This window comes from Passer montanus, unplaced genomic scaffold (assembly GCF_014805655.1).
Source record: "Passer montanus isolate IOZ18808 unplaced genomic scaffold, ASM1480565v1 scaffold51, whole genome shotgun sequence".
Lineage (NCBI taxonomy): Eukaryota > Metazoa > Chordata > Aves > Passeriformes > Passeridae > Passer > Passer montanus.
In genome coordinates, this window is record NW_024370041.1 from 4,533,448 (window position 1) to 4,602,424 (window position 68,977).

The 68,977-nt window shown below is 43.4% G+C and overlaps 2 protein-coding genes across 3 annotated transcripts; both read left to right on the plus strand.

Annotated features, from left to right (window-relative positions):
• Nucleotides 1-7,239: 7,239 nt before the first annotated feature.
• Nucleotides 7,240-15,413, plus strand: LOC120509414 (neuropeptide-like protein C4orf48 homolog). 2 transcript variants are annotated; one of them, XM_039723999.1, is made up of 4 exons: nucleotides 7,240-7,370; nucleotides 9,659-9,801; nucleotides 11,492-11,580; nucleotides 14,886-15,413. In XM_039723999.1, exons 2-4 carry the CDS (start codon nucleotides 9,678-9,680, stop codon nucleotides 14,955-14,957), a joined length of 285 nt encoding a protein of 94 aa, XP_039579933.1. In that variant the 5' UTR covers nucleotides 7,240-7,370; nucleotides 9,659-9,677; the 3' UTR covers nucleotides 14,958-15,413. The 2 variants fall into 2 exon arrangements, with proteins under 2 accessions (XP_039579933.1, XP_039579934.1); XM_039724000.1 differs by lacking the exon at nucleotides 7,240-7,370 and adding an exon at nucleotides 7,405-7,633.
• A 10,560-nt stretch (nucleotides 15,414-25,973) lies between these two features.
• Nucleotides 25,974-38,297, plus strand: LOC120509397 (neuropeptide-like protein C4orf48 homolog). The gene is made up of 4 exons (XM_039723962.1): nucleotides 25,974-26,108; nucleotides 26,285-26,442; nucleotides 33,367-33,455; nucleotides 37,181-38,297. Exons 2-4 carry the CDS (start codon nucleotides 26,310-26,312, stop codon nucleotides 37,244-37,246), a joined length of 288 nt encoding a protein of 95 aa, XP_039579896.1. The 5' UTR covers nucleotides 25,974-26,108; nucleotides 26,285-26,309; the 3' UTR covers nucleotides 37,247-38,297.
• Nucleotides 38,298-68,977: the final 30,680 nt, after the last annotated feature.

Sequence of the window (68,977 nt, forward strand, 5' to 3'; positions counted from 1 at the left end):
TTAAAAAATGCATGTTTGTGTCTTGCTGCACCCAAAGAGCTGCTCCACACTGACTCAGCACAGGCCCAGCACCCACACTGAACTACTGATCTCAGGGAACTCGTGCCACTCACCAGCTCAGTATTTTGAGAAGTTCCCAGGCGTGTTTGGAGTTCTCAGGGTTCTTGTGTGACTTTTAAGAACAGGAGTCTGCCTTTGTTCTACATTCAGCTCAGTCTGTTTGGCTGTAGCTGTGCTGGGAGCAGGAGGCAGCTGAGCTGATGATGCTGCTGCTGGCAGGTGGGACAAGGGAGGGGCCATTCAGTGACACTCCAGTGCCCTTTACAGTGCTCTCTGTGGTCCACTGTGCCAGACTGAAGGGGATAAAGAGCTAATGTGCTTCTTCCAGCCACCTTTCTACAGAACAGCAGCATTTTGGCAGAGGGATAAGGCAGGGGAGATGTGCAGAAGCAACTATTTCTTTGGAGGGCTGGTTAAATGCACTCAGAGAGCTGAGTGCCCAAATATGGGTCAGTGTTCAAACACTCCAGCTGAGCATTGGAGAATAACAGAGGCTGAGAGACAAAAGATGTCAAATGGGGACAAAGAACTAAAAGCTAGAGAGAATGAGTAATTGCAGCAGAAGTTATCTAAGAGACAAGAGCAGTTTATGAAAGGAGCAGAGGGTAAGAAAATAAAAGACACTGCTTTCCTTTTCTCTCAACAGCACATCTCTGAGCACCTGGTAAAATATCTTCTGTGAGTGCTCTTCCTCCTCACCTTGAAAATTTGGCTGCACTGTAAATAACCCATTCCTGATTTTAAGCATAAGCACTGTTTCAAACTATTAAAATTGTATAAGCTCCTATCCAACTCCCACGCAGGCAGTGCTGAATTTTGGAAGAGGTGTTTGGCTGCTTTGGCAGGCAGACTCACCTATCAGACAGAGCTGCTTACAGTGTCCTGACAGCTCTGGGTTCCACCACAGCAGTGAAAAATCACCTTTGTCTTGATTTGCCAAGGTCTAAATTTCTAAAACCAGTAAACCACAGAAATCGTGGTAATGGGACATGACAAAGTGAGCAAGATTTTATAGTTCATGGGATCACAGAATTAAGGGGTTGAAAGATACCTTTATAAAGGGCAAACCCCCTGCGATGAGCAGGGACATTTCCACTAGATCAGTCTGCTCAGAGCTCTGTCCAACCTGACCTTGAATGTTTCCAGGGATGAGGCATGTGCCACCTCCTTGGTTAACTTTTCCCAGTGTTTCACCATCCACGTAGAAATTTTTCTTCCTTATATCTAAGTGAAATCTACCCTTTTTTAGTTTTAAACCATTACCCCTTGTCCTATCACAGCAGGCCCTGCTAAAAATTTTGTCCCCCCCTTTCTTGCAAACTCCCTTCAAGTACTGAAATGCCATCTGTTTTAGAGTTTTTTAATACACCTCTCACCATGGCATATTTGTTTGTTTCCCTTCCGCATCCTCAACTCCTTAAGATATACTTTTTTCTTTCTTTCTTTTTTTTTTTTTTTTCCCATGGTAGGGACTTCTGTTGTTTTTTAAGTGGGCAGATGTGAAGATGAGAAATTCAAGAGAAAAAGAAACATTTCAGTGGAAAATTTCAGCCTCCCAGGAGGTTGCCAAGTATTGAAAGGCTTTTATTGAGAGGAAGATTTTGCAGCATTTTCTAATTCTGGTCAGACTCTGCATTCACCATATTTCTTCTGAAGCTACTCATGCAGACAAATGTCCTGAACAAGATTGATTTGTCCTCAGCTCTCTTAAAGCACATTTTGCATAATCTCAGAGCTGCAGGATTGTGTTCTGTAAAATGAGTTTGATACTGCTGGGGCATGAGATATTTAAGTGCAACTCGTTCTGCATACACTCATGGGGGTTACAACCACCTGCAGTGAAACCCAATATTAGTAAAACTCAGAGCATGAGTGTGGAAGAAAGCTGAGATACTTCCCTGGGTGACAGGAATGAAAGGACACATTGCTTAGGAACTGAGAATGGAGGTCAGAGCACAGGAGGGCATCAGCTCCTGTGTGGGATGTGCCCTGCAGGCCATTTGGACAGCATTGGGAGCACTAACACAGGTTGACTACTACAAAATGTAGTTTAGTAAAAAAGACTGCCATAGGATTCTTCATAATCTCAACATAATCTGTTGTTTTGAGGGTTGCAGACCTACATTTTTTTGCCAACAGTTAGAATTTCTCCCAAAATTGCCCTAAACCAGGACGGAAACTAAGTTCTCCAAGGAACTTGTAACCCATCCTGCCCTGGTGGTCACTGTGTGTGGCATTCACATTCTCTGAAAAAATCCCTTCACCCAGGATTTTCTCCTGGGAAGCTGAGAAGCCTCAGAGAAAAAGGAAAACAATTCTTATCTCATTTGCTTCTCCTGTGTTTTGCTCCTTTGGAATGTGTTTGGAGATTGTTTACCCACAGGTGATTGTTTCATTGGATTCTGCTGTGAGTTGTTTTCTTTCTTTGGCCAATCTGCCAAGCTGTGTCCAGACTCTGGAAAGAGTCACAAGTTTTCATTATTATCTTTTTAGCATTCTGTAAGTATCCTTTCTGTATTCTTTAGTATAGTATAGTATTCTTTAATATAATATAGCATCATAAAATAATAAATTAGCCTTCTGAGAACATGGAATCAGATTCATCATTCCTCCCTGCCACGAGGGTCTCTGCAAATACAACAACTGTGTATCCCTCCAGAATGACAGCCAGATGAGTCTGAGGATTTGGGGATTGTAATCTGTTATTGGATGTGTTTTAGAACTTGATCCCTGCCTAGATCAAATTCCAGACTTCCAAAGGATGGGAATCTGTCCCAGCTCTGATCACTGATTCTTGATTCAGTTACTTAGACTCCAGCTAGCTATGCTTTTAACAGTGGTGGTTCTGGTCTGTTTTCCTGGATTTCAGCCAAGATTATGGCTACTATAATGATACTTATGAAATTTTAATTGCCTATTTGCCTTTAGACTCAATCTAAAAACATCCCAGGATTACAAATGAGGAATTAATTTACAAGGTATTTTAAGGGCAGACATGAGTAAGCTTTTAGCTGAAAACTGTGCAGTCACAGCTAGTGCAACATCAGGATAGTACTGCACTACCCAGTTTGCAATTTCTAGCACTGTCATTCTAGAAAGGAGAAAAAAATGCATAAAGGAGAAACTACATCCATCAGCTTGCAAATACCTTGTAAACATGAATTCACATTAGAGATGCAGTTTTCAAACACAAATGTGTGAACATACATCCATCTTTAAGGTATTAAATCATAGAGATTTTAATGTCAGAATTATTGATTCTCAATGAGATCCAAGTATTGATGTCATAAAAATCATCCTGAATTAATCTCCTGCCTGAAAAGGGCTGATTCATAAAGCAGAGAATGGATCTGGAGGCCTCTGCACGTGGGTCTTCTGATTTCTGTAGTTTGAGAGCCCTGATGCAGACTTTGGATAATAAACACCTTTTTGAAGGAAAAATAGGTAATCAAAAAACTTCCAGTTTTAGCAATCTCACTTTCTTTAGTTTCCTCAATTTGTCTTTCTCCAAACAGCCTTTGCAAGGAAACTGTTTGTCAGCTGAGGGATCTCTCCAGTGTTAGAAGAGGCCTCTGGACTCTGAACCTGGGAAAAATTTCCCAGGTTCCAGACTGGGAAATTTGGGAAATAAGAGATTTGTTCCCCTCTAGTTTAAAGCCCATTCAAGTGCCTGCATATTTAATTGCTGCAGAGTACTCAAGACATCCCTGTGGAATTTGCAAGCAAGTTAAAGTTGCAACTCTTATGTACCCTGAAATATCTCCTGCACAGCTTTATTCCCCAGAGATGTGTGTGCAGGAGGGTGCACAGACAACACACAGGGAGAGTGCAAGCCAAGGATGTCAAGGTAATGATAACCCTTCCTGAATATTACCATGGGATTTTTAGATGCTTCTCAGCTCCCAGGGAGATGCAGTAAGATAAGACCCCAATTTAGCATCTCATCCAAAAAGCAGTAAGTGGTTCTGACAGTGCAGGTCTCCCTAAGATCTGTGTGGGAAAGTCAGACTTGGACGTGAGCCCAGCCTTAGGGCTGTGCTGAAACTCAAGATTTTTGGATCCTAGAATGACTTCAGGCAATCCATACTGTGACAGATAGGGACTGTGGGATTTGGATTTAGTGACAAGGAAATTGTTCCTAAAATTACTGGAAATTTTATACTGGGAAATATACTTATTTAATTTAATACTGGGAAAATGGAAGGAGGAACAATTGCAATTATTTGCTGCTACCAAGATAGGTGAGAGCTGTTCAGGGAACAAAGGCAGGCTTTGCTGCTCAGTTTGGTCACTCTGACACATCCCAAGAGCTTTACATTGGAAGGAAAAGAAAGCTTGCTGTGTGAATAGCTCATATATCAGAGTGTGGGAGAATGAGACCAGCTTTAGGTAGTTTGACTTTATTATACATCACATATGCCTGGAGCCCTCTATCAACACTCCAGCCTTGCAAACACAGTCCCTGCCTCGAGATCTCACAGCCCAGGGTCACAGGGGTGACAGGGGTGGCAGCCAGAGGTGTGGGCAGGGACATACAGGTATGACAAACACGTTTGCATGGCATCCACAGCCCCAGCCAGATTCAGCCCCCAGCTCTCCTTCCTGGGATTCGTGGCAGAGGTAAAGCATAAAAGTGTGGTTGATAGAAGACAAGATGGTACCTTGTGGGGAGATTTTTGCCATGATTTAGGGGGCAGGCTATGAGAAAACATAAAAGTGTCTGCAGGAGAAATGACAGAATCTGTTTTCTTTAGTGAAGGAGAAAGTTTTCTGTAGTGACAGGATATTAGATTTAAGAGCCAAGGAGAGACCAAGCAGTGAAGAAGCTTAGAGGTAAAGGCTCGAGCTTTTCTTCCAATCCCACAGAAATATTTATAGTATCAAGACATGTGCTATCAAGATGAAAAAATGAAATCTCAGTAACAGTACTTTGATGGTTTTTAGCTGCTGGGGATTTTGAAAAAAAAATCCATTGTGTTTGACTTCATTATAGAAAAGAAGCTATAAATTCTCCCTGCTTTCCTCATGAATGATCCCCAAGGGCAGCTGGGGAGTCAAGTTGTTCCAGCTTTCACACAAATGTCACTTTTCACACTCAGCCCGTGGTGCCTCATGAGCACCACTGCAACTTTGGGCACACCAGTGAAATCACCACTGAGGGTGCTGTGCAGGTGCTGTATAGTTCCAGTCCTGGTGTGAACTTCCAGTTTTCAGGTGTCCTTGAGCTAGCATCTCTGTGACCTGTGCTTTGTGCATCAGGCATATAAGAGAAGGAAAGTTTTTGTTGGGTTTATAGTGTTCTGTTGGTGTTGTGCCTCAATAACTTTAACATGAGAGCTGTTCCTACTCTGCAATTCCATGAACAGACTATGCAATGTATTTTTGTTGTGTGAAGCTTCGTTTCAAAAACCAAATGATTCTAAATCAGAAAGCCAGAAATTATCAAAATTTGAAAACTGCCAAAATAATATTTTTCAAAACATTTTCCAAATAAAAATTTCAAAACTTTCAAAAATTCAAAACTTTCCACTGTGCCCTGGCAGCCAGCAGGGACATCCCTGTCCTGGGGACATCAGGGACAGCACGGCCAGCCGGGCAAGGGAGGGATTGTCCCGTCAACTCAGGACATTCTGTGAAAAATGTGCTGAAATGGAACGTCTGCCTGCTATATGGAAGATCTCCTCCTTGGTGAACCTGATATTTTCCACTTGAGAAAATTTTAGCTTCAGTGAAAAGAAAAACTGGTGCTTAACAGAGTGCAGAGTGGAAAGAAGTGAATAAAGAGGAAATGTGTTTAAAACACTGAAATAGAAGTTGTTCCTTGAAGGATAAATAGATCTAAGACAAGGCTAAAGAAGAAACATTGCAATATTTGTTACGGGATGCTAAGAGCAAGCAATTTAGCATCGAATGGCAGAAACAGATTTTTAAAAGTTTATTTAGTGGAATTGGAAGCCCACTGCATGGGTCTAGAAGAGTGAATCAGTGATAACACTCAAGGTACCAGGACTGGCTGCTTGGTGTAACTGTTGTGATAGAGAAAGCACAGGATATAGGAGAACATTTACTGGGAATGATTAGACTAAGAAAAGGCATATATAGAGAGGGGGGCAGGTGGTGTGTGTGTATGTGTCTGTATATGAATATCTATGTTATTTATCAGGAAGACAGGCCAAGGTGTGAGGTTAGAGAGCAGAGAATGATCATGAATAAAGTTTTGCATTTGTAATTTATGTACAGGCAGATACTAAATCAGACCAAAAGGTTATTTCTGCAATGCTACATCTTGTTTTCCCAAAGGAACAGTCTCTAAAAATTATTTTCCCCTGATTTCTGTTTTTGTGATGTATAAGGATGGCAGTACTATAATTAATCCCCTCTTGACTCTGCTCATAGATGCTGTAACTTCATGCAGCAGCATAGTTACACACTGAACAAGCTGAGATTTTAACTTCTTACTTACCAGAATTAATGGGAGCAAACCATTCCTCTTGGGCTGTACAGGAGAGACAGGTTATACAGAGCAAGTTGAAAAGAAAAATGTTAGCCAGCAATTCAGTTGTAATTCTGAGAAGGAGTTTCTGCTCATAAAAAAAAAGGTTGTGTGCCTGACCTTCCTGGGCACAGAATGCCCCCAACTTTCACCACAAAATCATTGAAGATTGAGTGTCCTCTGAAACAGCTAAAGCAAACACAGTACATAGTCCCTTTGAAGGTCTGTGCACACTCCTCAGTGCTGTGCCTGCCCTCAGCTGGGATCATTCTCTCTCAAAAAAGCACTGCTAGTGTCTAATTTGTGATGGGAAATATGTTTTTTGGGGTGATGTAATCCCTAAACTTAGCTTTGATTTGACAAAATCTCTTTTATCATCTTCATTCCACTTTATCATTGCCTGCAGTCAGTGCAGTCAGTGTTGTCCTGGAGTGCAGCTCACAGGGCACTGAAAAGGGGATGGAAGTGCAGGGTGGAAAAGAGGGGTTCTGAGTCTGGGCTCAAGCTCCCACTCAGAGTTTTGGTGGCTGCAGCTGCTCCTGGCAGAAACACCTGGGAAAGCAGGCAATGCCCCCTATAACTCAGAACCATTCAAATGGCAGGCAGTGCACTGAGCAATTCCTGAGAGCAATCCCTGCTCTGTCCTCATCTCCCAAAAAAGCAGCTGTAGTTCATCATGGTGATTTTCAAGCTCTGGGGAAGCAGCTTGCTTGAACCAGGCACCCCATCCAGCTGCTCAGACCTCAGGAAGACCACTCAGCAGACTTCAAGAGAGATTAATCAAATGGCCTGGCTTTGAAAGCCTTACCCAGAGCAGGTGAGTTACTGCTGGATCCTGCATGTCAGAGCAGAACATCCTTCCCCAGACCCGGGCTACACAGCCTGTGCCTCTTTAAATCTGCGCTGCGTGCTGCAGAGCTCTGCATTGTTGCCATGGCAGAAATCTCCCCATAGTAATAACCTCTTTCAGAGAAGGTTAAAAAGAGACAGTGCACATGCTCAGAAATGCTGCACTTGTTCTCTTAGCAGTTTGCAGCGGCCATTTCAAAGAAACCATCACAAAGACAAGAGAAAGATCAGGTACTGATATTTTTTCCTTTGTTAAAGGGGGTGATTTTCTCTTTCATAGAAGTCCGTGCACAGATCTGTCTCTGTTCCCAGCTGCACTGCAGAGAGAGACCACCCTTGAAGCCTGTCATGATTATTCCTTGCAAATTCCCATGCAAGAACTAAGAGGCAGGAGTTAGGCGTGATTTAGGATGATTGCTGCACTAGAGGAGCAGTTGTTTTGTAGTGGGGCTCACCTACAAAGCTGAGCTGACTCTGGGGTGGGTGATGGGTAAGGTACCCCCAAAAAAGTTTAACAGTGTGTCTGTTTTGTTTTGTTGAACCTATGTAGCACTTCATCAGGTGCTTCCAAAAGAGGCTGGTGTTGTCCTAATTTACTGTTACTTGGAGACACTCTGCTGTATCTTATTGCAAAGACTGATGTTTTTGATTGTACTTGTTTTGATTGCAAATCACCATTAATTAAAACAGAAAACCCAAGCCACTTGTAGTGATTTAATCTCTTTATTTTAGGGATTGTAGAGATTAAAAAAAAGGGATCGTATCAGATCTAAATAGTGGGTGTGACAGGAAGCCCAATATGAGGGTATAGAAATTATATTACCCTATCTTTTTGTTGCCATGGGCTCAAGTATATCTGTGACTCTACTTGTACAGGTTTATCTCTTGCTTCTGAACCATTCCCTGCTCCTGTGTTTAGGTTGAGGTGCACAGGGAGGGGATGTGAACAATGCTGCTCCTTCCCTGGGTGAATTGCTGGTGTGCACATGCTGCAAGTGTTCGTACAGAGTTTGCAGCTTCACTTTAGCTGTGTCTGAAAAGTGGATTGCACATATTGAAGGGCAGCCTTGTTCTGTTCTGGGTTTGTGGCAAAATGGGGAAAACCCTTCCCTTTCCTGCCTCCCTCTACTGCCTTTCTAAATGTGAAATACAATCTGTTCTGGGGAGTGCTGTACTCTTGCATTCAGTACATGCAGATCTAATGCTCTTATGCAACATCTTTTGCTCAGTAAGCACCAACTTGAAAATCAGAAAGAGGCAGGATGTTGTCCTGCTTTCCCACAGTTAGCTGAATGGAATTTTTTATGTGGATTTTATTGTATTGCCATAACTTAGTCTTATTTTAGTCTGTTTCATCCATTTTGATGTATAGGAATGAAAGGTAAACTTGGCTAAAGACCTCCCTAGCAGTGTGCCAGAGTCCTTGAGGCTTGGATTGGGACCTCTAACCAGCAGTTGCAACTTGAGCCAGTCCCTTTTGCTCTGAACAGTTCACCTGTTGTGTCAAGAAAATACTTAATTTGAAACTTATAAAAAACTTGCCTCTGTGAAGGAAAACTGTTGCTGGACCAGGTTGCACCAAGGTCTGGGCATGGTGTGGCCTGGCTGTGGTGCTCAGGAACAAATGGATGGCTGCAAATAATGGCCTGAAACCCAGATTAGGAGGGGAAAAAGAAGGTCAGAGTTTTGATACATTTACCATTAAAAATTCTACCTATGAATTTGTGGAGGTTTAACAAAAGTATTTTCCTTCAAATACTTTCATAAAGGCATTTTTATAATTAGTGGGCTCTGTAATGCTAGTGATTACCTTTAGTTATTTTACTTTTGAAAAGATGATGCAGTAAAGCAAGACAAAGGCCAAAGACCTTGTTTCCAGGTTCTCTCTGTAATTCCTGAAGTTTTGATCTCAAAATATAACTGTGAACCAGCTCTCCAAATTCATGTCTGTGACTGTGTGGTTAGAAAAGTCACAGACCAGGCAAAGCTGCTGGCATCCTGGCCTTCAAATGAAACCAAGGACACTCTAGGGACTTCTTATCTAGTGCAGGGATGTTCTCTCCCAGCTGAGTTTTATGTACACTCTGGAAAGGTACAGAGAACTCTTTTCCATGCTCTAGATCTTCTGGGGTTTTGTTTTCTTTCAGAAGAAGACTGACAATGCTTTAGCCATCATGGACATGAACTTCTTTGTGACAAAACCCTTGTGTATCTCTAGGGTTCCTCACTAACTTGTTTATGTCTCTTGACAAGCAGAGAAGCACCCATTCCCAAGATGCTGGCACCCTGCCTTCTGAGGAGAGCTGTCCTTACAGTTCCTTTGGTTTTTGTGGTTGCACTTCTTGTCACGGAGCCTGTCAGAGCTGACCAAGAAGCAGGAACAGCCATACCAGCTGAAAGTAAGTGCCACCCTGCAGTCTTCTCCTACAGCCTCATGTTGCAGGACTCTGGTTTGCCCAAATAATTCAAGCTGTTTTGGATATATCTTGCCTACTTTGTTTTAAAACCACAGCCTGATCATCTACCAGTGCTGTTTTGCTCCTGCATCCAAAGCTCTTCACTCTTATCTTTGTCTCTTGCTTTTTTGCTGAAATCTGCCACTGTTCCGCACCTTATCTTTGGTCCTTTGTTAGCCCTTTCTATGCCAGCAATCACCATGTTTGCTTTTCAGAGGCATTACTGAGACTTGTTCTTTTTCAACTGACATTGTCTGTTCATTATATTTTGTTCTTGAGAATGCTTGTTGTTTTAAAGTAATGAATTTTTATTTTAAAAAATCACAGTGAAGATGCCAATAAAGCATTTGTCAATACCTAGTACTGGGGCCTTCAACCATCTAATTCTCCTTTGCTGATCTGTGTTGAGTTTATTTTACTTTATAAGCATAATGGACAGGTCCTTCCATCAAGTTGTTGATGTGAAAAACTGCTATCCTCTCCTTTTGCCCAGTAAATACAGTAGCACTGAAGTTGGGTGATGGTACAACAATGATGGAGCACATTTTTAATACTGTTTAATGTAAGGGTTTTATATATAGATTTTTTTTTCTTAGCCAGTTAAAGAATTTGGCAGGCTCCCTTTGTCCAGCAGGCAGAATTCCTGGTTGCTGTTAGCACTCAGATTGTGAGCTGGAAGCTCATTGTCCAGCGTGTCAGAGGCACGTGCAGTCCAACACCCAGTGTTTCCAAAATGGGCTTACAGACAGGACACAGACACAGCAGCATTCCCCAGCATTAGCCTGGAGTTCCTCCTTTCATTCACAGCAGAACCCAAAGAGCAAACTGAAGCTGGGCTGAGAATTTCTCTCTTGTGCAGTATTTCTGGTGAGGTTGTCAGCCAGGCACAGGCAAATGAGAGCAGGAGAGCCTGATGAGCTCAGGGTGTTTGGTCCTGTCTGAATTTTCTGTCTCAGTACTGCTGTCTGTGAGGGCAGTGTTACATGGTGAACAAAGCAAAGAAAGCCTTGTGGCCTTCAGTCTGAGTATTTCAATCTGGGAATGCTCCCTTAAACACCCCAATAAATCCAGATTGCAGCAGTTCTGCTTTCCAGCAATGCCTGCTGATAACAGGGCATTTGCTTGGGCAAAGCTGTGGATATTCAAAGTTAGAAGCCAAAGTGGTCTGCCTTTATGATATTGTAGTTGGTTTTATTTTATTAGTTTGCTTTTTAGAGCTCGCATTTGTTAGACTAGGAGACAAGTTTTTTCTAGGGAACAGGTTCATGTTTTCAGACAGAAATTCTGAAAAATCTGAATATAAGGTTGAAAATGTACCCAGGGTTAGTGGAGCAAAATGAAAGGCTCAAGTTAAGGGTTTAAAGTTTCCATACAATGAGTATGTGGAACAGCAATGTAGCAGGAAGAAAAATATTAATGTAAATTTGAAGTAATTCTTTTATAATTGAGAGACTGGGCGAACCAACACAGTGAACCAATTAAAATTACCTGGGTTGTTCAGGAGTGCCAGCATCAGTACTTACCCTGTGGACTCTTTTCTGTAGCTCTTCCTGATACTCAAAATCACTGTTTGCTCCTTCTAGTTAATTCTTCATGCCATACAGTCATGATTCTCTACTGAATGCTCTCCTAGGCCGCCCCTGTGTTGATTGCCATGCCTTTGAGTTCATGCAGAGAGCTCTGCAGGATTTGAAGAAGACAGCATATAATCTAGACACAAGGGTAAGGAAACATTTAATGTCTTTTTTTCCCCCAATATAAAAGAAAATTTGGTGCATAAAATTAGGTAAGGTGGATGGATTCTGCACACTCTGTGAACTGTGCTGTCCTGTGTTTCAAGGTGAGGCTGGTTAATTACATTCCACCTGTCTATGCAATAATCAGTGGAATTCTTCTGGTTTGGGGTGTCAATACCCCAAAGTATCGATATTGATATATCAATATATCAATTGATATATCAATATATATCAATACCCCAAAGTATTGATGTACGATAGAAAGTATAGGGAAGTGTGAACTGACTATCCTTCTCTTGCCAAATTAGAGCCATTAGTGCTGCTTTTCTCACTCCAAATGCTGAGCACACACCTTTGTTTTTATGTCAGGGGGAGTAAGGTGAGAGTATAATTTATATTTATAACCCAAAAGGAAAGAGCCAGCTCAAACAAAAAGCCTACTAAAATAAAATACTCCCCTGCATTTGCTTTTATCCCCGGGGAGAAACTAAGGGAGGAAACATGATCCATAGAGAGTTTTTACATTTCTCTGATTTCATAATGATGAAAAATGCCACAAAGTAGAACAGCATAGGGAATGAAACTCGTCTGGCTTGCAGTCAGTGTGCAGAATCTGCCAGGGCTGGTACCTCCCTTCTGTGGGGATGTTGGATGTGTCTCTTGCTGTAGCAGCCTGCAGTCTGTGCCCACCTGTGTCCCAGCTGCTGTCAGATGGTGCTGTCCCAGGAAGGTGGCTTTGTCCCCACCTCCTGTGTACCCTTTGAGTGCTAGAGATACACTCCTGCACAGATTGTTCAACAGAAGGCACTGAAACCTTTCTGCTTTTCTGATTTATGGTCAAGGTTGTTCACAGGTCAAAGCCTGTGAACTGTTGTCTTTGAGGAATGGTTTGAGGTTACTTCAAGCAGGGTCCTTGATGTTTAGGTGAAAATAAAAGTGCATGAAGGAAGATGCCTTGAATTGTGACACACTACAAAAAAAATAAACAAACATTCCAGCAGAACCAGATTGGTGTGTAGCACATTTACAGCTAAACAAAATCTGTTCAATAATTACAGGTCAAATATATTTTGGGCTTCATGAAGAAATCTTGCTAATGAATCTGCTGAGCACTTTATGCAGCCCAAACAAGATGTTCAGATTGTGCTGTGAAGTGGTTTTAGCACGCCTCTTCCTACTACAAACCTTTGAACTTTTCATCAGAATTTCTACATCTTGATGCAAAATCTCTTAAAGTTTTCTATGGGTATCTGGCTATAGTGGTGACCTTCATTAAACCTTCAGCTTGCAGACCAGGAGAAAAACTGTAAAACACAGATATCCAAAGCAGAAGTAGCATTAAGAACCCCAAAGATAGCAACTGTGTTTTAATAGTTTTTAAAAAATAAAAATTAAAGACAGCCAAAGAGATAACATGAGGATAGAAAAAAATTCAGTTGAGATGGATGGCCTATTATTGGCTTTCACACTTGTAGATTTGACAGCAAGCCTGAAAATGTGATATATTCCCATGAAAACAAACCTATCACCTCCTTATCACTTTAAAATCTAAATAATTAAATTCATATTGAAATCCTTCAGTTCCCCATGACTAGAACAGGCCTATTCCAGTCATTCAGCTAGGAATTCTGCCTACATCCTTAAAAGACATGGAAATATTTAATAGCTGAGGTCTTCTTGGAACTGTCTTCTAGGGTATTTTGATTCTTACTTTTATTATTCAGCTGTGTCACAATTTAATGCAAACTAAGGGCTTTAGGACCACTGGTTTCAGCCACATATATTTCACATTTGACTGTTTTAGTCTGTTTTGCTCCTTTGTGGGGTAAATATTCCTGTCCCTGAAAATACAATTCCCTTTGTTAATATTCCCACTGGAGACATTAATTTCCTTTGTTTGCAGGCAAGATTGTTAGATGATGACTAAGCAGCTCCTAACTGTGTTGGAGGGGGAGGGATTCCCAAAAGCTTGAAGAGGAAATTCTCATTTAATTCCTCCTGCACATCTTACCCTGCAGTTCTGTACAGGGGAAGCCTGTGTATAATTTTATTGCACAAGAATATTGCTCAAGAGCTTTCACACTTCATTTGGCCCTGGGTTGGTCTGCATGGTGGCTCAAAGCAAACTGACTCTAGCAGAGGTCACAGACCCTTTCATGAAGCCACAGACCAGATCTCCTTCCTTTTCCAGTACCAAAAGGTTTTTGTCACCTACCCTGGTGTGATGGTCCCTCACTAATTGTCAGGCTGGCTGCATCAGAAGGGTCACAGACCACTTCTGACAGGCTGATTTCTACACATAGCACATCTGTTTACCCCTCTCTCCTGTTTTTTTTGTTGCTGCTGGTCCCTCAGAGCAGGCTGGCGTAGTTGTTTTGGCAGTGAGAATTAACTCTGGGCAGTGTTTTCTGGGAATATCTGTGGTTCACCACTCAGCCAAAGTGCCACATGTGACCATGAAGTGGGGAGAGGAGCCTTGTGCTGCTGGGAGGGAGCTGCTCCCACCACAATCACTGCTCTTTATTGCTTCATAAACTCTCTGTGGTTGTTTAGAATGTTTAAAGCACAGTGAGCTAGATGTGTCCCTGAAAATAAAAAGAAAGGCTTGAAAATGTTATTAAAGATATATAAGATGGTAAGCAGCCTTGGGGCTCAGCTGCAAAAATGTTGGCATGCTGTCCACCTCCCTTATTCAAAGCATGGCAAATGATGTCAGTGAGGTGGTGAGAAGGTGGTGACTGAGTGTCTTTTCAATGATTAGCAAAGTCTGATCAGATCTTTTCAGCTTTGCAGGGCAGCTGAAACAATCAAAAGTGATATGTGATTTAATATAAAACCGCAGGGTTGTGTTTTTTTCCTGAGATTTATCATCTGGGGGAAAAGAAAGCTTGGGCAGCAGATGGCTTTTCCTGCACAAAGAAGGCAAGTGCAGAGCAGGATGCTTCAGTCCAGCTCTGCTCTAGGTGCCTTTAGCTGAGGAGGGTCAATGGATAACACAGCTTTTAAACACAGCCTTTAATCACATGGCAGCTCCATCTCATACAGAAGTGGCAGGTCAAGATGGGTTTGATTGGCATTTAGAGCTGGTAGTGTTCATAATGCCTTTTTTCTGTGCCTGTCTATGGTAGCTGGTTACACCAGGAGGGATTTGTGGTATTTGTGAGGTGCCCTGACCTCATACCACTACTTCCAAACTGGAGAATAAAAATAAAATGGACTTTTCTTTGGGAACTCATTAGTTTTACAATGCTGACATTTGCTTTTTGACGATGTTCTTCCTCCCTCTTACAGACAGAAACTCTGCTTCTTCAGGTGGAAAAGAGAAATCTGTGTGACTGCATATCTGCCAATCTACTGAACTGAATCCTGGAGACCCTGAGGAGACTCACCTGTCCAGCAGTTTTTAAAATGCAGCTGTATAAAATACAGCTTTATGGAGTTCATGTGGCAAGCATGTTTGTCCCAATGTACTGATGAAACTGGGGTCTGTGTCTGATGTATTTGTCTGTTCTGCATCTTTTTTTAAAAGTACCCTCTTTTCACATCAGCTGGATTGCCAGTAAAGGCTCAATTCAGTACATCTGTTACTTGATATTAGGGTGAGGGGGAAAATGTACCTACTTTGATTTTTAAATCAAAATTTGCCAAGTGTAACTCCCCAAGATAATTTTGGAGAACAGTGCCCTAGAGACACATGCAGCTGTTTTTTGTCTTTAATATGAACATAAGTCTGTGGCAACTTACCCAGTTACATTGAGACATGACACTGTAGTCTCTGTAGGCTTTGCCTGTGTATTAAAGATGATGAAGTCCTTTCTGTTTGTTTGTGCTGTGCCCACCTCCAGGCACGTTGTAGTTCTGTCAGCTGTAATGGGGTGTGTGTCATGAGGAGCTACACATCTGCTGTTCTTGGACCAAACCAGTTTATATCTCAGTGCTGAGCCTTCTGCTATCCTGCAGAAGAGTGTTTTCTTTAATTAAAATGTTTGGTTTCTTCCTTTCCTTCCCTGGGCATTCTTAACCTAGTGAATTTCTGAGTAGTTTTACTTTAGCAGGTCAGATGGACAGAGTGAAAAGGAGAATCAGGGTATGACAGGGCAGCCTGGCCAGTTCCAGCTGTGCCAAATGCTGCCACCTGCAACTGCTCAGCATTACACTGGAGGACAGCTCCATGCAATGCCAAGAAGTTTCTTCAGGAGACTGTGACTTTTTTTGCTTCAAGTGAAACACAGGGATTAGGTCACACATATTTGGTCCATCCTGTGATGGACTGAACTCCAAATGTTTTGGTTTTCCCTTGTAGCTGCCTTTGAGAACTGCTCCTTCTGTGTCAGGCACGAAGAAAGACCTTTGTACCTGAAAGCTGAGATTGTTTCATCCTAACCTCTCCCCCTTTATTGTAAGATACTGCATCCACTCACAAGTCTGAAATAGGCTGAGCACTGTGAGGAGGTGCTTGGAGTTTGTCTGATGTGCTTTGGAGCTGTCTCAAATGATTCCAACACTGAGACCTGGCTTGGGAAGGGGATGGGACATCTGAAGGTAAAAATCTCTTCAGCTGAATTTGGAAGAAAGTTTCTGCCTGTGGCCATGCTTGTGTAAATAAATTGGTGTGACTTAGCTGGAAGTGGATAAGAGAGGAAACACAACTACTGCTCTGCCACTGCAGCTGTAGGTAGGGAAACAGCAGCTGGGGGAGCACCACAGGGACCTGCGTGCTTCCCAAACCTGTCCAGAGCTGGGAAAAACAATCCCTGCACACCGAGAAGCACAGCATGCCCTTCTGTGTGTGACCAGCATACAGGCCAGCACAGAAGCCCAGTGTGAAGGGGAGAGAGGATTCTGATGTTATTTTTCCAAATCCCCTTGAGGAGCAGCTGTGCTGTTTTTTCACTAAGTCCATTCACACAGCATGGAGCACTGGCACTGCTCATTTCAGGCTGCTTGGCAAAGCCAGTGAGTGGGAAGGGGCAGCAGTCCTTATCCATTCAGCTGCAGCTCCCCTCCCAGAGAGTGGGAAGGGGCAGCAGTCCTTATCCATGGCAGAGCACTCTCAGGATTGCTGGGAGCAAAGCCTCCTTTGGAGGGCTTCAGCTGGTCCTGGCTGCAGCACAATGGCTTTTCAGAGCTCCTTGGCTTTTGCTGCACTTGGCTTGTCCCCATCTTGTTCTAGCTTGGCTTTGTTCCCCTGCTTTGCTCTGGACCTGTCTTCTCTCTCATCTCCCTTTCAACCTCTGTTCTCTCTTCCATTCTGGCACTGCCCTCCCTCTAATCCCAGGGATTTCTCAGGGAACTCCAGGCCCCTCAATCTGGTGACTCTGTAGTCCCTGCAGGTGGAGGCTGATACTCCCCAGGTCAGCAGCCCCTTTAGTCCAGCTGGTAGCACTGCCAGAGCAATGAGTGACACCAATTTACCATGGAGCGAGTGCCTGTGGTGTGAGCAGCATCAGCATCTCATTCCCAGGGAAGACATTGTGTGGAAGGACCCCTTTTTACCTAAAAATGAACATTCCTGTTGCAGAACTTGGAGGAAGTCCCAGAACAGCTCAGTTTCATATGAATTATTCTGAATTATTCTGAATTATTCTATGGACTGTCCCCCAGGCTGGTGTAATCTCACTGGCTTGTTACAGGTGTAGACAAGAACCCAGTCACGTTTGCCAGATGGAAACACCAATAGATCTTCATGAATTTTTCCCTTGGTGATTGCCCAGACACTGGCTTGGACAAAAGAAAACCTGACCATTTGGAATTCCTTCAGTCGTTTTGCTGCACCTCTACTTTATGATTCACTTTGTTGGAACTGGGGAAGTGAAACACAGGATAGAATTGGGCTGTTGACCCAGCCAGGAGGGGGCTAGATGGGGAAAAGGGAATAACTTTCTCATTTTCTTCCTCAGAATCTGAAAAATTTAAGATTCCTTTCAGTCTGCAGAAGCTCCAATGCAAGCAGGATTTTCCTAGTGGAGATTTTTGCATGCTCTTTTAAAGTTCACCGTACCTATTCCCTTTTCATTCAATTACTGTTCTGTAATAATTCTTGTTCAAAACCACCCAAATGACAGGAGAGCAGCAAATATGTTCTGAAAAAACATTGGCAGGGAGGTGTGAGAATTGCACCCAGCAATTCTGTTCTGGGCAAGTGAAAAGAAACTTTTGAAGAATTTCAATATGTAAAATCAGGTTTAGTATGACAGAGTGGCAAGACTCAAGACCATTTGCATAGAGAACAAGAATACAGCAGAACCATATAAAGTGCTGACAAAGGAACTAGGACAAAGAGAGGCAGTGTACAGACTGGGAACCTTCAGTCTAGTCAAGAGATGGCTGAAGAGAGTGACAGGAGTTTATATTGGCCAGAGAATGGCTGTTTGCTGTCCCTTTGCAAACAGGCAGTGGGATGCACTGGACAAAACCTGCTGGAGACAGGGGCAGAGCAAACATGAGGATGATGCTCTTGACCTGTTCCTGCTGCTGGAAATCTGCTGCTGTGCCTCCTACAAGATGTGCATTTTTTTCTCCTCAAAATCCAAAAAGTTCCTGTTATATCCAAACTGTTACCCACAATTATAATGGGGTCATCAGAACACTCATGCATCCTTCTCACTCCGCACCTTGTCCTGTTTTATTCCCTGAGACATTTTATTTCTACATGACATGGTGCCTCTTGCTTTGTGACTGCACTAAAAGCTGTCTGGGCCAGAGAAATGATGTCAATTGCACTGCCAGGGGTCATCATACCTTTAGGTATTGTCAATTTATTAAATAAAAATCACAATGTGAAATATTTTGGCCTGTTACTCCAGTTTTAAGCATAGTACTCATTTCTATGGGTTTGCAGTTTAATCTCCATGTGGATATTCCTTAACCTTCCCACTCCATCTTGCTGCTCCAGCTGTGGTTTTGTAGAGCTGGGAAGTGGCAGAGATGATATTTTCAACACCTCTAAACACTTGAAGTTTAAAAAGTGACTTAAAGCATAAGAAGAAGACTTCCAGGCATGGATACCATGATAAAAGAAATGCAAATATCTGCAGATATCTATTTTTACATTGATCTGCCTACACTTTTCCTTCCTCACAGTCAGGGCTGTCATCATTTGATTCCTGCTCTGAACCATGAACTTTCTGAAAGCCTGCTAAGACATCAGCTTGTCTCCATTAGCCTTGAGCACCTTTTGCTGTTTAAATCACAGTAAGTGACACTGCACCTTTCTGCAAAATTTAAGTGACAAAACTATAGATTGTTCTCTTTGTCAAGAGAGTCTGAAAATGGGGCAGGACTGGCAACCCTCCCATTATTCTTCATCTCTTCACTTTTATTTGAGTGTTCAAATCAGCTGGAAAGACTGCTGGCTGGTGATGCAAGTTAGACCCTTCCACAGAGCAAGCAGGATGCAGATTTCAAGGGAGAACAATGTTCAGTTTCTTGTTTAGGTGTGGAGGGATCTGAATATTCTCTGTGTGCATTAATAGCTGCACTTAATGTTCATGCTCAGGCAAACAGAATGGTAGCCTCAGCCCCAAGCTACATCTCATTGTTAGATGTTTTCTAAGAATTGATGCTTTTCTTTTAAAACTTTCTTTTTACCCAATTATTTTATTTTATTCCTAAAGTCCATAAAGTATTTGGCTATGCAAAAGCAACACAGGCAGAAAATGTGGGCAACACAGAGAGACAAATGAAGGAAACCCATCACTGGGATTTTTGTGCAGTTAGGGACCCATGTGAATTGTTAGAGAAAGAGAAAAACACAGCTTCTATCCAGCTTTAAGTGCTAAAAGTGTTTATAACATGACATTTTGATGTGTATAAGGATATTCATCTATGGGAGTTTTCTACAAAATAGAAAGTGTAGGAGCTTTTCTTTATAAGAGAGTTTCATCTTGTCCAAATTAATGGACAGATCTGCTAACAGAAAGTAGCTTTTAATACTAAATCTCCACTAACTTTTGTTAAGTTAATTTAGGCAACCAAGATTAACAAAATCTGTTGTTTTGTGTGGCTTCTGCATTGAACCATATGAAACAGCATCTTCCTTTGCATTAATTCCAATAGGCTTTAAAGTCCACAGGTTTAGTGAGGTTGCATCTATTAATCTTTTGACTGCAGCCTGTCAAGATGACCATGCAGTTTCACCTGGAAACTTTTCACTTTAATGTGGGGTCTGGGGAGAGACACAAACTTCAGGACAAAGCCCACAGTTACCAATGTTTGTGACTGCCTAAATTCCAGGCTTTCATGGAGGCCACCTGCCTTGCTAAAACTTGTCTCAAAGTTCTGGGCATTGTGGGCTATTTTATTTCCTCGGTTAAAGAGCAGAACTTCATCCATGCACTAAATTTGTTACACAAGGCTTCTTGCCTAAGCAGCTCTTGCATTCATCCTGGACTGTAACACAGCATCCAGCCTGTGAACCGTGTCTGGTTTCAGCCAGCAGCACTAAATATAACTGATGCACAATTCCACAATCTGGGCTTGCCCCGAAGCAGGACCTGAACAATGTTTAAATGCCTTTTGACAGCTGGTATGATGCACATTTGTTTTATGTACAATTTTACACATGGAAGGTTGAACCACGTCCTAGGAAGTCAATAGCTTTCCTAAACAATAATGAGCTCTCCCCACCTGCCCTTTCTGTAAGCACAGGCTGTGCAGAGAACTGCCTGTCTTCAGTCACTCTGGTTTTGGTAGCCATGGAATAATCTGCCCAAATCCCAGCACTTAAAATATCAACCAACACTTTCTTCCCAAACACATAAATTCGAGAAAGGATTTTTACACACAAGTAAAGCAAGTAAATAATGACATGCCTATGTCTTCCTAGACAGGGATAAGATTGGCAGTAGCAAGGCAAATAGCTCAGCTTCATCCCCAGTGGCATTCAGAGCACACAACCCTTGCCTATGCTGTAAATTGACCCCATGTCCAGCACAATTTTGCTGGATTTCCATTAGTCCCATGCAAACCTCATAAATAAACTAGAAAAACTGGTATTTTACCAGTGGTTCTTACTTTTTCTTGGAAAAGTCTGAACTGACCTTCATGTCACAACAGCTTGACACAGCCCCTCCTGCATAATTGAAAATGTTCTAAGCTCTTGAAAGTGTTTAAAGATGCTTGTCATACTTGGCTTCAGTGGATTTTTGGAGAACTGATCAAGACGGGTTCTTTCTCACATCTTACACTGTGGTGAAAGAGGCCTCTTGGAGTCAGCTTGGAGCCTGGCTTCTTTCTCACATCTTACACTGTGGTGAAAGAGGCCTCTTGGCGTCAGCTTGTTCCTACACTAAAGGATCTTAGTGTTAAATTTCCATCATGCTCCCTGTTTGCAGCCACATCCCTGTTTGGCAGTGTCACATGGACTTTGCTGGGACATCTGTGTGCATTAATAGCTTCACAGTCTGACCAAGGTTCAGCTTGTGGTCAGACTCTTGAAGGGTTTTCCAGGAAGCTCTAAGATAGGGAACTTGTCAAGCAATGATGCCAAGAACAAATTGGTCATTTCACGAGGGAGATTTTTCCCTTTGCCAAACCTCTGACTTAGTGTTTAAAGAAAATCCTGAGCCATCAAGCAAAGGTGAATCATTATCTCATAGCATGAGGGACAAGGTAAGTATAAGGTGATTTTATTTTCAGTCCTTCCTCAGGATTGAGATGGCTGTCATAAAAAAAGAGAATAGAATTTATTCTGTTTATGGGCTAAAATGTCAAATAGTGCACCAGCTTCTCAGCTCTCAATTCATTGGCAAGGTTGTGGTTTACTTGTTTAAAGGCAGATGAAGAAACTGTGGGCCCTGCCAGCTGCCCTGCAGCCAAATGTCTCTGAATTGCCTTATCAGTGACCCACCCCAGAATGGGAATGTTCTGACATCGTGCTTGTTTAAATGAGAAAAAACATTTCCTTTGCCCTGATAGCTGAGGGAGGAGAAATAATTAGTCTGAATTTCAGATGCTGCACAAGGGCAATGAATTTCTTCCAGGGATATCTGTGTTTGTGCTGGAATTACAACAGAGAGAGCTGGAGTGACTGCCTGGGCAACAAAATTATTCTTAATCACAGAATTAGAAGAGAAGGGACAGGGAAAGGTATCAATAAGAAATTGCTCAGTTCTTCCCTTGTCTTTATGCAAGGCCACTATCCCAATGCCATTCCCAAATGATGTCTAACTTATACCTGCAGGCTTAAATATTCCCCTGTCTTCTGCAGGAAATCCATCCCAGAGCCATCCTCATTATTATGAAGTTTTCCAGGGGCTTTGGTTGTGCTTCCTGGCTGCCATTTAAAAGTGGTTATTTCTGCTGCTGCTGGTGTCTCTGACAGCTCCTAGTACTGCAGTGACCAAACCAGACACAGCACTGCAGCTCAGGCCTTGTGCTGAAGTCAGCCTAAGCTCTTGCACTTCTTTTTTTACGTTCCAGTATAATTGTATTTTTGGGGGGAGAGAATATTATAAACCAATTTCAGCTTGTGACTCCCTAGCTTCACCATAGAAGTGCCACTTAATGGGCCATTCCCCATTCCAGATATGAGCTGTTGATTAATCCTGATGAAGTGTAGCACCTTGTTCTCATTTTTATAAAAGTTCATTTGGTTTTTAGATCCTTTTTTCTCTCTTGTCTGCCTGGTTTAGAATTTTAGTCCTCTCCCCAGCATTGCTTATAACCTCCAGGCTGATGTTACATCCTAAATAACCATTTTACTTATTCATAATGAAATGCTGAATAACCCCTGAACTGAGTCTTTGCAGTCCTGATGTGATGCATCTTCCCAAGGGGACAGTGACCCACTGCTAACTCCCAGCAGTGACCCAGCCAGTTTTGCTGGCCTCAGAGGTTTCCTGAGTTTGCCTCTGACAGTGCTGTGTGACACAGCCCCGAAATTGATCCAGTTTGGCTTTCCTTATCTGCAAGGCCTGTTGCCCTGTCACAGAAGGATGCCAAACTAGTTTGACTTGATTCTTGACAAATAACTCTTATTTGCAATTCCATTCTTGTTTTTCAAACAGTTACAAAATGCTGGTGGGATTATTGCTTCTAAAACATTCTCAGGGATGGATGGTAAATTGGCTTGTGTTGTTTTTTTTTTTTTTTCTAGTTCTCTTCCTCATTTTAAACAGAGCCACTGCACTTGCCCTTTTCCAAGACTGGCATAAGTCACATCTTCCCTGAGCTCTCAGCAGTAATTGCCCATGGTGGTTGTTCTAGGTTCTTCTTTCAACCTCCTGTAGTGGGTCTAGTGATAGCCCTGAGTCAAAAGAGAGCTCCAGGCACATCAAAACATAGGAAAAGGACTATCACAAACCTATAAGCATCAGTAACCAAAGTAAACTTCTGCTAAATGTTTTTATCTAAAACATGTTCACTGGTATTAGTTGTGAGAGCCTTCTGCTCACTAGCTTGCCTTGTTTTCATTCGTGGATAAAAGAGATGTTTAGTTCTGTACCACTTTTCAAAGCATCAACTTAATTAACTTTCCCCTTCTGCTGAACAGAGAATAAACTCTTCCCTTGGGTTTTGTCTTCCTTATTTGACTCCCCTTGTGTTTAAAGGATGCTTTCTTGCTGTTCTTCATGTTTTGTACTGCTTTTGTCTGGTTTTGTGTCTTGGCCTCTCTGGGCTTATGCCTGGGGTTATTCTCCTGCCCTTCTGTCCTTCAGGTAATGGTGACCAGACACAGATTCTTCTGTGCCTGTGGCTTTTTCTTCTATTTGAGTCCAACAAAGGGCCAATGACCATGTGAGTGGGCAATGATGTAACATTTTGTATTAGGCTGGGATTAACTGCCCTGTTTGCCATGTGTGCCCATGGAGTTAGTTCTGAGACCAGAACCTTTGCCTGCATCTTCCATTTATGCACACATGTTCAATTCAGGCCTTTAATGTAGGTAATTTTAACTGGATATATAAATTTTCTTCCCCCACTTCAAGGATATAACTTTCAATACCTGTAACACTTAGGAATAAATAAGAAATTTTCCAAGGAAGCCACCAGATGTCTATCTTCACTATTCATCTTCCCCTTAAATGCCTGATCATTCTGATTGCTTTGGAGGAAATTCTTTTTCTCTTTTAGCAAACAATTATTAGGTGTGTATTCTCTGTAGAAAAAGAAAATTAAGTAGAAATATTTCTGACGGCCCTCTGGGATTCACTATGATATTTTTCAGACACTAAATAGACTTCTGTGAATATCTTGGAATTTTCTTGTCTTCCAAAGTTAATTTGGTACCAGTATAGTGATACCCAATAGTGAATGTAATAGCTAAGCAAGTCATGCAAATATTTTCATGTGTCTCTCCTCTTCAGCTTTGTTGGAGGTGAGAAAATAGCACAGATTTCTGGATTTTTTCCATGCAGACTGGCTCCTGTTCTCTGTGAATTAAGGGCCACGTCTTGGACCACATGGTTCTGGTAGCAGGAGGAGCTGGAAACTTTTTCCAAGTTTCTTAAAGACCCTGGCATTTGACACAAAAACTGGCCAGACTCCGTAAATGTGATGTCTGGTTAATTTATGCTAGCACTGAAAAGAGGGGGGAAAAATTTACATAATTTTAGGCTTAGTAGTATAAGCAACACTGAAATAACACCTTGTACCCATTTTGGTGGTGGATACAGAATGCCCTACTGCAGATATCACAGTAGATAGAACTTCAGAAAAGAATACATTGATACCTTAAAAAAATATTAGAACAAATAGTGCTTTCTACCTCATCAAAGGTAATTCCTGTAGGTAATTCCTTCCTGTCCCTTTCTTGAAATTCATGTATGAAAAGTGAGTTATAACTATGGGACCATAATGAGAGTATGGGCAAGAAACTCATATGCCAGGATGAATGAAAGTGTGAGGATTTTGGATTTTGTGCCAGAATTCCCATTTGATGTTATTTAAAACTGAAGATCATGGCTAGACAGTGTGGCCAGCCCATGATGAGAGTACAGTCAAGCTCTATAATGTTGTTTCTATCCTGGCTCTTGTGGAGCTGCTCCTTTAACAGGCCTGGGAGGGCTGGGATGAGACAAACAATGTAAAGCTGATCCATCTCACACAACCTTACTTCAGGCATCCAGCATCAGAGCTTGGATTAGGAGTCTCAGCTTCTCACAAAGCCAGTGGAGACATTTTGGTGCAGATGTGTGCCCAGACTAACCCAGATCCCAGTGGCTGGGACCTTCTGCTGGACCTTCCACACAAGGGAATTTGAGTTTCAGTTGCACTGTGGGCTAAAAATTTGGCAGTGTGTCATTCTTGTAGGAATTGCTTCCATAACTCTGGGATTCCCCCTTGCAGGAGAGGCATGTCCACTTTGCCAGAAGGTCCTGTGAGAGGACTTTTAAACTAACCTAATCCAAAAGCACAAGCATTGAAGGGAGGGCTGTAAGAGGTAATTCTGAAGAAGCCACAGGAACAAGTGAAATAGAAGCAGAGAGCAGTGCTGGTGAAAGTTTCTACGGCTGAAGAAAATCTAGGATAAACTAGGTTTATGTCTGGGAAGACTGATACCTCCACAGCCTGGCAGGGTGGTTATTCTGTACAGGCCAGGAAGGCTGGAGCCTCTCCTTGGTGAGAGGAGATGGAGTGTCCTTCTGTGAGAAGAACAAAGCCATTAATTGAACAGTTATGTTACAAAATGAGCCTTTAATCACGCTCTGGGGCAAGCAGGTAGGTGTTAGAGCATCTCTTTCTCTTTTCCAAAAGTATCACCTCCCCTGTCTGAATGCTTGCTTCCAGGCAGGTGCTTACACAGATTCCCTGTCCAGGAAACTTCCTGCTTTAACTTTGTCAGGACACAAGAAATAAATAAATAAGCAAATAAATAAATAAGGGCTGATCCCAGACCAAAAGTTGTGCTTGAAGAGAACATCCTTCAACTTTTGCAGTGTGTAGGTTTTGGCTGGGCTCTTATCATGGTACCCAAAGGTGATGCTATGTAGGATCCATTTTTGTGGTTGGTCCAGGTGCCAGGGGTGCTGTAGTCCACAAGGCCTCATTTCAAGTGTAGTTAAACAAAGACCATAATGGATTCTTCCCCCAAAGTACAGGGCACCATCAGCAGGCCCTGCAACTTCATTTAGTCAAGCAAACTTCTGAATTTTTCTCTCATTTGATGCCTAGCAGAATGAACTCTCACTTTAAGTGAGTTACAGCTAAAGCAGGGGATGGGAGCTGTGTATTTCAGCACAGTCCCTTCGGGAATAACAGCAACAAACACAAAAATTGCCCAAGACTCTCTTATGTGGGTGGCAGCAGCCAGTGTCTGCCAAGGAGAGGGCATGGCCTTTGGGAGCAGAGGAGTGCAGCAGTGACCACCCATCACATTGTGGTCCCTTTAAATCTTCTTCTCCACTTGGCAGCTCCAATTTTTCAGTGTTGCTATAGCAAATCTCCATGGCAATGACCCCAATCAGGGAAGGGGGGATGCTGAAGGGGCGCATGCTCGGAGTGGCTGCTGGAGCCTTGCCTCTCTCTACAGCTGCTCCAAGGGTCTGGCACACAGGAGAGGAGAAGGATCAGGTACTGGGCAAGCTGGTCCTTGGGGTGCACCCTGGGCCCACGGCGTGACCGGCAGTGGCGTGGGCGAGTGGGTTTGTGCGTGCACGGGGCCTGGGCTCCTCACATCTCACCCACTTCTTTGTGAGCAGCCTGCAGGGAGCAAACTGCTGCTTTCTCACTGCTTCTCCTCGTTGCAGGCAGGGAAGACGGCTTGAATTATTGATGAGAGGCATGGCGCTGCCGGCCGCGAGGAGCGAGGCGCGGGTGGGAGTGCTGCTGCTGTCGGTGCTCGGCCTGCTCAGCGCCAGGCTGGTGGGCGCTGGCCAGGACGCCGGGAGTGCCATCCCTGCAGAAAGTAGGTACCTGCTGCACCCTGCCCTGCCTGCCCTCCTCCACTGCCCCCAGCAGCCACACGGGCTCCCTGCTCCTGGGGAACCTGCTGTTGGCCGATTGATGATGAGTTTGTGCCGTGCCAGCGAAGCACGCGAAAACAGCGGTCACGGAAACAGCGTGCGAGCAAAGGATTAGTAGTTATTTAGGGAAAAAAATGCTAATTGCATACTCTTAATTTTCATTTGAGCTTGTGCTCAAGCTCTTTGTTTGTAGGTCTTTTAGATCTGCTTCTTGATAATTTCATTTCACTAGATAGTTTTAATTGATGTACACAGATTTGCCACAATACCCATGATGTCCTTACTAATCTGAGTATTGTTAGAAGAAAATTTGTGTGTATTTCTGCTGGGGCATTGCATCTTGCTTATTTTAGTATTTGGTTGGAACAATAGGTCAAGTTCAACTTTCTTGTAGCTACTACAAATCAACACAGGGGATGTTTACCCAAACTGTGCATTTGGAAAGCAAATATAAATTTCTGAAACCCTGCAAACCTAAAAAATAAATCAATATGACAGACTGGCTTGAGCACATCACAGAGCTGGGAGCTCTTGAATTTGGATCACAGCTCTATATGAGCTTCCTCTGTTGTTTTCAGTAAGTCTCTAAACTTTCTCAGCTCCAAAATGAGGCAATAGTTCAAAGCTATTAGGGGATGGAGTCAATGTTCTCGGGGTGTTTTGGTGACAGCAAGTGGGAAATAGCCACTCATTAGAAACGCAAAATGTCCTTTGGGAAAAAAGAAAACAACAAAGAAAGATAATTGCATATAAACAAATCTCTACTTATTCATGCTTACTTTGTATCACAGCTATCTTTTTATATGACTATCAAAATATTTAATACAAAGTCTGATTTTGTCACTGCATTTTATTCACAATTAATTCCATTAGATGCAACTAATGGAACTTAGATGTTGAATTTCTTTCTTTTTCCATTATTTTTTTTTTAATTAGGGCTAAGTTTTGGTCTGTTCTAAACCAGATCTCACTGCTATTTTTTGTGTCTGTTTCCTAGGAATTCACTAATTCTAATAAGTTTTGTGAGGAGCAGTCCATTTTATCTCCTCAAAGAGAAAATCAGGCTTGGAAAATAAATTGTACATACTCTTTGTGTCTGTGTTAGCAGAGGCAAGTCAACACATTTTGGAAAATGTATACAGGAATTTCTTGTTCTACTTGTGTAGTGAAAACTCCCATTTGAACTGTAGAAAACTCTTGGCCAGGGTTTCTGACCCAAGTCTCACAGAATTATAAAACCATAGAAAGGTGGGAAGGGCCCTTTAGAGCTCATCTAGTCCAACCCCCTGCCAAGGGGCAGGGACATCTTTAACTTGATCAGGTTGCTCAGGGCCAACCTGACCTTGAACATTTCCTGGGATGGGGCATGTATAACCTCTCTGGGCAACCCATGCCAGTGCCTCACCACTCTCACAGTAAAAACTTCTTCCTTAACTATTTTAATTTGACCCTCTTTTATTTCAGAACCATTACCCCCTGACCTATCACAACTGGCCCCACAAAAAAGTCTGTCCCATCCTTCTTACAGTGACAAGGAGTCCTTTTACCATCTTATTACCATCCTCTAGCCAGGATTGCTAGAGTCCCTTGAACAGCCTCCACAGTCCCTTGTGGAGTCCCTTGAACAGCCTTTGAGGAAGATTCCTGTCTTGTCTTACTCCTGGGTGTAAGAGTGTGGAATGAAGGGCAGGTCAGAGTGTTTCTGTGGCAGTGTTACCCCAGAGACCCTGCCCCATCCCAAGGAGCAGAGGCTGTGAGCACTGCTACAAAAGCATAATGCTATTTCTGTCTGAGACCAGGCCAGGAGCAACGCTGCCAGCTGATGAGTGAATTGTAAGTTATTTTGGGCTGCTGCAGGGGCAGAGTTTTAAAGCCACAAGGAACCCTGATGATCCTTGTCAGCCACTTGTTGGGAGAGTGCTGCATAGCAGTGAATTGTAAATTGTTTTGAGCTGCTGCAGGGACAGAGTTTTAAAGCCACAAGGAACTCCTGATGATCCTTGTCAGCCACTTGTTGGGAGAGTGCTGCATAGCTGCTGAGTGCTCCAGACACTTTCCTTTGCCTGTCAGGACTCTTCCTGGTGGTTAACCTGTGAAACTCTTCCCTTAGGACATGGTGGATGCCAAATGTTTGCATGAGATTGCAGAACCAGTTGGTTAAATTCAAGGGAAAAAAATCCTAGAAAGGGCTGTTAGATACAGTGGCATTTCTTCTGACTGAGGGGCTGCCTTAGCATATTCCTGAGACCTGGGAGGGTCTCTGGGAGTGCATCCCTCCAGACTTGCCCTGTTCTCATGCTATTTCTAGGCACCCATTGCTGGCCATGAAGGTGTAGCAGTGCCCAGGGATGCACCGTGGCATGGAGACATGACTGTACCAGTACCCTGCCAGGATGGACCCTGGCACACTGGTATCCATGAGAGGAGGCCAGTTCTCTGGAAGACAGAGCTGACTGTTTCAGAGTGGAGCTATCCCATGCTCTCAATGCTTGGGAATGCTCCCAGACTTTCAATATTCCTCAAGAGATGCAGATTGTGGGAGACTGGGCACTGGGTGGAGCACTCACTTTGGTGTGATCTAGTACAGACACTCCTGGATCCTTTCCCTCTTGATGCTCCACTGGCTACATCTCATCAGGAGCTGGTCCTCATGGACACTGACCCTTTCACAGGGCACTGCCTCTGCAGCACACACTTTCCCTATTGCTGCACTTATGGCCTTACTGTCAGCCCAGGCAAACTGCTGGCTGAGAGACCCTGGATGGCCCAGAGGGGTCTCCAGTGCATGTTCTTAACAAGGATGTAAGATGGACATGGAGCATATTTAGTGTCCTTCTGCAAGGCAGAGCAGTGTGGTGCTCTGTCACCCTGTTCTTCTAAGTTCTTCTAAGCCTTCTGGTGTTTACATTCTTGTAATGAACTTCCTCACACACTTTATGTAAAAATTTAATTGGTTTACATTCTTTTCTGAAGGAGGAGAAATTTGATAGACTTGGTTTGTCCAGCGTCATTGGAGAGGTGACACTGTCATCCTCCAATCCATGTCACTTTTGAAAATCTATAAATGTTAGAGTCAGAAATTAATCATCCTTCTTTTTACCTTAGAGATTCCAGTGTCTGCATTGTTTTAATTTGTGTCCTATAGCGACAGTGCCCGATGCTTTTCTCTGTTCCCAGGTGTGTGACGTGTCGCTGGCAGCACGCCCTTAGCAGGAGCATTGCTGCATGGACCCCACAGTCTCTTTCCCACCTGGTGGGAGGAATGTGTCCCTCCTGCAGCACCATGAGCAGGACAGGGGCAGCAGTGCTCCGTACAAGTGTGGGAGGTGCAGGAGTCACAGGAGAGGAGCATGAGAGTGAGTCACAGTTCTCTTCAGCAGTGCAGAGAGATCCTGTCCTGTGTGAGGCACTGGGATCTGGCTTGGAGCACCAGCCCCTGCTCTCTGCCAGTCACACAGCCAGGCACAGCTCTTTATGCATAATTCTAATTAGCAATGATTAATTGTGTCCTTATACTTTATTCACAGCATTTAGCATATGCAAAAGACTATTCAAGTTTGAAGTGGTGCTACTAATACTCGCAGATTATTTTATTTAAAGTTCTCTGCAAACCACTATAAAAAATAAGTTATTTCCCCAACCTCCCACTGCATTTATAGCCCAGATCACCCACTGTGAAAGCTAAAATATGGAATCTGAAGACCAGAAGCTGGTCAGTCTGTTTTCATTAGCCAAGGTGCATGAAATACAAAGAATAAACACAAAGTGTATGCAAGGGAAAGTAAATTATACTTACACACTGCTTTCAGTCTCAGGTCTTCACCAAGAAGCCAAGAAATATATTTTTTCTCTTCCCCCACTTCTCCCAAAACACACAAAGACACATACAGTCTTTGTGCTGACAGGATCCATTTAAAGAGTTATGGCTGGCTCTTGATAATTCTCATTATGTTAATCCACAGACCTGTTAAGTCTCCCTATGAATGATAGTCTGTTTCCAGCTGTCAGCAAGGAATTAATGGCACTCTGCTATATTTTGCTATGATGTGATTTAAGATTTGGTTTCATGACTGCTTTAAGCTGATGTAAGCCTGTGCTGCCTCTGCCCTTCTCCTCTCCATAACCTGGCCTCCCCTGCTCACACTGTTTCTTGTCCTGGCCCCAGAACCTGGGCATTCAGGATCTGCTCTGGGGGCAGAAAGGTCAGTGCTCCAGCTGATGGAGGAGCTGCATTGTCCCTCCTGCTGTGAGCAGGTGGAAGTGTGAGATGCCATAGCCAAGGACAGAAAGCACAGAGGGATTGCTTCTACCGGCAACAGCACATATTTAGATTTGTTTGGTAAAACAGATGCTTAGACATATTTCTGCTGGGAAAATATCCTTGTTGAAAATATTATGGGCATGAAGAGAGGTCAAATCCACAGAGAAAGTTCAGCTTAGCAGCTCAGCTCTTCATTCTGGAAAGCAGACCAAGGCAGAGATGATGGAGAACATCAAAGTCATAAGTGGGACAAAGTTGCTGATTATTTAATAACTGTCTCTTCCACTGCAAAAATTAGAGGCAGGAAATGAAAGCAGCAGATGTCAACTTCAGAGCAGACAGGAATGGTATTTTGTTCACTCAGTGAATAGCTGAGCTGTGGAACTCATTGCCACAGGATGCTGCAGATGACAAAAGTTTATGTGGATTCAGGAAGCAACAGTGCAAATTAATGTGAGAAAAATTCATGGAGGGCTTATCAGATGTAGAAACACCAGCCAGACACAGGATATCCTCCAGCCTCCTGGTAGGCTGGAAGAACATTGCTAGACACTGACTCTTGTATCTTCCATGAGTATCTGCCGTTGGCTACTGGCTCCCAGCAGGCAGGGATGCTGGCCTGACCCACAGACAGCAGTGCCTGGAGAAGGATCCTCCACCATGGAGCACAGCCCAAAAACAACATTAAAGAGTGAATGTCCTGTTCTGTGGTGAAACTGGCTGTGTGTGCTCTCTGACTTTGGAGGGCAGTGCTGTGTTAGGAGCTTTGCAGGTGCTGATTCAGGACATCCAGAGCTGCACAGGCAGATGTCCTCTGTGCCACCAGCCTTTTCCTGCAGAAAATGCTTTGATACCAGGGCAGCTGCTTTCCCAGGACTGGCAGAAGTGAAATAACCACTTGACATGGTTGTGCCATTCCACGAGTGCCTCCCTGTCCACACAGAAGCACTTGGCTGTCATAAATACCAGTGAGTGATCCCACCCAACCATCCCATCACAGCTTTCACAAAGCCCTGGGAAGACTTCCTGTGTGACAAGCAGTGACAGATTATGGAATGCATGGCTCTGCTTAAAAGTGCTTTCTCCCCACTGCAGAAGCAGGATACGTTAATTTATCACCTGGGTTTTGTTTTTTTTTTCTCCTTCAGGTTCTGCTTTTGAGAACACTTTGGTGTTTGTCAGCACTTCAGGGCATGCAGCACCTCCCCGAGGTGCAGCCAGGGCAAGGTGTTTCTGAGCAGCCCAGAGCGAGGGGAGGGAGCAGGGCATGACACCGAGAGAATGATGGATTTGCTGACAGCAGTCTGAGCATGCAGGTTCTTTCTAAGGGCTCTGTTTCATGCTCTGAAGTGAAACAACTAAATTACTTGCAATACTGCAAGCAGGAGGAGGTTGAGTGTCTTTAAAGTGTGCTCAAAACCATCCTGTCACTACTTCTGTGCTTGGAGAGGCAGAGTCTTTGTGAGCACGGCTGTTCTGATAGAGGTGGGGACTTTGCACCTCCTCACAGCTTGGGAATTAAATCCCTAGCTTGATCCCCAGGTCTCCCTGAGATGCCACTTGCACTGAGGGGAGATGTAGAAGGACAGGTGGGAGAGAAACTCCTCCTGAGTAGATCAAAACCCCTCAGAGGCTTGCTGAGGCCTGGCAAGCACTCTGGCTGCTGTCTTCCTCCCTGCACAAGTCAGAGGCAGTGCTGGCAGCAGGGTGCCAGGCACAGATGGGTGCTGCAGGGCTGCTCAGCAGGTCCCTGGCTCCAGACAGCTCCCCTGCCATCTCAGCAGCAGCTTGGCACCTCTTTGCTTTGCTAGAGCAGCACAGGTGGCTGCATGAGGACAAGGATTTTGGCACGCCCCCCATCATGGGGCCTCTGTGATCAGGATGAAATGTCATCTTTCCCCATTCCCCCTGCATCTCCTCCAGTGTCTGCAATTTCTTCTTCTGAAAACTCACACATCATTCACTTCAAACTGTCAGAGATTGGTCAGGGTGAATCCTGGCAGAGCAGAAATGCCCAGGTTCAGAAGTGAGCCATTTTAGCTGTCAAGTCCCCTCCTCCTCCACTCTCTGCCTTTTCCCTGCCCTGCCCCTCTGTGCACACACGCTGGCAGCAGCTGCAGAGCCAGTGGGATGCTTTGCATTCCTGGCAGAGAAAAAATACAGCAGCAGGTGAAAGGAACCAAATACAGATCTGGCATTGTCCCTTGCCAAGCTGCTCTGTAAGAGCTCCTGTAAAAACAGACCTGCCTGTCTGGTTCCTGAACCACTGCAAACTGCTGTTTTCAGTGTATCTGTTGAGAATTAACCCATGTCTGAGAAAGGGTAAGGATTTCATTTTGAAGGGGAGAGGCTGGGGGCTGAAGCAGCAGGCAGAATCAGTCTGGGTCATGGTTAGAAAAGCCCACCCAGTAAAATACTCTGTGGTTTTTGCCGATCCTCTCTCACTTGCACAAAGATAGACACGGGCAGCCCTGATTCTGCGTGCACGCAGGTGCGGGTGCCTGGTAAGAGCTGGAGTTTCTCCTGGCAAGTATTCCTCCTCTGTGCTGCCAAATTCCGGCTTTCCTGCTGTGACAGCGATGTCCCCTGCTGCCTCTCTCCGCAGGCCGTCCCTGCGTTGACTGCCACGCGTTCGAGTTCATGCAGCGGGCCTTGCAGGACCTGAAGCAGACGGCGTTCGGCCTGGACGCGCGGGTAGGTGTCCTGCAGGAATGCTCTCCCTCAGCCTCCCTCGCCCGGCCCCAGCTCTGCCCGTCTGGCTGCAGCAGACGAGACATCTCTGCTGACTCACTGCCATCCCTGCAAAGGGGTTTATAGCGAGCACAGATCGTTTTTCACAGGCTGCAGAGGTTCAGTAATGATCATCTAGGCTGACTTCTTGCATAACAGCCTAAGGAATTACCTCAGACAGTCCCTGCACCAAAGGGAGAGGGAAAGAAGATGTACAAAGGAGAGGGAAACAAGACAGATAATTTACTCTCTGCCTCACACCATTGCTTCCAAGCTGTGGACTGACTATTCCCTGGGCAGGAGCAGAAATGAGCAGGAGAGAGAGAAGGTGGCAGGCAGGGCTGGCAGAGGAGAGGGAAGCACACACACACCCCCTTTGCTCATGGACTGATGCTTTGTGGAAAAGGAGAAGCACATTTTCTCATGCATTTATCACAGCGCACAGGGGATTCTGCCACTTCACATGGCAGTCCCCAGAGGTGTCAGTGAGCAAAATGAGGCTGTGTTAAATGTCCCAATTTTATTAATTCAGACACATGTGGGTTTGTTAATATGTGCAAACTGGCTGGGGTAGGATTTCCACAGTGGTTCTGCTTCTGAAGTTTGCAAGGGGGAGGAGGTCTCTCTCCTCTAATAAAGCCCCTCTGTGCATGTCTTGCCCCACCTCTCCTTCCTCTGAGCAGGGCCATCCCTCTTGGCAGGTGAGAGGGTTCCCTGCTCCTCTATAGTCACACTCAGCTCAAATTGTCATTCCCAGCAATGCCAATCAAAGGGACATAAGTCAATTATGTGTCTCAAACCGTAAGGCATTTCTATAGCTTTGCCTTTTGGTTTCTTGTGACCTTGGGCAGCTGTGTCAGGCCCTACACAATAAAGTTGGAGTGACTTCAGCTTTCTTGAGCTATCAATAGCAAACTGATTAGGACAAAGTTATGAGTGTGGGTTACATTCCAAAAGTTTCCCATGCACTTGAGTAATAATAAATAACTCTTAAGTGGTAAAGTGTCAATAGAGGGGCTTTACCTCCAGCAGCTGTGCTGGGCTCTTCTGGTGCATAGCAGAGTTCCACTTGTTTGGATTAGGGTCAGCTGAAATGTTTTGTACTTACACATGACACATCAAGACCAGGTGCAATTGCAGCTGTGCTGGTTCTTATGCTGTCAACAGGCTTTACTGGGAAGTTAAAGATTTTTTTTAATGCAATGGAGGCAGCACAATTCCTTAATCCCACCCGCAGAGGGTTTCAGATGTGTCTGTGATGTCTGCTCTATCTGGAGAGTGGACTGAGGGTGCAGCCCACCAGAGAGCAGTGCTGTCTTGGGAGAGCTGAGGCAGAATATAAAGGGAGGAGCTGTGCTAGGGTGCCACAAGATGAATTTCTGTTTCTGTGAGGACCTGCACAGGCCTGACATGCCAAGGCACTGATTGAGACAGCTCCCAGTGTTACAGATCAAGTGGCATAGTGCAGATCAAGTGCATCACAAAACCAAACAGAACCAGTTGTTTGTAAGATCACCCACCCTTAGACAACTGAGCTTAACCCTACTGGTAAATAAAGGCTGTATTACTGTACACCTTTCCCAGCCTTTGGATTGATACTCCAAAGGGCTTCCTATCAGAGGTGCTTTGGTTAAACACAAATTATTGAGTGATGCAGAGATACTAAAGTGAAATACAGCAACCAAGGCCCTACAAAGGCCCCCTGTGGCCTTCTCTACTCTGACAGGTAGAGCTTCCATATCCTTACACCACTGCTGATGCTTGGCTCATGCTGACCAGCTATAATGTCTCAAGTTTGACACACAAATAACTTCACTGAGTAACTCCAGTCTTGGAAATTGTTGCTACAAGGGCAAGGCCCATGCAGGATTGCTCCTGCATATCAGGGACTTTCTAAGCCAATGCCATCAAGGCCATAATTAATTTTTGTAATTGATACCTCTCTTTCACAGTCTTTCAGTTTGCAACTGAGTGCTCCCAGAGCTGCTCTTCCTGCCCGTAAATAGTCCAGAGTGACGCCCAGGCAGAGTTTGTGGTAGCAGTGACAGCTTGTTGGCATTACTGTGAAATCCAATAAGCCTGTTTGATGTTAAGATGATTCTATGATTTCTCCTGGGCTCCCCACAATGGGAGCATTCACTCATCCAGGATTTCATTGTGCAAGCAGGGAGCAGCGTTGAACAGCGCCTGCTGTTGCGCTAAGCTGATAAGTGAAAGCAGGCAAGGAATGTGAACAAACCCTCTTTAACGCAAAGGTGGATGTCAAAAGTTTGAGCTGAGGAGGATATAGGGCTGGGGAGGAGAGGGAAAGCTGTTCTGAAACAGCCTGTCCTGAAGAATCTTGCAGTCTGAGAAGAAGAAGTGAATAACAGAGAGTGGGCGCTGCTGGGGGACTGAGGCACTGCTGCCCAGGCCAGGCAGGAGGGGACAGGACCCACACAGAATGCCCAGCTTCTCCTTTGGAAAGTGCCTTGGTTAATGAGCCCTTTGCTGTGTGTCTGCTGTGTCAGGAGGTGTCAGGACAGAGGAACAGCAGCAAGCTGAAGACCTTGTTGTTTCACAGAGCTCTGAGATAATTTCTTAGCAAGCGGGTTTCAACCTCTAATGGGTTTTTGCAGTGTAGATGGGAAACTCATCCACAGTGAATTTAAGCCCACTAAATTAATTTTTTCTCCCCTCGAGAAACTCTTCAAAGCCAGTCTGCAAACTGCTTGAGGGACCGCAGACCACAGGGTGAAAACCACAAGATTTGCTGAGGAAGAAGTTTCTCTTCAGTCACAACTGCACTTGCTGATGTGAATTCCTTGCACCAACAATCTCGAGTGTCATGAGAAATTGGCTTCTGAAATGATGGTGCCATGCAAAAGATTCAGCCTTTGTTTCTCCAAAAGTATGACAAGAATCCACAAAATATTTAAGTTATTTGATCACAGTTAAATAAATGATGTTTGAATATCTTTAAAGATCTAAAATTAATTTTTTCCCCTGTATACAGAGAAAAAAAGCTTGAAAACGCTTTTCTACTAAGGAGCTCCAAATACAACAGCAAGTAATTTTAAATTATGTATATTGGGAATAGTTTTTAAGCTTTTGCTCAAGTACTGATAATAAAACAACTGCCAGTAATTTAACTCAGATTGAAATAGGAACCACACACTCAGACCTAGATCTGCCTTGGAAGATTATGAGTTTCAGACAACAGGGTTAGACTGACAACTGGATTCAACTCAGAGTTGTTCTAGAGAAACAGCAGTGTAACTGAGAGCACAGCTGGCTCCTCAGCACTTGCTGTCTGGTACAATTAAACTATACAGGACTGAAGGCATCATCAACAGGAAGCCATCAATCACCATGGAGGAATTAAGAGCAGTGCAGTTGAAAGTGGAATCTGTGGCAGTGCTTATAAAGGACACTTTAATAATTTTGACAGCCTCCTCCCTAGAAGTTAACTGTGAAAATTAACATATTCAAACATAAAAATGCTCTCCCTGCATCTCGGTTCTGAATATACTCGTTTCACTTTCTCTGGATGAAAACCAGCACTAAGAACTATGATTTTTCACTCAGCAGAGCACCTTGGCTACAGCTGTGCAGAGGGATTAGATCTAATTAATTATATGCTCTTTTAAAGCAATATATTCAGTTCTTTGATTTAATGGATTTTTGTTTGGGTTTTATTTTTTTTCCAGACAGAAACCCTCCTCCTGAGAGCAGAAAAGAGAGGCCTGTGTGATTGCTTTCATGCAATACACTGAGATGAGCACTGGGATTTGGCCAATGGACATACATTCATTTTAAAAATACTGTTCAGTAAATTACAGGAAGATACAGAGTTCAAGTTGTGCCCCACCATAAGGAAAAGCATTTTTATCAAAACAGGTACAGCTCAGATTATTTTTGCTTTGTTGTGGTTTGTCATAAGTCTATGTGATGTTGCATCTGCTGAAATGTCAAGAGAAGAAACAGTGCCAAAGTCTTGCTTATGGGTTTTATGCAAGGACAGCATCCTGCTTTTTTGGTATTTCAAGACAAAAATTGTCCTTGGAGTCCCAGGCCAACCTCTTGGCTTATGTGAATTGCCATAGAGCTGTGAAAGTCAGTGTAGTCAAATTTTTCAATGTATTTATAGAAGAATAACATGAAAAGCAAACTACTTTGCCATGATGCATAGATAAACATTTACAAACAAGCAGACTTTGCATTATCTAGAAATTAATAGTTATCACTGACTGCTTGGCAGTCCAAGGAAAGGATTTGTTCCCCAGTTGTATCAATAGTCCAGTGCACAGCAAACACAGTAATCTGTCTCACAATTTTGATTTCTTCAGAGCCACACAGTAGCTGTGATCATTTTGGAGAGATTTATTAAGTATCTAATGTGATCAGTAACATTTGTAATCACATGAATACTGCCTGGCAGTTGAACTGATTGTATCTGCCAAAATCTTCTGCAGAAGTGTCTTTCATTAAGCAAATCACATGCTGGATTGAACCACTCAAAGTGGCCTCTACAGAGAGTTTTGGCAGAGAGCCTACACAAAGCCTGTCTGCCCAGGAGTCTCTTGTAAACTGTATTTTGGGATAATAATACTTAATAAATACTTAAATTCTGCCAAAATGGTCCTTAACTTTTGCATGGACTCTGCACTCTGTCAGGGTGGGTTACAGTGCTGACGTTATTTGTATTTCTGCTGCAGAGACAAGAGAGAGCAAACCAATGTAAGCAGTGTAGTAGTAGTAGTAATAGACAATAAGATTGTGCCTTGTTACACTTCAAAAGAGAATAACAAATCCTTTCTCTTTTTTTTTTTTTTTGCATTTTTTCCTTTTTTTGAGAATAAGACTGTGCCTTGTTACTCTTTAAAAGAGAATAACAAATCCTTTCTTATTTTTTTGCTTTTTTTTCCTTTATTTTGGGAAGCAGAACAGAAAATGGCCCCAGTGAGAAGTTCCTGTTGATAACAATACATTTTTCATTGGGCTTAAAACATCATCCCCAAAGTAGAGATTTGTGTATCAGCTCAAGCATCTATATACTCAAAAATTAGGCTCCAAATGTTTTATACAAACAAGAATATTGGAACAGGATCAACAAAAAAGTAATTTTCAAAGTCATTTTACTAATTCTTTCCAATATGTCTGTCTTTCCATAAGAGGCTGGTGTTTTTGATATTTTGCTCTCAGCCTGCTCAGTAAGTTAGGATGGAAGCTACCTGTGTGTTTCCAAACTGCTTCTTTCCCATTTTGTCTACAACATCAAACACAGGGAAATAGGGAATTTGACTCACTGCCAAGTTATTATTCCATGTGCAGTCCTACTCAGTAACACAAAGGAGCATGGTGCCACATATTTTGTCAAAGTTGTTAGAAAGGCGTGTGGTTCTCAGCAAGGAAAACCTTCCTTGCACCTGCATTTCAAATGAGAAGTCTGTTTTGTCCTCTGCAGCATTCCAGCAAACCCCTTTAGAGGTCCTTGGGACCTGTTTTGTGTACAAGAGAAGCAGCATGACACAGCAGCAGCTCCCTTCTGGTAGCATCACGCTGCGCTGTGGCACCGTCAACAGAGCAGCAGAGGTTTTCCTCATAGACCAAATTTTATTGTACAAAGAAAACAGTAGGATTAACACAGCTTCCTTGCAAAATACCAGCCTTTGGCTCCTTCACTCCCACTTATATTTGGACCAAAGTAATGCACAGCTTTTGAGCCAGGTTTTTGCAGGAGATGGAGCCCCAGCACTGAACCTGTGAATTTTCCAGCACAGCTCCCCTTTTCAGGGGGCAGCATATCTATGGTTTGGTATTGATATTGTGCATGCTTATTCTGCTGGTACTCTAAAGAATATTGCAAATTCCTGTTACAAGAATTGGGGTTTTTTGTTCATGTTTTCATTTAGAAAAATGGTTGCTCACAGTTGAGTTTTGATATATGCTGCTTGTTACAATATAAAGGTGGAATGAATGACAAGTGGATGTTGTCTGACTCCCAAAGGGATCAGAGTGACACTGCAACTTTATGGTTGTAACAGAGTGATCTGTACTTCTCTTTGTCTATAATACAACACAATAAAAGGGCAAGATGCATTATAGTATTTGTGTGCTTTGTTTCTGATTTGACAAATTGATGGTGCTTATGCATTAATTAATGTCTGTTCATTAATTAGGCAGAAAATACACAGAGAAAAGATGCTATTTTTAATACAAAAATAAGACCTTGCATTTGGGCTAAATGTATTAATATATTCTAATTTGATGAAATAGAAAATCCAACTCACTCTTATTTGAAATAAAGGTACAGCAATGATTTTGTGAGTTTCTTTAAGAACCCCTTACTCTATACTTGGTAGTTTTGATGAAGTTCCTTATAATTGCAGGATGGCATGAAGAAAAATTGGAGTTAGATAGTTTGAATTTATTTTTGCTCAGGAAGTAAATTTAAATTCAGAACCCCTTGAGTCTCCACTTACTAGAAGAAACCCTGTATTTTGCAGGAGGATTTAATTGCAGGAGTGCTTAAAGCAGAAAGTTTTTTCTCCCACCCAACACTTCTTTTGCTGCAGAGCCAAGGCAGTTCTCGTGACCTTTTGAAGCCAAGCTGTGTCTTCTCTTCTCTTGGTGCAGTGCTGCTGCTGACAGCCCTGGGCACATGGTGCTTGTACACAGGGTGGAATGCAGGTGGCAGCCTGTGAAATTCATAGCCAAGTGCTCCCTGGAAGAGAAATGGCATAATCATGTTAGTATGGTGCTGTCTCTGGACAGGCAAGGTAATGATCCCCACATCTCCAGAGCTTTTCATACCTGAGCCAGTGCCTTCTTTGGGTGTAATTCTGTGTGTATTCTAAGTCAGTAGTTTTGGACTGAGTCTCAGAACAGCTCTAGGAAGACATGTCTGGCTTTCATTCTGGAAATGGAAACACAGTTTACCTTGCCTGTTATGTAGAATCCTGTTAGGTGACATCAAAGCTCAGTAGTATTATTGCTAGCTGAATCTAGCTGCTGAGTGGACTCTCTGGAATACTCTGAAAATCCTGTGGAATACCCTCTCCAGATGGAAACCTCATATTTAGACACCAGTTATGTCTCTGTACCCAGAACTGTCTGTCAGTAAATCCTGGGGTGATCTGAGCATCTGACACACATTCCCCATTTTCAGAGAAATAAAGTGTGGAAGTAGTTCCTTTAAGAGTGACCATGTGGTTTCTGTGCCCTCCTCTGCACCTGCCCCAGGCTGGAAGCCAAAGACAAGAGCTCCTCCTGTAGCAGTGGTGTGCACACAGATCTCACCCTGATGAGACAAAGTGCTTGCTGAGCTGAAGCAGGCTAACAGGAGTCCCAGCTCAGTTCAGAGTTTAGTTCAAAGGTAATTTAAAAGCAGAAAGGCTCTGAGGCTGTTGTGCCTTTTGAGAGGCAGAGAAGCATAAAGGATGTTTTCCCTTTGGAACTGGTGCAAGGCAGGAAATTTGTCCTTGCCACACTTGGCCTGCAGATAGACACCCTTATCTAAAGCAGTGTTCTGCTCAGTCCTTCCCTGGCCAGGACTCAGGGCATGAGAGAAGAGGGGAGCAAGTGTGGAGGGGAAAAGAGCCTGCCCTTTGCAGCCTGGCTGAGTTCCTGGCAAATCAGGGCTCCTGACAGAGAAACCAGAGCTGCAGCCTCCCAGGGATTGACGTGCTGAGCGTGGTAAGCAGGGGCTGAGGGCAGTGCTGCAAAGTGTTACAGTGGTGTTGGAGCCACGGTTTGAAAACGGGAGCCCAGAGATGTTGTGTGCTTTGGGGCAAAACAAGGGATCATTCCTCACACTCTCATCAAGCATGTGAAATTTTCATGTGGAATTTCCAAACTTCCCAGAACCTGCTTTTGAGAGCTGTGCAATGAAATGCAGATGGAAGAGGTGGTTGCAAATAACCCCTGTGCTCCTCAGCTGAAGCTGTGCAGAAGATGGGAAGTCTCAGGGAGGCTGTGCTCTACTTGTTCCCAAAGAAGATATGGAAGAGAAGGAAGCATCTTTTGCAAACTGGTACTTGCTGATTAAAAGATTAAGGAGACATGAATTTGCATGTGCTTTTGCCATCTAAGGAGAAAGGCAACACTCACTTAAAGAGTGTTCTTTGCAGCAAATATTAAATAGAGGTGGGAAACTAATATCAATTGCAAATATATACATATGTGTGTGTGTGTAACACGTTTAAATATTTAGCCTCACTTTTGCTGTATTAAACATTTTGAATAAATAATTCCTGGCTGCAGTGGATGAAGCAGATGGGTCTGCTAAACTTCTGAAAAGTCACCATGATTTTCCAATGTCTGATTCTGTTTTTGCCTTGAACTGGCCTTGGGGTTCTGTTCAGAACATGCACCTCCACATAGGCAGAGGATGGAATTAATTTTACCCCATATGCTTATGATAATTTTTTGACTGCTGAAGAAGGATCCCCCAACAGAGAAGCCTTTGGTCCAATGTGTACAAGCTTCTGTGCTCTTGCTGTGTTTTCTATGTTTGTGGCTAGAAACAAGTTAAAGTTATTAACTTGCTGAATTCCAAAGGGGAGGAATGAAAAACAGCAGGAGGCTCTTTAAAAATCACTTAATCATTCTCATGATTCTTGAGGAGACCACAGCACATGGTAGACTTTGCAGGAATCCACTCGCCTCAAACCTGTGTCATTCCCTCCATCCCTGAGCTGGGTGGCAAAGGGGAGACAACTGGATCCTTGAATCATGTCATTGCAGCTGGCCATTATGCTCAAAGATGTTGGAGAGAAAAAGCAAAAGGCCCAGTGGCAGCACAGAGCAGCCACCCATGATGGAGCTTTATACACTGAGGACCCCAGGTATCTGCTTGCCCAGGCTGGGTCCCTAGCACATAAAAAAGCCCTGCCCCTAGCAGATAAAAAAGAATTCACATTGATGGTGTTCATTAATGTCCATTATTAAATCTCCATGTCACTGCACCCATCATTATCTTTCCTGTGCTCCTTTCAGAGGGGTCTCCAGTAAGCGATGGAGCATTTGTCTCAATGCATGCTCTGGACTCCACATCATGGTTCTGCTCATGCTGAATCATCAGAGCTCTTTTCTCAACACTGTGGCTCAAAGTTTACCCTTTTTTGCCCACAAGGGAATCTTCATCATCTCACTGAAAACCACGTGGGTAGACCCAATCCTGTTTCACAGAACAGAGTGTTTTGTTTCCTCTCTGTGCCTAAAGCAGCTGCCTTTTGTATCCCCTACTGTTCCCTTACAGTGCTGTAAAAGGTTTTCCTGGACAGAGCAAAGCTCCTGTGCCCCATCCCTAGAAATACAGAGCAGGGGTCTGAGGGCTAAAGGAATTTGATCCTATAAATTGTATTTCTCAAGCTGATCATGAGCTCAAGGTTAAATATTATCCATAGTTCAAGCACTGACCATGTGAAATAGCAAACAGAAGCCCAGCCTTTTTATAATGGTGCAGAAGGTATTTCATCACTTGAAAGCATTAAGATACTAAAGATAGATGGTGCCTGCAGCACGAATTCCTGAATATATCTGGTTTTTCTAACTGTTGGAACACCAACCTGCTTTTACCAGTTTGTACATTATAGATGGGGACAGAATGACATATCTCAAGGGGACAGATTCTCTTTACATCAGATTTCATTCAAACCATGACACATATAAATAAATGAAGAAGGAGAGGTAAAACTATGGATGTACATTTTTTTTCCCCCACAGAAATACAATAATGATAACAAGTCCATCTTCCCTGATGTTTAATTCTTTTTAATTGCTTAAGAAAGTGTGCCTGTACCTCATTAGTCAAGGTGTGTGTGGGAGGTGAATGTATAGCAGACTGTAAACCATGTAAAGCTCATCAGTAGCACTTCAGTACAAGCCTGAAGAGGAATTTGGAAGCCAGGAATTTTTGAGCTGTGATAGAGCTTTGCCACTTGAGTGCTTTCAGGTACTGCCCATATTTCTTTTGTCATCTCTGGCCTCCAAATTCATCAAAGGAAAAATATTCTTTCTCTAAGAAGAATGTAAGCCACTGTGCCTCAATTGTGGATGTATTAAAGACAAACATTATTGTGTATGAATACAGCAAATTCTTCAAGTTACAATTGTTTTAAGGTGAAATCAGTAGACAACATAACTCTGTCTGATTTCTGGCATTAAAGATGCAAAAAAAAAAAAAGGTTATCTGTCTAACTATTGTCTGTTTAGCTAACACTTGGGTAATATATACAGGTAATAAAGAAATAAGGGTTATACATTTAAGCCATTTATCAAATCACTGATTTTCCTACTTGGAAACTAATGAAAAACTTTTTTTCAATCTCTGGTCCACATTTCTAATGCCTCTTCCTGAACTGTGCTTTTTATATTTCCTTCCCCCAAACAATCACATCACTACCAAGATGTGCAAGAGAAAGGAAATACCAAGGTTATTTTGTGAGCATTCACAAAGGAGGACAAAGGAGAAGGTTATAAATTTCTGTTCAGAGGTAAGATGTGATGTGGAAGGCCCATCATAACCTGACCTCCTCTCTCTAAATAGACTGCTGTATACTGTCTGCAAAAGAAAAGTAGTCCATACAAATAATGCATTGAATAATTGTGATTTTGAATCTGTGAAGCAATTCTGAAGAATGGATAGTAAGGGCTGCAGAATACTTCATTATTGTGCCAAAAAAACACACAACAAAAGCCAAGGAGAAGTGGCAAAATTTAAAACCTTCTTCACTGCAAACAATCATCTCTTTCCCATACATACAGTTATATAACAGAAGCAAACAACTTCATTGTGATGTAGTTTGAATTGGATCTGGATGTAAATGAATTAATTAGATTTAATAAGTGTTGGACCTTGGTCAGTTCTCTAACAGCAAGTGCAAAGTTAGTACAACACCTGAGGGAAAAAAAAAACAAAGAAAGTCACAGCAAAAAAGTTTGGGAAGACAAATATGATAAATTTGGGAAAATGCATTTAACCCCTTTCCATTTGACATGAGGTCTGATTTACACCATGTCCATTTAAAACTTTAATTGCACATGGCATGTGAGAAGTGTTTTTATTGTTTCCTCAAGATCAATGCTGTGAGCAGGAAGAAGCTTTGGACTAAGTCTCCTGTTGAGTCACAAGGTGCAGAAAGCACTCCCTGTCCTTCTAAACTCCTTCTCAGAGAGGAGCATGGATGTGGCTGGGTCCTGTCCAAGTCCCAGATTTAGTCAAAGGGTTTTATAGATGCAATTGAATATTTGTACAACTTTGTTCTGTGGGATTAAGGATGGCAACCCGATATACTTATATTAATAGGAGTAATTATTTATTTTATTGATGATTCTAATGATAGTCATTAGAATAAAATACCCTAATCAGAATTATTTACTGTGCAGTATAGACAATTATAGTTAATAGCATAGTGCATTAATTTATGAAGCAATATTGAAGCAATGATATTAAAGACAGTAAAATAATTATTAAGTAGAGACTGGATGTTACTCTCCCATACCAACAACTGTGGGCAAATCTCTTTCACTTGGCCTTGAGGAGCATCCTCATCCGTGGGAGAATCTCACAAATGCTCTTAGAAAAGGTTTGTTAGAACTCCTTGCCATTAAAGGTGGGATTTTATAGTATGAAATTATTGACTCTTGGTCAGATGTTTGTGTGCCAGCTGTGTCAGCTCAGGAGCTTTAGATAAATTATCAGTACTATCACTCGTTGGTTGCTATATCAGTAATTTGCCTGCTGCATCCTCACTGATGCCAGTTTCTGTCAGGAAACCTTGTTCTCCCCATCCTCAGAATGTTTAACTTTGGGATTGATGAGTCAGGCTGGTCTCAGAGTTCTTCAACACCAAAAGCAGTTCAGTGTCCCTTCATTCTCTATCCACCATTGGTAGCTTCTGCAAACAGGGTGAAGTTCCAGCTCTTTTAACCCCACATAGTCAAAGCAACCTGTTATAATCAGTTCCCATTTAGACCCACAGTTTGTTTGTCTAAGGTCACCTGATGGCTCATGTACATCAGGACGGGAACTTCATAATGAAATTCAGTCTGCAGTTAGCCAGGGTGAGGTTTTCTGTCTGAGACTGGCACACAGTATTGGATGCCCATACACTCCTGCCACTCACTGGCAGCCTGGAGAAAGCATCCAGGTCCTTCTGCCTGGGTCACTGGCTGGCTGTGTGGGGAACAATCCTCCTGGCAAAGTGTCCTCCTGGAACATGGAGCCTGGGAGGCAGAACCATTTCCCTGGAATTGTCACTTCCCAGGGTGTTCAGCAGGCTGTACTTGGGCACTAGGACTGCCCGTGCGCCCATCCTTCCTAAAGAGAAGGTACAGAAAAACCTCTGTCTTTCTGTGAACCAAGTGTTAATGGGGAAAAAGGTTCATATTCTGTAGGAATGGAGACCCCAAATTTAGTTTTGCCTGAGGCATTTGGCCCCTTAGGGTGTTCCTCTACTCTGACCTGGCTCCCAGCAGCCTTTAATAAAACCTCAGCCTTGTACTTTCTGACATTCATTGCTCAAAAACACCCCTTCACCTTGAGACAGCCATACTGCAGGATTTGGGATGATCCTAGCATAATCCTGGTGTATTGTTTGTTTGCAAGGAAGGAGCAGATCTAAAATGCAGTTTGCTACTGTGCTACCTCAATGTCACACTGTGGTGAAATTACATGGGATCCACAATGTGAAAGCCTCATGGTCAGCCACAGAATCTTCCAGGCTATTTGGGCTGACAAACCCAGCAGTCCAGAAGAAGAAATCATGGTATTTAAACAAAAAGCATAAAATGAAATTAATACATCCAAATTGGTTCTCTTAATTTTGTGCCAATTTTCATGCTTCAAGTCATGCTAGCTGGAAATTACAGCAGGAAATCGTGCAGAAATTGTATTAAATCTGAAAATCTGATAACTCCAGAGAGTTGAGGTTTTTAATGAGTTGCCTTTCATTGTTCCAGTAGATAAAACATGAAGAGCTCTACTGCAAAGATCCCAGCAGCCTGCAGTCAAAGGACTCCACCAACTTCCTCAGAGTTCAGCTACTGATTAATTTACTGTGGTGAATCAAAGGTTGCTTCTACATCATGCCATTCATTACATTTTGATGTAGATTTGGGTGAGTTTGATGTGCCTCATTAGGCAAATCAGATACTGGGCTCACACACACAGATGGCTCCTCAAACGCTTCCCGAGGAAGTGACTGTGGGCTCAAGGGCTCTAGGTGTGATCTCAAAACCAAATCAATTTTGAGATGTTTTGCGAAATTTTGCTTGGAAAGCAAGGCAGGAGAGATGTGCAAGGATACCTACAGATGTGCAGAGGGAGAGAGGCTGAGTGGATGAACTGGCTGGAGCAGTGAGGCAAGATACAATGCTTGAGATCTAATGCTCTAGAGGTTCTTCCTGTAACAACTGTTTCAGCTCTGCACATCCCAGGAATCAATATATGCCACCAGAGTACAAACAATAAATCTTGCAAGGTGCTACAATAGCAGCTTGCTTAAAACAACATACAGCCATGCTCAATAGCTTTGGAAAATGGGACTCGAGGGCTTAGCATGCTTTGGGATTCATTGCTTAGTGAGTTTTGCTCTCTGTTCAATGGAGCCATTATTCAAGCCATGACAGTATTTTCCATTATGTATCCATGTGTTTGGAGCTGCAGAGAAAAGATCTCCTCCAGATGGAAATGTAGTGTGCAAACTACCCAAATGCTATTTTTGGAAGCAGCATTTGCAGAACAATTGTTTGGGACTTCATAACAAGCCCTGGTGAAAAAGTGACACTCTGGCTGGGAAAGATTGAAAGAAACAGAAGGGCTCCAGCCCATTCTTTGAGGACAATTATTTCAAGACATTTAGAAAAGCAAGTTGGGGGTTTAACTTGAAGAGCTTTGGGGGTGAAACATTTATAGATGAATTTTAATGAAGAGATAAGCAGTTGCTGCTATACTTAGCAGCCCAGGTCTATCCATCAGGAATCTCTGAGAAGTGGGAAGGGGCAAGGCTTCAGGCTGACTGCTGTCACACCTGGCATGAAGTGCTGGAAACTGGGGCTGGGAAAGTTGTGGAGAGGGGTTGAACAAATCAACAGGTTCCTCACCCTCCAGATTTCATAGACAGAGGGCATTCCTTAGGGTGTCCTTACAAGGGTCTTTTTCTAGGGACTGAAAATATTGTGGATGAGAAAAAGGGTCTAGGCAGATCACAGTGGGATTTAAGCGTGTAGAGCTGATACATTTTCTTGGAAAACAAGTGCTCTTTGTATCACTGGAAGTTAAAATGTTGGTATTTGCACAGCTTAGCTGGAATATAAACCATTTATTTTCTTTATCGTCTGGAAAAGCATGACAAGGCTATTGCCATTTTAGTCTCTGTTTTGGGATTCTGGGAGTGGTCTTCTGAAATGGATTAACCTGTATTATGAATCAATTCCCTCACCATGGTTTTAAGATAACTGTGAAGGAATAAGCTCCTTAGTGGAACCAGATATCTGAAATATTAGGAACTTTCAGACAAAGCACAGATACCAGTGACTGCCCTGCAATAAAGCACATACAAGATCATTCAAGAATTTGAACTGTGTGAGAGGGGCTTGAGGCTGTCAATACATAAATCTGGGTGTCAGTCATAGTCTGGTTTCTTTTTGTTTTAGAGTGATTTGTTTTGTCAATGTCTTGAGTACATTTGGACCTCTGAGTCCTTCCTGTGCCTGCTGTCTCTTTGGCTGCCACATTTGTGTAGACAACCAGGCTGAAACACTTGCAGACAATTATTTTATTTCCATGCATTTGTTAGCTTGATGCAATTTCACACTGCCCCTTGAGTTTTTACTACATTTAAGTTAGAATTTCCCTCTCTGGGAGTTTGAAAACCCCATTCTTACAAATTTCTAATGGAAAATAGGCAACCAAATCTTTCACCTCTCCGAGTCATCTAACTTTATACAGAGGCTCATCACTGTGTGGAACCTGTGAATCTTTTACTTTCATTGATTTCAGCTTCTTGATCAGCTCTTGTCATCAGATTTCAACAGAAATGTAAGTGCTGAGGCTGGAAGTCTGTCACAGTTGTTCAAGGCTGGTTCATTTTTCCCTTTGGCTATTTTCTAGAATATCTTCTTATACATAATGTATCTCTTTCTCTGTAGGCTTCTGTTTCACAGTTCTCCAAAGCCTTGGCTCTTCCTTGTCAATAAAGGTTGGCATGCTTTCAATCACAGTGCTTTGGAGCTTTATTCTTTTCTGCTGAAAGAGTCACTGCTAGAAAATGCCTGAGGAAAGCACAGCTATATGTGATAAGGAAGGTTTATGTCATTAGAAAGGGAAGCTTATCTTAAATAGTGTTCTAATAATTAGGTTTTATTGGGTTTTGTTGTTTCTGGACAAGAAGAGTCTAACAGTGGTGGTAAGGACTGAACTGGAAAACACCAATGGAAGTGCAGAAAGAAAATGGCATAGGTTTGCTCAGCTTGCTGGCAAGGGCATCAAGAAGTTGAAAAAGAAAATTTGGTCAATGTTTTCAGCTTTAGCAATAATTTATATTTTCATTGAGGAATATGATTTTTCAAGTTGGAAATGTTCTATTGAGTTTCTGCATAAATAATAGTTAATGATCCAAGTTAAGGTCATTAATGATCCATTGTGGTTGAGGGGGAATAAAAATGCCAGTGGAGGAATGCCCTGCAAGCAAGTGCATCCAAGTAACCCAGGTGCCCACTTGCTCCTGGAACAGATGGGCAGAGCTCAGTGTTCAGGGAACAAAATACCAGGAGGCAGTGGAAGTGATTGAAATTCCTGAGAACCTGTGCTGTTGCTGGGGAACAGAACAGCAGCAGTGGGACAAGTGGAGTCCAGTCCTCCAAGACATTAAGTGGGCATGACTCATCAACCACACTGTTTGTGTATGAATGGTGCTACCTTAGAGGCTTCAGCTCAACTGGGACACCCACACAAGAGTGGCAGCCTGGAACATATTAAAATCCAGGGGTATGGAGGTAGAAAAGAAAGGATACAGAGATCACCAGTGCATTGTCTCCATGCTGCCCAGCACTGGGATGTTGGGGAGGAAAGGGAACACTCCAGATTCTGTCAGACTTCTACCAGGGTACAGCAGCCAGTCAGTACCACTCTGGGTTCTCCCATCCTGTCCCCTGAATGGCCAGCACTGGCAGTACAAAAGCTAGAGAAAGGAAAAGGAGGAGCTCAGCAATCCTCTGCATCTCTGTCCCTGAGCTTTGCAGCATCTTGAGAAAAAGAAGGGGCCAGCTTCTATAGTTTTAGAAGAGGGAGTTGTTCCCCTTGATGGTGGGGAGGGATAGCATTTTATAGGTGCTTATAGATTGGGTTGTTACAGTGCTTCCCCCTCGCTTCTTACCATTGCAAGAAAATGCACATCTTTTAGGAGCTACTCCATCTAATGCTGTCTGAGAATTGAACTAATTTTATGACACTGGCATCCAAAAATATGAGGCCTTACAGGCACAACTGCAGGGCTCAGTTCAGATTCTGGTGTGTCAGTTCCTCTAAGGAAAGTGTGGTCAACAATCAGGTTCAGCCTCTTAAAGAAGAATAAATGGTAGGAAGAGAAAAAAGTGTATCCCTTTGGCCAGCAGTGACCTCTGTGGACATTTGGGAAGCCAAGTGCATTGTTTGGCCTCAATGTTCAGCCTCAGAGAGCCAGCAAGGCCAAACTGAAGGATAGGAGGGTATGACAGTAAGTACACCTATGTGCTTTTGCGTCTGCAAGCATCTTTATATAAATAAAATTCAGCTGGTGGAGGCTTGCAGGGCATTCTTTTTCATTGTATTATCTCTTTTGCTTTTAGGATCTGTTTGATTTCCTGCAGAGGATGTGGGGGCCTGTGTCATGCATTTATTCCCTGCTTCAGAGCCATTAGCACGCTTGGTATAATTAGAAATACACTGAGCCACAGTTCAGACCTTATGACATTTATTTCTTTCACCCTGGCAACCTTTCAGACATGGAAGTACAATATTCAGCGCCACACCTGAACTCCTGGAATGATCACATTTTTTTTTCTTTTTTTACTGGCTGGAATGATACTTTCAGCAGGATCTGTCTCTCTTCAAGCAAAACAAACAGATTATTGGGTCAATAGCTCTTCAATTTGCAAATCTCAAACTCTTGCATTTGTTTTAAGGAAGAAAGCTGCACAAACGTGTATCTCAGCCAATTGCTCACACACCACTCTACTGATATAACGTGTTATGTTGAAGTCAGCCATCAGTTGTGAGTAGATTTTGGCTTACAGGATAACGTCTGACTTGGTCTTTGAATCTCTACTTCTGGCTCACTGGTATCTGAAACCTTTGGAGTTTTTCCCCTGAAGTGGTAAAACGGATAGTCAAGGCCAGGTTTGTCTTGGATACAGTCATGTCTGCTTTACAAAAAATGTATTTAATGTCCTTTCTCAGTGAGCACTGCAGCACTGTAATAATTCAAGGCCTTTTGTCTACTGCCACCTCTGAGCACCAGCTCCACATCTTCCTGTTCCCTGGGTGAGGAGCTCTGCTCATCTGTGAAGTCAGTGAGTAGAAAAATCTCCTCAATGAGTTGCTGAACCCATAGTAAAAACCACACTTCAAATCTGCTGTTTACATTACTTTAATGCTAGGAGGGTTACAGGAAGGCTGCAGCAGAAGACAGGAATGGGAAAGATAACACAGCTGATGATTCAGAAGCAAAATTCACCACTACAAAAGATCTGTATGCATTATTTATAGGGCAGGCTGGCCCTGCTTCTTTGAAATCATTTTGCCCTCATGTTTTGCTTGCTCTTCTATAAGTCTGCAGAGGAGTGGGAGTCAAGATGATGCAGCAGAGGGGACGTGTGAGAGTCTGGGCAGAAGGCCATTTAGATGGGTTACATGAATCAAAGAGAATAAACCCTGGATGTTTCACTGAGTGCCATTTCTCAAGGTTTACCTGAGGTTAGCTAAAAATCTGGTCCCTGCACATGGAAATACAGCAGAGTTGGAGAGGTACATTTCTCTTTAAGCAGGAAGGAGCTATACCTGGTCTCATGGGATAGTCATGTCCATAAATTCTTTCCACAAGAAGGCAAAGGCTTCTTACTTCTTAACCCAGCTGCATAAGGCTTGCTTTCTGTGCCATGAGTTCAACACCTGTCAAACTCCCTGCTCATCAGCACTTTCACTGAGGTCAGCCCATTTCCTGCTGGAGATTCTGTGCATGTTGATAGGAACTTGCTTTGCAGCTCACTTGCTGTGAGATGCTCAGCCTCTGGCTCTCCTAGAAGCATGTACCTGCTATCTACAGTCATTTAACTCGCCCCCTTGTTTGATTCCTGTGTTGAACTCTTGGTGTTGTTGACTTGTAGCAATTACAGAGCTTTCTGCCAATTAGGCAGTGTAGATGAGCAGCAATGGGCTCCCAAACTGCCCTTCTGACACTCTGGCTGCTCGGTGCACTGCTGGGCTGCCGCAGGCTATTGCAGAGCTCTTGGCACTAACATTTTTCTTCTGCGTGCTGAGGGCTTTTGGGTCAGCCTGCAGCCTCACAAAATCTATTCAAGGAAAAATTAGAGTTGAAGCTAGTTCTTGCATAAAAGCAGCAGATAGAAAAAGGCCAAAAAATACCCATTCTTCTGTAGCAATCATCAGGAAAGAGAAATTTTCTGTCTACATTAAAAACACCATTATAGTTCACTGGGGACCATGATGTGTTCACTTATGTAGGGCTCCCAGATACAGCTTCTGGGCTTATTAGAAGCCAACTCAGCCTCCAGATTACACCTACAATTCCCATGTGCCCCACTTCCAAATCAGTTGACTGAAACTCAGATTCCCTTTTTCTAATGCCTGCCTGGTTTCTCTTGGAAGCAATTTGGGTTAATAGCTGCCCTATCAATTTGCAGTGACCTGTAGGAGGGGGCGCCAGATTTCAGGTGGTAGCCAAAACTTCTGGTTTTCAGTAATAATACTAAAATCACTCTGCTGCAAACCCCAGTACAGGCCAGTTTCCTCTGTTTAAATGCCAGGAGAAGTGCTCACACCCAGCAGAACAGAGTACAAGGGCAACCAGCAGCTCTCACAGCTACCAGCAGAGCCCTGCACCATCCTGCCTGCTCTAGGAAGTGGATGTTAATGTTACATATTTATGCTGTCTTCTTTTGATTTGTAGTTCTGCAGAGTCATCTCTCTGTCACTGACTTAACCATGCCTTTTTTTTTTTTTTTTTCTTTCTTACTTTTTCTTCATTTTGACCACTGTTGACAGTTCTGGTAAAGCATGTCCTGCTGGAGGTATCTCCTAGATATTAACTGGGTTTTGTGTAGCAAAATACTCACTTTACCCATACTTTGTTATCTGCAATTAAATCTGCAGACAAGCCTTCTTTTATCTACTGACAACTTCTGTCTTGAGACTTGCCTGAAGAAATCTTTGAACTATAAGCACAAATGAGGGCTGGATTTACTAGGAAATGGCCCCTCTCATGTAGCTGGCCTTGTATTTTTTACAGTTATGACCATGATATCTTTTATTTAAACATGCCTAAATAAACTGATGTGTCAGTCGCCATACACCAAGACTGCCAAAATCCCAACAAGGCAGATAAACCAAATTCTCCCCAATATCAGGATATGGAGAGAGGAAAGGAAGCTACAGAGCAGAAGAAGGTGTGATGACCATTGCACACCTTGTGATGCATAACTGAAGTTGACACACGTTACAGAACAAGCCAGCAGATAAAGTCCTTCTGGAGAGGTTAGGCACAGACTAGATAGGCTTGTGGGGGTATGGAACCTCCCTGTGCACATCCTGCCCTCAGAGCTGGGCCTCAGACTTCCTGCTGGCACTGCCAGAGCTGTGGAACTGTGCCCACAGGCACCAAACTCCATCAACAAAAGGCTGAGCTAAAAATCACCCCAAAAGCATCTTCTGGATGGTTTCCCCTAGCCAGTCAGCACCACTCCAGTCTCATCAGGTGCCATCTCAGCCACCTTGCCTTCTCTGATCAGGCTCTGCTGTCCTGAGTAACCCAATGAGCCAAGCCAGGAAGGTCAGAGAAAATGGAAAAGTGAAACTGTGGCACTGTGAGAAAAGGCTCCTCAAAAATACCTCAGGTGTGTGCTTAGCACAGAAGAACCTTCTAACACTGCTAGAACTGGTAATGCAAGGGTTCAAGGAAAAAGAACATGTAACTAGCATCATCCTCCATGAGATAAGTGATGTCAAAAATAGAAGAAATAAAAATAATGTTTCTCTAACTTTCTGGCATCTCTAGTTTGCTTTTAGAAAGACCCTCTTTAAATTTCCTGTCATGCCATAAGGCATTTTCTGATTTATCATGAACAAGAAGTAAATATAAAGACCTCCTTGATTTTTCAGGGCTCCCTTGTGGAATTTTAACACTGACATGAATTTCAGTGGCATTGCATCTTCTGAGGACACGAGCCTTTTCCAGGCTCCATGATGCAGGCTGGATCTGCTGTGATCAAGGCTGGTCCTTCATCTCACTCATCTCCATACTAGCTCATACTAGTTAAGGCCAAAGACACTCCTATGATTTTTTTCTAGTTCAGCTGGCACTTTTCTAATCTCTGCCAAAGCCTGCCAAAGGGTCAGTACAGCCTGCAGGCAGGCTTGTACTTGTGCACACACTTCAGTCCAGCACAGTGGAAGTGTTTGTTCCTCACTCCATGCTTAAATAATGTCTGAGCTCTCCTGGACCCAAGCAGGGTAAATTATCAAGGATAAAGCATATTTGTTAGATGTAAACACTCCATGCAAATAGATGTTCCTGCTTACAAGGGCTCTTGGCTTTCTCCCCTACATAGGTAAATTTCTCTCCTTAGAAGACAACAGTGAAACATGACACTAGATTTTTAAGCATTTATTCATTTCAATTTTCCATAAATGGCTTTCACTGTAACAATCTCAACAGGAACCCATAACACACGTAATCACAAGGTCCTTGATAATGATGAAAGTAGATTCACTGCCAGCAGCTATTATGCTCATTTGTAGACTGTGAAAAACACTACACATGTTTTTGTTTGGGTGAGATAAAGGGCAGTTTTACCCTGAAAAGGGGTGTTAGGATGGCATTTTCTTATTCAGTGGCTTTGCTCCTTGCTCGTGTCAGATGTGCTGATGTTAGGGGAGACAAGTAAAATTGTACTACCTCAGGGCTTTAACTGCTCTCTACCTTGCAGTGTCAGATCCACTCCACGGTTCATTATCATCCAAACAGATCCATTACCACTCTCTGCATGGCTCCTCAGACCTGGCCCTGAGCTCTCAGGAGAAGTGCAGTGGATCAGAGGAGCTGAGTTGTGATCACTCAGAGTGAGTTTTGTCCAGCCAGGCAGCTCCCCCCTGCAGCCAGCAGCCCACAAGGGTTAGGGGGTTGTCCCTTCTCTGCACTGTCACCAGAATGAGTGACTATCCCCATGACTGTCCCCAGAATGAGTGACTTCCCAGGACAAGGAAGGGCAGCAGTGCTCCCCCGCGTGACAGGGACAGCCAGGACAAGGAAGGGCAGCAGTGCTCCCCTGAGAAGCAGAAAATGTGACCCCCTGCACCCTCACGTGTCATTTGGACAAAGTAAGGTCTTGGGGGTAGATTAAGGTGATCAGCTGCTGGTTTTCAATAAGTAGATAAGCACAGCATGGGCCTTGGCATCCCCTTCACTCAGCCCTCTGAGCCACCTGCTGATTTCCCTCCTGAAACAGAGACAGTGGGGGAAGTGCTGGTACTTATGTGAGGAGATCCATCACAAGTGTTTGACAGGAGAACTGAAAAGTGATCATAGTCCCGACTCTCTGTCTTCATCATCAAGTTCATCCTTGCAGACCTTTAAAATTAATCTGGAATGTAAATAAAATCGTACAATATTTACTTGTCTGTAGTGCTCATGGGCCAAAGACATTTTAGGAATAAGATAGAAGCGGAATGTCAAAGCATTCAAAATCAATCTTTCCAAGTAAGTTTTTCATGTCTTTATTAATACATCCAAAACCCCATTAATTTTATCATCAGTCAGAAGAAAAATTATTTAATAGCTATAAACTCATCCCTAGACGTTAATGATCTGTTTTTCACATTTACAATTTCCATTGAATTCACTGGGAATTTAAAAACTCAGAGCTTCAGAAAGCTCAGAATATCAAATCATAAACATCTTTACATGTAATTATTTTCTTCTGGCTTTCATTATATAAAGAACAAAGCCTATTAATTCAACATCCTTTGGGGACTGGACCATCAGATATACAGTAAGAACAAAGTTACATCTAAACTCCTGTCACTTGAAGAAACTGCTTATTTGAAAATTAAAACCTAAGTGAATATACAGTTCTTAACATTGTGTAATTCCAACTACAAAGACAGACAAAACACCACTGTATTTTTGATGTGGAGAAATTCCATAAAACTAAGAAAGAAAATAAAAGGAACAAAGGACATTGTATAAAACCTTTTCCCCTTTCTCCAGGTATTCAGTGGAATGAAAATTGATCTGCCTTAGGGACAAAGGATCACAGTAAGATAAAATCAGCAGAACCACTACCTAATAATAGTGTAAAATAAAAGAGGACATTTAGGAAAAAAACAACAACAATAACAACAACAACAAAAAAAACCACAGAAAAAACCCTAAAAAAAACCAGCATCATCCAAATGCTGTATGTGTATTTGTTTCAATAAACTTCACCCTGCTGTTTCTCATATGATGACCTAGAAGCAAAGCCCACTTCCTTATATCTGCCAAACGTTTATGTTCAAGGGAGCCTTAAAATGATTCTCACCTGTAATGGTATGAGAGCTCTGAAAACATCTCAGCTCACAGCTCCTGCCCCACAGTTCTGGAACTTACCCTATAGTGTGTGTGTTGTTGTGCAGCAACTGCACTTCATTATTGACAGCTGTGGTACACAAATAAACCAGCCTGGTAGTGTCTGGGAAATCTGTCTGTACAACTCACAAATTCTGTTTGATATTGAGGACTTGCTATATGCTGCTTGAATTACAAGCTCTCTTTTGAATGTAGGGCAGATCTCACTTTTCTGTCACTTTGCATCTCTTTATAGGACAAAATCGTGTCCAGAGGGCATGAGACAGTGCCAAAACTTGGCAGTCACTGAATCTTGACAATCTTCTGATGGCATGGCAGTATCCATCCTACAATAACGAGTGATCTCTGAGCAGCCTGAGTGTTACTTGTATTTTCATGCCATCCTCCTTGAAAGCATAAATTCTCAACCAGAATGCCACAGGGATCACCAGGACCAATCCACATTGTGGTCACCAGGACCCCTCTGAGCTGCCATGCCCACACAATATTAGGTGTCACTTTCTCCTGATGGCTGAAAACTGCCATGAATGGCAAGCTAGCACACCCAAGCACAGGGCTCAGTGCAGCACAGACACTCTCTCTTCTCTCTATAATTTAAAGCAAAAACAAAAACCAGCTGCTTTGCTTCAGAGGTGGCTCCAAGTATCCAGCTTTAGACAGCTCCAGAAATGTAAGATGATTTGGGTTCATCTTCTTAGTGTGAACATCCCTGGCTCGGTGATGCCAAGAATCAAAAGAGCATGTCTGCAATAAAACAGATCCAACAAAGACTGCTCCTGGCGATGCTCTGCTGTCACACCAGCACCAAATATCTTTTCCATTGTGTTTGAATCAGTCTCATTAGTTCAGTCAGACTTTATTTTTTGTATGCATGGGGTCTTCTTGAAGCAAGACACATTCACTTCATCCTGATTTATAGCCCATGGGTTGGTTTCACTGGTTTGTAAACTGAACTCCTACACATTTTTCCTTCCTTATGGCTGTATTTTCTGTCCTCTTCCCTCCAAGAGCTGCCTGTCTGTGTAGGCTAGTTAAAGATTAACACAGCCAAACTGTGGCAGCGTAAATCTTGAGGATGCATGGAAACATAAAAAGCTGTTTTGCAAAACAAGTTACACAAGCACTTCATGAAAAAGGTTTGCTCATAACATTTCTTTTTCTTTGTTTCTATCATCAGTCAATGAACAGAGGTGTGCACTGTTGGCAATTTTACCTTCTTGTAATTCAGTGTTAAACCTAAAACTCACATTGAGAAACCAGAATATGCTCTCTCCACTCATGCCCTGTATAGGAAGGGGGGGACAGAGGAATATCTGTAAGAATTTCCCCAACACTAACCCCCAGCACTGGTCACTTAAATAGCCCCAGAACATGTTTTGCAGCCTGAAGAGGAGAGTCAGTCTTTGTTCTATGGCTGTTAGAGAATCAATCCTAAATGCTTAGAGCAAGATCCTATGGGGAAAGCCTATGCTAAGATAAGATACTTGACAAGGCTGCCACATTTTATAGTGAGGTATAAGCCTGTAAGGACTGTTAACCATGGCACTTGGGCAGCACTTTTGCACAGCCTTGGAAAATACAACTCTTCTCTGTGTTACATCTGTGCAGCAGGAGATACTCACATCTGCCTCAACAGGAATCCCTCTACAGATGTTAGAAAACTTGGGTTGAAATGAAAAAATCTGATTATTGGAGCTATTCTGTGTTTTATCATCCAGCCACAGTAATGTGTCAGTTTTTGGTTTTATGCTGGTAACCTCAGAGCAAACATGGCCTGATAGGGTATCACGTTGAGTCACAGGAGTTGTTCTCAAGACAGCCTCACACATACTCAGTCTGTACTTGTTTTACTTCTGTTTGCCTGCTCAATGTGTGTCAAGAATTCCCAATGATGCCAGCATCTAAATCCACATTTTTTTCTCCACTGGTGAATTGTCTAAAGTGCACCTGCACTTCTGTGGGGCTGGGTGTTCTGCCTGTAACCACTAAGGTAAAATCTTCCCCCACAGAGGACTGGGGCAATTGGGATAAATCCATAGGACTGTCCTATGGATTTATGTCCTACAACAGCACTGCCAAAACTGGGAGGAGCATCCATGAGAGGGGAATTGGCTGATGCAGGGACAAGTCTGGGTCAGGCTGTTTGCACTGTGTTTGCACTGTGGTGTTGCTGAGCGTCAGCTGCTCCAATAAATGTAGGAAAATTCCATAACTGCAAACCCAGCCTAAGAGAACCTGCAGTTTCTGCCTTTCACCTGGAGATGCCGTGTGTAGAACAGGACACTGAACCACAGCATCTCCAGCAGGGCTTCGTCCTCCTTGGCAGAAGTTGAGGTGGGCATGGATCAAAGGAGATGGCAGGAAAATGGAGCCAACCAATCTCTTACCTCTCCTGGGTCTGGGGGCTGCTTACCCTGGAGGCACTTGCCCATCTGGCCATCTTTCCACTCCATGGGATTTTCACCACTGTCTCCATGACCCCACCTGGATATCTGCTGCACAGCCAGGCAGTTTTACCAGTGTTGTAAGTTCAGCTAAGGAATCTTCTGCAAATTCCCAGCCTATTATACCAAAAGGGAGGATGCCAGAAGATCTCATTTTCATGGCAGTGGGGATGAGCTGTGCACTACAGAATACACTGCAGAAAAGGAGAGAGAGATTGGGCAGGGATTTCAGTTCCCAAGGGCAGACTGCCATCAGGCAAGGCTAAAATAGCAGTGTACAGAGACACTAACTCTCTTCAGCACCCAGCTGGGGATCAGGTGAATTGATTTTTCATCATTTTGGGCCCTGTCAGCTACAAACAAAACAGCATAAATGTCAAAATGTTAGCAGAAACCTGCAGTTTTCCAAAAGAAGCCCACAGCCATTTCTCTGACAGTGGCAGAACAAATACAAGTAGTTTTGCTGCATGCCAATTTCTTCTTAAATCTCTTCCCTCAGGGAGCTGAGTGCTTAGAAAATATTTAGGGGGACTGGAAGCTTGCCGGATACTCAGCTAATGTAGGTCTCAAAGTCTCTGATGGTGCTCCAAAGAATGTTGGGCTGCATTGATGGGCCAAGTTCCTTTAGATTAGGCAGAAAATGATGTTTTGGCAAGAAAAATAGAGCTCCAACCAGGTGCCTCTGGAGAAGGAGGATTTTATATTCATGCTGTTTGTCACACAAATCCAGATAGGCTCATCTCCAGAGCTGTGTAAATATTAAATTCAGCCTCAGAGCTGACAGAAGCAGTAAGTGCCTGCAGAGTGGGCGACTCTCCAGGCAGAGACAATGGTTGGCTTTTAGCACATCCCGCTTTTTTATTTCCTTAAACAACTTGACTTGTGTGTGCTGCCAGTTGCTTGCACTCAAACCCTTCTTTATCTCCCTGCATCCACTGAGACTCTCCATTCTCATGGGTAGGATGTAGTAGAGGTGGTTTTCCTTTCTCTCCTGCTCTGTGCATATGGAGGTAAACTGAGACAGTTAATGATGTTGAGCTTCTCAGTTGATGCTTAGAGCCTTTCCCTTCACAAAGGTACTCAGATGCTTTTCAGTGCAAACTTTAAGCAGAGTTGGTTTGATTTTTACATTACAGCTTGCTGAGACATAGGAAGGAGTGAGCTGCAGTGAGTAAATGAAGCTGTGGTGTGGAAGAAAAAAGTATTTCCAGTGTTTCATACTGGATAAAACTTGCTGTCCCCCTCATATGGCAAAGGTTGGCATCCTTTGACCCCACAGGGCTTTAACATAGGAAGTTTCCTTCTGACTTGTAAATATGAGAGATTGTTCCCAGGGTTATTGCTCCATCCAAAATATTCTCTGGCTATTTTGCAGAAGCAATAGAAACTTGGTAGTAAGACCTGATCCAGCTGCCACTGTCCTGGACAACTCCATTCAAAATATTCTCTGACTATTTTCCAGAAGCAATAGAAACTTGGTAGTAAGACCTGATCCAGCAGAAAAAGAGCTGCTCTGACTACAAGAAGAAAGAGATACTTGGGTCCAAGTGGATTTCTGTCTTTGTGTCAGGGTATTTGTAATTTTCACTGCTGAGAGTGCTGTGGTGGATGCAGCTGGTCACAGGTGACAAGCAGCTTCTGGAGTGAAATTCAGTCTTTTCAGTAAGGAAAACATGAGATTTTGGTGCCATCCAAGAAAACTAAAGAGCTGTTGGTCTGTTAACACTCACCTGCTGAACAAGATGGATTTTGTCAGACTGAGAACACTTTTACTTATCTGACTGATGACAGATAAATCAACCCCCTGGGGATAAACCTACTTTGTGGACTTCCTTTGAAGGTATGTCCCCTGCCCCTATGTTATCTGCCAACATTTTTCTGCTTCCAGCAGGCAAATTGCATTGTTTGTCTCTTTTTGTAGTTAGAAAATCAAAGCACAGAGACCTCAGAGTTTAAATCCACAAAGTCATTGAGAGGTCTGTTTTATTTTTTCTGTGGCTGGAGCTCTGAGTGCTTCACCTGCAGTTATGAAAGAAACATTCTGCACATGGAGCAACAGCGAGAGCAGCACTTTCTCCTCTGAGCATCCCTCTTCCCTAAATATGAGGGTTCCCATTCCTTTCTCATCCCTGAGAAAGTGTCATGGGGTCTCTGAAGCTCCCAGCACAAGTACACCACTAATACAAAGACAATTAAATCCAAGTATTTTCTGAGTGGGGCTTTGCCCTTTTCACTGCCTCTTATACCTCTGAGGTTCAAGAGCACCTTGTAGCTTATGCATCAATATCCATTTTGAACTGCCTTCTCTTTTGACACACTTTGTACTCAGTGCAGTCAGCCTGCAACCCTTGCTTGTCGCTTCCCTCTCCTCGTTGCCACCTTTGATATGGGAAACCATTTTCAGTGTTTCAGCTCTGCTGCTTGCCTCTGAAAGGACAATGTTGCTCACATTGGAAAGTATTTCATAACCACAATGATTTCTGCAGCTAACAGTAAAGTAAGGAAATGTTTTCAAATCAGTGCCCTGCTGCTTGGATGCAGCATTAAGGGCCTGAAAGTGAGATGAGTGAGAATCAAAAATGGACCTGACTCATTGATTTTTATTCTTTAAATAAAGAGAAAATCAAACTAGAATGGAAACATCTGCCTTCATTACGTGTTGGGATATTTAAGTGGGGCTGTAGAAACCTGGCTGGGAAGTGCTTTCGGTGGCCACAGGTAAGGGTTAAGGGGCAAGCCGGGGTCCCTGCATGGCCAGGAGTCCCTGTCACTCTCCCTCCCGGTTGCCATCCCATAATTCCTCAGACCGTGGTCTAGTTGAGATGTTAGGGCTGGGTTGGACTCGATGATCTTGAAATCTCTTCCAAACTAGTGATCCTGTGACTCTGAGATTATGTGATTCTGGGACTCTGGGATTCTGGGACTCTGGGATTCTTTGATTGGGTTCTGACTCTGTGATTCTGGGATTGTGGGATTCTGTAACTCTGGGATTCTGTGATTCTGGAATTCTGTGACTCTGGGATTCTGTGTGTCTGTGATTCTGGGATTGTGGGATTCTGTGACTGTGATTTTGGGATTCTGTAACTGTGTGGTTTTGGGATTCTGTGACTGTGATTCCGGAATTCTGAGATTCCAGGATTCTGGGATTCTGTGACTGTGACTCTGTGACTGTGATTTTGGGATTCTGGGATTCTGTGACGCTGTGACAGTGATTTTGGGATTCCGGAATTCCGAGATTCTGTGGCTCTGTGACAGTGATTTGGGGATTCCGGGGTTCTATGACTCTGTGACAGTGATTTTGGGATTCTGTGACTCTGTGACCGTGATTTCAGGGTTCCGGGGTTCTGTGACTCTGTGACAGTGATTTTGGGATTCTGGGATTCTGTGACAGTGATTTTGGGATTCTCTGACAGTGATTTGGGATTCTGGGATTCTGTGACTCTGTGACAGTGATTTTGGGATTCTCTGGCCGTAATTTGGGATCCCGGGGTTCTGTGACGCTGTGACAGTGATTTTGGGATTCTCTGGCCGTGATTTGGGATCCCGGGGTTCTGTGATGCTGTGACAGTGATTTGGGATTCTGTGACTCTGTGGCAGCGATTTTGGGATTCTCTGACCGTGATTTGGGATCCCGCGGTTCTGTGACGCTGTGACAGTGATTTGGGATTCTGTGACTCTGTGGCAGCGATTTTGGGATTCTCTGACCGTGATTTGGTATTGCAGTAGTCTGGTTTTTTTTTTCAGTGATTTTGGGATTCTCTGGCCGTGATTTGGGATCCCGCGGTTCTGTGACTCTCTGGCCGTGATTTGGGATCCCGGGGTTCTGTGACGCTGTGGCAGTGATTTTGGGATTCTCTGGCCGTGATTTGGGATCCCGGGGTTCTGTGACGCTGTGACAGTGATTCTGGGATTCTCTGGCCGTGATTTGGGATCCCGGGGTTCTGTGGACCCCGCCTGTCTCGGCCCGGGGCCGCCCCGCCGCCTGCCGGCAGCGCTCGGTACTGCCGGGTCCCGGGCCGGGCCGCGCGCGGGGCCGAGCCTCCCTCACGCCTCTGAGGGCATCGCTTCCCGCTCTTCGGCGGCGTTTGGCTTCCAACGCGGCCCTTAATTGCCCTCTGCAAGGGCATCCCCTCCACAAAGGCTTGCCGGGCGTCAATTATCGACCTTACATGGAATTTTTGATCTCGTGGCCGTTTTGCGGCGAGTCAGCTTAATTAGTCCTAACAGCCAGCCTCATCTCTAGGCTGTGCTTGTCGCATTAGTGAGAGTCCTGGGGACTGGATCACTGAGTCAGCGCTTCCTGATGTCATCCAAAGTCTTCGCTTCATACATTTCAGATGAGGCTCGAAGCCTGCTGGCTTCTCTCTCTTCTGATCTATTTTTAATTAGCAGTCTGGGGCCTTTGCTGTCAGAGCCGCGGAAGGTGCTCTCGGTGGCACAGCCTCGTGTGTGTGTTTGTGTGGGGATGTTGGTGCCGGCACAGGGCTCTAGCACGTTGTCCAGGCAACCGTGAACTGCAGAGCGAGGAGCGGGAGCCCACGGACGGCTCCTGGGAAGAGACTGGATGCTCCAGCACAAGATGCCAGGATACCCAACTGGAATGGCAGAATGCCTACAGAAGGAGGACAGGGAGCCAGTAATGGGAAACTTGTTACTTTTTGATGAATTGGCTTCAGATCATGCCAGAAGGACAGTTGTTTTCACTGTCCGCAAAATCTGTGCAAAGCGTTCAGGAGAACTGCAAGCTGTCAGAATAAGCCCTCCCAAAATGAACTGCTTCAGGGTGTGGTATGTGTAATTTCCCATTCTTCTTACTACAGGGATGATTTAGTACCTGTGACTTGGTAACAGATTTCATCCTCCTTGATTATGATAGAGTTGCAATGCATCAGGGCCGCATCCTGCAAGGGGCTGAGTATCTTCTGAAACATGCCGAGTGCCTTTGGCTCTGCCCTTGTCACTAAGAGTGGATAAAAAGGCTCAGCACTCCCCACCAGCATTTTACCAAGGGCTGGGACAAAGTCGTGGAGTCCTTTGGCACTGTTCAGCCCAGAAGGGCAGAGAAGAGGATTATGGGGACTGTTCAACCCAGCCAAAACCTGTGCAAGGTCTGGCACTTTTGCTTGCTGTCTTTACAAGAGATATTGTCATTATTTATTGATTTTTTTTTTTTTTTTTGTATTGCAGTAGCATCTTGGATGGGAACCCTTAGGCCAGGAGCCATACAAAAACACAATGGAAAGACAGTCCTTGCTCCAAAGGAGCTTACAGTGAGACAAGAGACAACAAATAACAATTATACACAGTGGCGAGGTAAGGGAACAAGGGACCAATACTATTAAGTGGGAAAAAAAATTAATCCATAGTCAGATACTGTTGCAAAAAAATCACAAAAATACCCTATTTTCTTGCCTATTTTTCCTCCCTAGCTAGATTTTCTGCAGGGCCGGAAATGTGTCTGTTGCTTTCAATGTGCTGGATTTGTTACACATCTTCCTCAGCAAGTTCCTGGCCTAAAACACATGGAAAAAGATAGGAGTGTTTTTGCTGGCTTCAGTGGACCTTGGATGAGCCAAGAGCCTTAAATGCAGAATATTTTAGTGGAAATGAGATATTATGTTTGCAGCTGAACTTTTGTCAGCCTCAAGCTCCATGCCTCAAAAGATTTACTCAGGGACTTCCTTGTTTACTAGTACTACTAGTTTAGTAGTTCCTCCCACTTTTTCCCTTTAGATGAATGTGTTCCAAAACCAACCCTTGCCACCTGATATTGGGATTGTTTTCTCCTTGAATCAAAATATTTTGGTCTCAGGTCTAGCTTGTGAAATTCACATACCTTAGGTAAAATGCAATTAATTTTGTCTTAATATCACCACTAGTCTGACAGATATTTCTCATGACAAGTTTTGAAGATCTGCTTCTCCAGCAACTGTACAGTCTGAGCAAGTATCTGGATGCTTCCTTAGATCACATGGGTTTGTGCATCATCAGCAGCAGAGGATACAGCAGTCATCTGGGGACCTGCACCTTATTTCTGTTTACAGCCCTAAGGGTAGAAATAGAAAAAAATTAGAAATGGAAAAAAGTGTAGATCTTATGTATTTTGTTTTTTTTTTTTTCTTTTTTTTTTTCTTTTTTTTAAAATCTGTCCTCACATATTTTGTTGTTGAACTACACTGTGCTCTGGGATTAAAAATAGAGCTTCATTGCACAGGTTCTTCCCCTTCTTTTCTCTAGCCAACCCAGAAATCTGAAGGAAAGGTGACTTTAATTGAAAGAGCAGGTGCCCCACTGGTAACTACCTCTGCTTGCCTGTCCCCTCTGTTGCTTCACAGCTAGAAAAGCAGCTTTGATGGTGATAAGAAGTAGCAGTAATCCTGCTCACTGCTGCCACTGAGCATGCAGGGAGTGAGAACAGACCAGGAACCTGGGAGCAAAGCTGTCATTGTGCCATCAAAAGAAAAAAAAGTGGCAGAAACCCCACTCCTTTAGAGAAAAAGGCCCATCTTCAAAAACCACTTAGAAGGGGTATAACCTGTGAAAGGAATGGATGACTCTAACAGGTACTTTCAAGGAGCATCAGGCCAGTTGAGGGCAAGAAGATAAGCAAAGTGAGAAAACTGAAACTCAGAGTAGTATAAACCTTTAATAAGTGCTGCATTTCTGTCCAAGAAGAAAATATTTCTCTTCAGGTTACCACAAAGAGGCAGAAAGTCACTCTGGCAGCACTTTGGTACTGCCATGTCTAGCAATTGATTGTAATCACTGAACATGAGATTGCAAATCACATGGGAGATTTTATTTCATACTTTACTAGCTCCAGCAAAAGGTCTGATTTACCTTGCTCACTGAGTCATTTTTAGAAAAAGCATCTTCCCAGGCACTCAGTAAACTCTGCAAACAAGAGTTAAAAATAATGCTAAACCCAGAAGACTGTGACAGCTGGCAGGAGAGGCTGTTCAAGTAATTGATAGGAGTATGTGGAGAAAGAGGACAGGATGGGAGATGGAAATTTGTGATCCAGAGAGAGGGACAACACCTTCCTGTGCTGGGAGGAGTTATGCCCATTTCTTTTAGAAGTGAGGCCATGGCAATGAGAGGGCAGTAGGCACAGATCTGTCCCACCAGGATTGCTCTTGTGTTCCTCATAGTGTGATCAGACCCTCAGGTGGGGGCTGTGAAGATAACTTGATTTGGCATCCAGGGGTACATGAGTGGAACTCTGCTCCACTGGTGAGTGGAGTTCAAAGCACCATTCAAGGCATCTGTCAGCTGAGAGGGAAATTACATCTCCACAGGCTGAAATGGGGACTTTGGTATACCTGTAGATGCCTAAGTGTGGGTGTCATCCTGTGAGCTGAATGCCAACAGTGGAAGCAAAGCCATCAGAGGTACACACCAGCTGGCAGGAGCTATAAATCTGAGCCTATTATTTTCCTGGCTTCCAGCATATCTATGTCCTTATTTACATTAACCAAAGTGAGTAGACATAGTTTGCTAACGAATTCACTACTCGCAGCAGGATAGAAATGAAGGTATTTTACAGATCCTCATAAAATAGGTTGTTAACTGCTCATGAAATATTAAATTCAGGGGCTTAGGCCTGGAATATTTAATGTGGTTAATGATACATCTTTGACCTCTTTTGTGCTTTTGTGGTTTGGCCAAAGTGTTCATGCATCTGGAATTTGGCTTCTTCATGAAATGTTACGTAAACGCAAAGTTGTCATCACATACATGAGAAATTACAGAGCTTTGCTTTTGAAAATTCACCTTCACTGTGTCTGTATTTTTGAGTAAAATGCCACGTTTTAAGTATCTCTTTGGACGTAACAGAACATTTTCTGGTCTCAAAGAATGTAATACTATACTTGCTTCAAGTTGAGGCAAGAATTTTCCTCTGACTCTGTAGTGCAATGCACACATCTCCTTAAATGAGCTTGGTTTGCCTGCAAAACCCTCCTGCAGAGCTGTGCAATGGCATGGCAAGTAATAGCTTAAACCTGCCTAGAGCAGCATCTTTTAAGAAAAAATTTCCAGCCAGTGTCACTTTTAGTCAACACAGGAGATGCTGTCAGTGCTCTAGCTGAGACTACCAAATTTTAGCCTTGAAAATAGTAAGTCAGCCTTGCTCTTGTGTCCTGCTCTTCCCACTCCTTGGGGCAAACAGCTGGATTCACACACAACCTGCGTGTGCTGGGATACACTGAGAAAGGATGAACTGCAGTTAGTGCTTGCTCTGAGGAAGAGGAGCTCTGGCAGGGAATATGCTAAAATATGCTAAAAATGTGCTAAAACCTGCCATTTGAAGAAGATACCTCAGAGTCTGAAGTAATAAGGAAAACATGCAATTATTTCTCATAACTGTTTTTCTCTCTTTCTACAACAAAACAAACTGACTTTTTAAAGTAATCTCCTGAGGTAATGATCTGCATTCCCAAAAGGGCTTTTATAGTCCTTTTCCTGTCTTCTCTGGAACCTGGTTTTATGAATTGCAAGTTTATTCACCTGGGCTTTGACACAATTTGTTTTAGAGTTCATCTCTGTATCCTTCAATGGATTTTCCTCCTTCCCTGATTCATTATAGGGTGTGAGTTTGAGTTTCTTATGCAAGACTTGCTAATGGCTATTTTCTCTTTCCATCTCTTCTTTTTATCAGAGATTTTGCTCAGTGACTCAGGATTTGTATCAGCTATAAGAGTTCATTTCAGTTCTTGGGGAATTTGGGGGGAATTGAGCTTGGCATTCTGTAGGTTAGTTGCTTAGCTACCTAGTGTGGTCTAGGAACATCTCTTTTTTCCCCCTCTATACTTAGCATGTCCACTGCATTCTGAACTTTCTTCTGTGTCTACTTTCATTGTATACATTACCAGACTTTTATAAAGTTTTGCTGGCTAGTTCTGTCAGAGACTGACAGCACTTTTTCTAAGTGCTGTGCTGTTCCTGTTGCTGTTCTTCAGCAGTCATCCCTTTTGAAAAGACTGCTATGATTTTGTGGTTAAATTTCCTTAAGAGCTGTCAGAATTTCTACTTATACTGGCCAGTTTAGACTTGGCAGGCCATTTCAAATCTGGCCTGAGTACAAACAACTGCATTGACTCCACACATAAACAGGGAGCAAGTTTTAACAGTGTCTGAAATAGCTGATACTGATCTTCTGTATTTGTCACTTAATTTGTTTCAGGAAGCAACTATAATAATTCAGAAGGCACAAACTTGTGAACACATTCACACATCCTGGGCTCACCCTGTAACCTCTCACCAAATAAGGAGCTAATCAACAGGGATGGTGCCTTTGGAAGTCACCAGATCAAAAATACCTGAGTTGCCTTCAGCCTGCACGTTCCCCAGTCCTGCTCCTAAGGCTCCTTCACACAAAGATTTGGCTCCAACACAGCAGCCCCTCACTGGAGAGAGCAAGCAGTGAATTGACTTTGTTGTCTCAAAAGAACTGAAGCTTTCCAGGCTTCCCCACCCATCCCAGGGCTGGCTTGTGACACAGAGATGTTTCACCAATCCCACTGGCCTTTCCTAGAGCCACCCACTGAGGGGTCACTCCTTCCCTAGCCAAGTCTGCTGGACATTTTCTTCTTGCTGCTCTCTCTGACTTTTCCTTTCCACTGCTGGCTGCTCCTACTTGTCATCATTTATGTGTAAGTATCTGAAGGGAGGATGCCAAGAGGGTGGAGCCAGGCTCTTCTATGAGCAACAGGATAAGAGGCAATGAGCAGAAACTGATGCACAGGAAGTTCCACTCCATGAATATGAGGAAGAACTTCTTTACTGGTCTGAGCACTGGAACAGACTGCACAGAGAGGGTGTGGGGTCTCCCTCACTGGAAATATTCCAGAACCATCAAGACACAATCCTGTGCCATGTGTCCTGGGATGACCTTGCCTGAGCAGGGCAGTTGGACCAGATGATCCATCCATGCTCCCTTCCAACCTTTCCCATTCTGTGATTCTCTGATTCTGTGATTTAGTGATTTCAACTCCACCATCCACCACACAGGACCACGTCCCCTCTGCCATGCTCACCTGTGCTGGCAGCTCCAGTGGTGCTCTTTCCAACCTTCCTCATCCAAGATGTCCCTCTGGTTTCAGGCAGCCCAGCTCTCTGAAAGGCCAGCAGAAGAAAATTCATTTTTCTTGTCCCCCCCAAAAAAAGCAGAAATGTAGTTGAAATCTAGTCAGTCAAAAATACTGTTTCTTGCCTC

What these genes read in the sequence shown, in the direction of transcription:
- LOC120509414 (XM_039723999.1), top strand. Translation starts at nt 9,678, where the DNA reads ATGCTGGCACCCTGCCTTCTGAGGAGAGCTGTCCTTACAGTTCCTTTG. An exon ending in AACAGCCATACCAGCTGAAA is followed by an intron (nt 9,802 to 11,491) that starts GTAAGTGCCACC and finishes ATGCTCTCCTAG; the next exon opens with GCCGCCCCTGTGTTGATTGC. An exon ending in CATATAATCTAGACACAAGG is followed by an intron (nt 11,581 to 14,885) that starts GTAAGGAAACAT and finishes TCCCTCTTACAG; the next exon opens with ACAGAAACTCTGCTTCTTCA.
- LOC120509397 (XM_039723962.1), top strand. Translation starts at nt 26,310, where the DNA reads ATGAGAGGCATGGCGCTGCCGGCCGCGAGGAGCGAGGCGCGGGTGGGA. An exon ending in GAGTGCCATCCCTGCAGAAA is followed by an intron (nt 26,443 to 33,366) that starts GTAGGTACCTGC and finishes CTCTCTCCGCAG; the next exon opens with GCCGTCCCTGCGTTGACTGC. An exon ending in CGTTCGGCCTGGACGCGCGG is followed by an intron (nt 33,456 to 37,180) that starts GTAGGTGTCCTG and finishes TTTTTTTTCCAG; the next exon opens with ACAGAAACCCTCCTCCTGAG.